Source organism: Helianthus annuus, chromosome 7, assembly GCF_002127325.2.
Source record: "Helianthus annuus cultivar XRQ/B chromosome 7, HanXRQr2.0-SUNRISE, whole genome shotgun sequence".
In the NCBI taxonomy this organism is placed as follows: Eukaryota; Viridiplantae; Streptophyta; class Magnoliopsida; order Asterales; family Asteraceae; genus Helianthus; species Helianthus annuus.
The window spans coordinates 92,068,274-92,140,362 of NC_035439.2; the positions used below are offsets into that span (position 1 = coordinate 92,068,274).

The 72,089-nt window shown below is 38.6% G+C and overlaps 4 protein-coding genes and 1 long non-coding RNA gene across 5 annotated transcripts; 1 reads left to right on the forward strand and 4 right to left on the reverse strand.

The window, feature by feature from the left end:
* Window positions 1-17,018: 17,018 nt before the first annotated feature.
* Window positions 17,019-18,847, reverse strand: LOC110866696 (GDSL esterase/lipase At2g23540). Its single transcript, XM_022115840.2, has 3 exons — window positions 18,635-18,847; window positions 17,834-17,921; window positions 17,019-17,242 (listed from the first exon to the last, which is right to left on the reverse strand). Exons 1-3 carry the CDS (start codon window positions 18,845-18,847, stop codon window positions 17,019-17,021), a joined length of 525 nt encoding a protein of 174 aa, XP_021971532.2.
* Window positions 18,848-21,007: 2,160 nt separating this feature from the next.
* LOC110868107 (cation/H(+) antiporter 1) lies at window positions 21,008-25,325 on the reverse strand. The gene is made up of 4 exons (XM_022117193.2): window positions 25,170-25,325; window positions 22,991-23,989; window positions 21,379-22,298; window positions 21,008-21,263 (listed from the first exon to the last, which is right to left on the reverse strand). The coding sequence occupies exons 1-4, from the start codon at window positions 25,323-25,325 to the stop codon at window positions 21,008-21,010; spliced, it is 2,331 nt and encodes a 776-aa protein (XP_021972885.1).
* Window positions 25,326-25,938: 613 nt separating this feature from the next.
* Window positions 25,939-30,251, reverse strand: LOC110868108 (IST1-like protein). The gene is made up of 6 exons (XM_022117194.2): window positions 30,086-30,251; window positions 29,870-30,002; window positions 28,878-28,981; window positions 28,602-28,773; window positions 27,965-28,105; window positions 25,939-26,835 (listed from the first exon to the last, which is right to left on the reverse strand). The coding sequence occupies exons 1-6, from the start codon at window positions 30,175-30,177 to the stop codon at window positions 26,119-26,121; spliced, it is 1,359 nt and encodes a 452-aa protein (XP_021972886.1). The 5' UTR covers window positions 30,178-30,251; the 3' UTR covers window positions 25,939-26,118.
* Window positions 30,252-34,664: 4,413 nt separating this feature from the next.
* LOC110866340 lies at window positions 34,665-35,169 on the forward strand. Its single transcript, XR_002551339.2, has 3 exons — window positions 34,665-34,767; window positions 34,876-34,938; window positions 35,084-35,169. It is a non-coding gene; the product is annotated as an uncharacterized LOC110866340 (long non-coding RNA).
* Window positions 35,170-67,248: 32,079 nt separating this feature from the next.
* On the reverse strand, window positions 67,249-68,075 carry LOC110866698. The gene has a single exon (XM_022115841.2). The coding sequence runs from the start codon at window positions 68,073-68,075 to the stop codon at window positions 67,251-67,253; it is 825 nt and encodes a 274-aa protein (XP_021971533.1). The 3' UTR covers window positions 67,249-67,250.
* Between the last annotated feature and the right edge of the window lie 4,014 nt (window positions 68,076-72,089).

Sequence of the window (72,089 nt, forward strand, 5' to 3'; positions counted from 1 at the left end):
ATAGAACATTGACATCGGGGCATCCTGCGGAAACGCAAACGGTTACCTAGTGTTCGGTATTGGAAAAACAGTTTAGTCGCTAACTTTTGGGGTAGCTCCCCATGGCATGTATAAACGGATAAATTAACTGGTGAAACGAGTTTTTGGTAATTAAAACTGGACAACTAGTGAACTCACTCAGCATTATTGTTGACTCCCTTACTGCATGCTTTGCAGGTGGCCAGTGACTGGAGCAGCTACTTGGGATGTGTAGTGGGCGTCTGCCCGTGTGTTGGGCATTTATCATGACTTACCTTATGAACATTGTTTAAAACTGTTTATTTATGATTCCGCTACTTATTACTGTTTAAACTTGAAACCTTAAACTCTGAACTTGATATTTGCTAATCTTATGGTTAGTAAGTATTACTTTTTATTATTATCAACTTAATTAGTCAGTATAATTGGTGGCTGGATCCTGGTCAGTCACGCCCTCGAAGCGGGTGTTATCCGCAAGTGGATTTTGGGGGTGTGACAGATTGGTATCAGAGCCATTGGTTATAGTGAAGTTGGTTTTAAAAAGGAGAAAATCTTTTTGAGAAAAACCAGACTATAACCCGTGACTCGTGACGACACTACACTCCAAGTGCAAGGCTCGACTTATCTGACCTCATAGCTCGGACCCATATTTACTTGCTTGTATGCCTTATGCTTTCTGCTTTATTATGCGTACTAGTTTGCCTGATTAGATGGATACACCTTCTCTCTTCTATCTCATTCTCGCTATGTTACGACACCACACTCATACTATGTTTTCTGGTTATGAAGACAATGAGTGGACGCGGACGAGGAAACGTCAACATGACCCCGGCTCAGTTCACTAACCTGCTCAACACGGTGGCTGCAGCATTCGCAGCTCACCCTATAGGTAAGCTCGTTGTTTTAGGATGTTTAGATCCTACCGCCACATCGTCTTTTCGCCTCTAAACCTATTTCGCTTCACTCCTCGCAACAGGTCAGCCTGCGCCTGTGCAACCACGTGTTTGTACCTTCAAGACCTTCATGGATTGCAAGCCTCTTCCTTTCAGTGGCACTGAGGGTGCCATAGGTCTTCTGCACTGGATCGAGAAGGTCGAAGCTGTCTTCGCCGTCTGCGAGTGTCCCCCTGCTAATTGGGTGAAGTTTGCTACTGGCACTCTTGAGGGAAGCGCACTTTCTTGGTGGAAGGCGCAAATTCAAATGCTTGGTTTGGAGACTGCAAACGCTACTGCGTGGGAGGATTTTAAGGATATGATCAAGGAGGAGTACTGTCACAGGGATGACATCCACAAACTCGAGGACGAGTACTATGAACTCAAGATGGTTGGGTCAGAGATTGAGACCTACACCAAGCTGTCCAACGACTATGCTGCTCTTTGTCCGAACATGTCCCGACCCATGTACCGAAGGATCGAATTGTACATCAAGGGTTTAGTCCCGGAAATCAGGAGCCATGTAACCTCAGCTAACCTCACTGCCATACAGCCCGTGGTTCGTCTTGCCCACAAACTCACTAACCAGGCTGTGGAAGAGGGTAGGTTGCCCAAAAGGATCAGTGCTGCGGAAGGAAGTTCTAGTGATGGTAAACGAAAGTGGGATGGAAATCAGGGCAAAGATGCTAACTCTACTCAGGCCCCAGCTCAGCAAAGGAAAACTGACAACAACAAAGGCACTCAGCAACAGGGTGGCTACCGGGGAAGCTACCCTAAGTGCAACAAGTGTAACAGGCACCACAATGGGGCATGTAACAAGGGTCAGTGTCAGCGATGCCACAAGATGGGGCACGACGCCAAGGACTGTAGAAGTCAGTTCCCAGCAAGGCAGAATCAGCAACAACCTCAACAGCAACAGCAGCAGGGAAACAACCGGGCATGTTTTAAATGTGGGGCAACAGGGCACATGCGAAAGGATTGCCCTGAGCTGAATCAGAATCGCAACAACAATCAGGGAGCTGGAAACAATGAGCAAAACAACAACGCTGGGAATGCAAGGGGAAGAGCTTTCGTGATTGGAGCTGGAGAAGCAAGGAACGATCCCAACGTCGTGGCGGGTAAGTTCCTACTTGATGATCGTTATGTTTCTGTGTTATTTGATTCCGGTGCCGATGCCAGTTATGTATCCCTTCGCATTAGTAAGAAACTTAAACACCTGCCTGCACTACTAAGTACTAAGCACATCGTCGAGATAGCTAATGGTAAGAACATCGAGGCCACGCACATGATCCACGACTGTACACTAGAATTGTCTGGCCACACGTTTAGTATCGATCTTTTCCCCGTCAAACTTGGAAGCTTCGACGTCGTCATTGGTATGGATTGGTTATCCAAACATCGCGCTGAGATCCTCTGTCAAGAGAAGGCAGTTCGTATACCTCGCCGTTCTGGTCAACCCCTCATCGTCAAAGGCAACAAAGGTGGAGAAGTCACAGGCATTATCTCGCTTTTAAAAGCCCAGAAGTGTTTACAGAAAGGGCACACCGCTATTCTAGCACTTGTCACCAACACCCACGAAAAGGAAAAGAGGATTGAAGATTTTCCTGTAGTACGTGATTATCCCGAGGTATTCCCTGAGGAATTACCTGGACTCCCTCCCCACCGTCAGGTCGAATTTCAAATCGAGCTAGCTCCTGGAGCAGCACCCATAGCTCGTGCACCGTACCGTTTAGCCCCTGCAGAACTGAAGGAACTCTCTACGCAACTACAGGAACTATTGGATAAAGGATTTATCCGTCCTAGTTCATCACCCTGGGGAGCCCCAGTACTCTTTGTCAAGAAGAAGGATGGCACATTCCGAATGTGCATCGACTATCGTGAGCTGAACAAGGTTACCATCAAGAATCGTTACCCTCTCCCGCGCATCGACGATCTGTTCGATCAGCTGCAAGGATCGAGCTACTATTCTAAGATTGACCTGCGATCAGGCTATCATCAGCTGAGAGTTCGTGATGAAGACATCTCTAAGACTGCATTCAGGACTCGTTATGGTCATTACGAGTTTCTCGTTATGCCTTTTGGAATGACTAACGCACCTGCGGTTTTCATGGATCTCATGAACCGCGTATGTAAGCCTTACCTCGACAAATTTGTGATTGTGTTTATCGACGACATCCTGATCTACTCGAAAAGTCAAGAAGAGCATGAACAACACCTACGCCTTATTCTGGAACTCCTTCGCAACGAGCAGCTGTACGCCAAATTCTCTAAATGTGACTTCTGGCTTCGAGAAGTCCATTTCCTCGGCCATGTAGTTAATAAGAACGGAATTCATGTTGACCCAGCCAAGATCGAATCGATAAAGAACTGGCCTACACCTAAGACTCCCACTGAAGTTCGCCAATTCTTGGGATTGGCAGGTTACTACCGCAGATTCATTCAGGGATTCTCAAAGATTGCCCAACCCCTCACGACTCTTACTCAGAAAGGCATCGCCTACAAGTGGAATGAAGCACAGGAATCTGCTTTTCAGAGGCTTAAGGATAACCTCTGTAGCGCCCCTATTCTCTCGTTGCCTGAAGGCACTGACGACTTCGTAGTTTACTGCGATGCGTCTATCCATGGGCTCGGTTGCGTGTTAATGCAACGCGAGAAAGTTATTGCCTACGCCTCACGACAACTCAAGACGCATGAAAGAAACTACACTACGCATGATTTGGAATTGGGAGCAGTGGTTTTTGCTCTTAAGATATGGAGACATTACCTGTACGGTACCAAGTGCACAATTTACACCGATCACAGGAGTCTCGAGCATATCTTTAGGCAAAAGGAATTGAACATGCGACAACGTCGATGGGTCGAACTCTTGAATGACTACGAATGCGCCATCAAATACCATCCGGGCAAGGCCAATGTCGTGGCAGACGCCCTCAGCCGAAAGGACACTATACCAAAGCGCGTGCGAGCATTGCAACTTACCATCCAGTCTAACCTCCCTACCCAGATCCGAAATGCTCAAGTCGAAGCATTGAAGCCGGAAAACATCAGGGTTGAGTCTCTGCGAGGGTCGAGGCAGCAACTAGAACAGAAAGAAGATGGTGCTTACTATGTAACAGGGCGCATTTGGGTTCCACTCTATGGAGATTTACGTGAACTCGTAATGGATGAAGCCCACAAGTCCCGCTACTCAGTACATCCTGGTTCGGACAAGATGTACCACGATTTGAAGACTACATACTGGTGGCCTGGTATGAAGGCCCACATAGCAACATACGTCAGCAAATGTTTGACTTGCGCAAGAGTCAAGACAGAATACCAGAAGCCAGCGGGTCTACTCCAACAACCAGAAATCCCGAAATGGAAATGGGAGCAAATTTCCATGGATTTTGTTACAGGGTTACCTAGGTCTCAACGCGGAAATGATACTATTTGGGTAATAGTGGATCGATTGACTAAGTCCGCGCACTTTCTGGCTATTAAGGAAACAGACAAGTTTTCTACCTTGGCGGAGGTTTACTTAAAGGAAGTAGTTTCGAGGCACGGAGTGCCAACCTCAATTATTTCCGACCGAGACGCTCGTTTTACTTCGGAATTGTGGCAAGCTATGCACAAATCCTTTGGCTCACGTCTGGACATGAGCACCGCATATCACCCGCAAACGGATGGACAGTCCGAACGCACCATCCAGACTCTAGAAGACATGCTTAGAGCGTGTGTGATCGATTTTGGCAAGAACTGGGAGAAGCATCTACCGCTAGTAGAGTTCTCCTACAACAACAGTTACCACACTAGTATTCAGGCAGCACCTTTTGAGGCATTGTACGGTCGTAAATGCCGGTCACCTCTCTGCTGGGCGGAAATCGGTGATAGTCAAATCACGGGCCCAGAGATGGTGGTAGATACAACGGAAAAGATTGCCCAGATCAGACAACGCATGGCGGCAGCTCGTGACCGTCAGAAGAGTTACGCTGATAAGCGTAGGAAACCATTGGAATTCCAGGTCGGTGACCGGGTTCTACTTAAAGTCTCACCCTGGAAGGGTGTGGTTCGCTTTGGTAAACGGGGCAAGCTTAATCCGCGTTATATCGGACCATTCGAAATTACCGAGAAGATCGGTAAGGTTGCTTATAGATTGAACCTGCCTGAAGAACTGAGTGCGGTACACAACGTATTTCACGTATCTAACCTGAAGAAGTGTTTGTCGGATGAAACGCTTGTGATTCCTTTCAAGGAACTAACTATTGATGAACAGCTACACTTTACTGAGGAACCAATCGAGATCACGGATCGAGTGATCAAAACCCTCAAACGTAGCCAGATACCTCTCGTACGAGTCCGTTGGAACTCGCGACGTGGCCCAGAGTATACCTGGGAGCGGGAAGACCAGATGAAGCACAAGTATCCCCAGTTGTTCCCAAACGAAAACCCCAGCACTGAAGCTACAGCCGAATTTCGGGACGAAATTCCAAACTAACGGGGGGATGATGTGAAACCCCGTTGAAACGCTTTCACTCACACTAGCTTGACAGTGGCTGCCTTAACTTTCGGGACGAAAGTTCCTAAAACTTGGGGATAATGTGACACTTCGGGTTTTCCCGGACAAACTTTCTTGATGTAACGTTTCGTGTACGTATTTTATTAAATGAAAACGATGAATTATCTGTTATATCATGTTATGTGTACGTATATATATATATATATATATATATATATATATATATATATATATATATATATATATATATATATATATATATATATATGTAGGCGTGTATGTATATAAGTGAGATGAGCCGGAACCTTGAATACACTCGAGACCCGACTCGAGACCGCTTAGTCTCGAGTGAGCATTTTCTGTTGGGCCGGTTGGGCCTTGTGACCGAGAAACCCACATCGCAACCACACCCTAACCCACTCGAAATCCTATATAAACCAACCCACCCCTCCCTTAACCATTTTTACAACACTCCACTCACAACACTCTCATACTCTCCTCTCATCTCTCTCACTAAAAACCCTAAGAATTCTAGCAACCAAGATCACTTCCTCACCATCTCATCTCTCTCGGGTCAAACCATAGCATCAAGGCTCGCGGATTCAAGCTCAAGATCATCTTTCGGAGCTTAGTTTATCGAATTCTTGGACCACTACTTCTAACCGGTTAGCATGAATATTTCTACAAGTTGTTTTGCTTTGCTTGTTACTAAATGATGCTTGTAGCCTCTTGTTATGTTATCCGATTGATGCATTTAGGACCTAAAGATCATAATCATGTATGTGTTGTTTGCTATGATTATCCGGTTAGATATTGGAGTTTGATTTAAATCGTTGCTAGTTGTAAGGATTTAATTAAAGGATTTATGCATGAATTAAGGTTGAATGTTCATGAATTGTGTGTTATCCGGCTTGTTATATTTCGTTGGTTAAATAGTTTTGTTATTCGGTTGTTGATAAGGGTTAGATGGTTTTGTGCATGGTTTTGGGTTATAAATGATGAATGTGGTTTGAATATTGTTTGATTATATGATGAACAGTTTGAAGATGGTTTGTATATTCAAAAATATGTGTGTTTGATCCATTTTAGACAAGGGTTAGACAAGAAAACATGTTTTAGTGGCATAGTACAATCTGATTTCATGAAATTGCAATTCTATTGGCCAGTACTGTTTGCAGGTTCTAGAAACTGATTCATGTGCACGTAATCACGGTTGCGAGTCGCAACCTTTGGTTGCTACTCGAGACCACATCAAGACTTGTCGAGATCTCCCGGTTGCGAGTCGCAATCAACGCGTATCGAATCCGGTTGCGAGTCGTAACCACTGCTGCTAAGTCGGAACCGCCGGTTGCGAGTCAGAACCTCTGGTTGCGAGTCGTAATCAAAACGTGACGGACCGAGACCTCAGTTGCGAGTCGCAACCTCGGTTGCGAGTCACTCTTGTCTCGACTGGACTGTTTTAGGGTCATTGGGCTTTTGACTGTTGGGCTTACTGTTGACTGGACTGCATGTTTGTCACTGCTGGTTATATGTTAGGGCTGACCCAATGACCCAACTGTTTGTTTGTTCGTATGTTATACGTGTTTGCTATATGTATTTGCCATACGTGTTCACTATGTGTTTACTAGTACCCGACTTGACCCATATTTGGTAACCATGTTAGGACGTGGTGACCAACATACTTGACCGGGTAAAAATATCTACCGAGCAACCCAAGGTGAGTTCACAACTTAAAAGCATGCGTCCCGGTGGTTTGGGACACGAGACTAAAGCAACCCTATCCCCTTGTAAAGGGGATACCATTTACATTCCTTCCCTAGTTATTGGGAACAAACTTACTTTTCCTTCCCTTGTCATTGGGAAACCTTTTAGTTAATTACTGTTTATACGGAATGCAACCAACGGCACTAAACGCAACTCTATCACTCAAGTCCCTACTACATAATACCGATTAGTCGCCGGGGCCAGGCGAACGGGTTATTAGTTGATAGCGCTATTTAGGTCTTACCAGCCTCACACCGTGCCATGGTATGGGATCGGTCGTGAACTAATGTACTCAGGCATCCGTCAATGATGATAGAACATTGACATCGGGGCATCCTGCGGAAACGCAAACGGTTACCTAGTGTTCGGTATTGGAAAAACAGTTTAGTCGCTAACTTTTGGGGTAGCTCCCCATGGCATGTATAAACGGATAAATTAACTGGTGAAACGAGTTTTTGGTAATTAAAACTGGACAACTAGTGAACTCACTCAGCATTATTGTTGACTCCCTTACTGCATGCTTTGCAGGTGGCCAGTGACTGGAGCAGCTACTTGGGATGTGTAGTGGGCGTCTGCCCGTGTGTTGGGCATTTATCATGACTTACCTTATGAACATTGTTTAAAACTGTTTATTTATGCTTCCGCTACTTATTACTGTTTAAACTTGAAACCTTAAACTCTGAACTTGATATTTGCTAATCTTATGGTTAGTAAGTATTACTTTTTATTATTATCAACTTAATTAGTCAGTATAATTGGTGGCTGGATCCTGGTCAGTCACGCCCTCGAAGCGGGTGTTATCCGCAGGTGGATTTTGGGGGTGTGACAGTAATGTCCTAGTCCATATATAGGGATGCTATGTGAGGGATATTTAATCAATATGTAATCAATATAATTAGCGTAATGATAGAAACTCGAAATTTAGCAGGCAATTTGATTGAATTGAAAGTGACACGACCCGATTCGAGATGGGCAAATCTCCGATACAAAGTACAACGTACTTGAGAATTAACAAAAACAAGAACAAAAACAAAGTCTAACATAAGCCTGCTAAATACTGGAAAAATAAAACTAATAATGACTCAATAACTGCTCCTGGAATTCAACTTGTAAACTGCTCCCCACTCCTTCATTTTCCAGCTCATTTGTGGCCCAGAACCGAGAGGGTCCAGTATCAGCCCAAATACCGAATTGATCTGCCCCGACATATCTGCTCCGACCCGCTTCTTTCCTCTTCGTGAATATGTTTTTAGCGGGATCGTATCATTACTACCCTCCCAGTAAAACGCCTTGTCCTCAAGGCGAAAAGAAGGAAATTGCTCAACTAGCAAATCATAAGACTCCCAGGTGGCTTCCTCGACAGGCCGACTCAGCCAAGAAACCAGTAATTCCAAGACTGGTGTACCAGCTTCGAAAATCCAGCGATGGGCAAGAATAGAACCTGGTTGTACGTCCAATACCCAATCCTTAGTGATAGGTAATGGGGTAGCGTGATCAGTAGAAAAAGAGCCTCGGGCAGGTTTGAGCATGGACACATGGAATACCGGGTGAACTCTAGCTTCAGGTGGGAGCTCCAATTCATAAGCGACTGGCCCGATCGCTCGTTTGACACGGTAGGGGCCAAAGAACCGGGGTGATAATTTTTCATATTTGTGCTTGGCCAGGTTCCTTTGACGATATGGCTGAATCTTTAGAAACACATAGTCTCCCGGCTGAAAAGTCAGTTCCCGTCTCTTCAAATTTGCTTGGTTCCGCATCCGATCTTGAGCCTTCTGAAGATTGCTGCGCAAAAGCCTTAACATTTCATCCAGATCAACCAGTTGCTCTTCTAAGTCTGCATTTTTAGTCTCCCCGACAATATAGGGAAGCAACGAGGGAGGATCACGACCATAAACAACCGAGAAGGGTGTTATACCCGTAGAAGTGTGGAAACCTGTATTGTAAGAGTATTCTGTCCATGATAAGAAGGAACTCCACTTTTTAGGTTGTTCATTTGCGAAACAACGGAGGTAGGCTTCAAGACATCGGTTAAGCACTTCGGTTTGTCCGTCTGAGGATGGTAACTTGTACTTAGCTGCAATTTAGTGTTACTCAACCAGAACAATTCCTGCCAAAAGTGACTAAGAAACACCACATCTCTATCCGACACAATAGAGCGGGGAAAACCATGTAAACGAACAACTTCTTTACAGAAAATAGCGGCCACTCCCTTAGCTGTAAAAGGGTGTGATACGCTTAGAAAATGGGCATACTTGCTCAAACGATCGACCACAACCAGAATAGTATCCGCAGAACCTGAACGGGGTAAGCCCACAATGGAATCCATAGATATATCTTCCCAAATTTGCTGAGGGATGGGTAACGGTTGTAAGAGACCTGCAGGGGACAACGTCTGATATTTATGTTGCTGACACACCACACAATTCTGCACAAAAGCCCGTATCTCCAATTTCATTTTTGGCCAATAATACTTGTCAGAGAGACGCTTAAAAGTTTTAAGAAATCCCCCATGACCACCTGTGGGAGTGTCGTGGGCTTCCTGTAACAGCTTTAATTTAAGAGAAGGCACATCTGGAACAACAATTCGCCTTTTAAAAAACAGAAATTGATCCGACAATGAGTAATCAGCAACAGATGAGGGGTCATTCTGTAATTTCTGAATAATTGCATTGGTCGCTGGATCAGTTTGAAGTCCGGCTTTTAGATCAGCAATTTCAACACAATAGGGAACGACAATTGTCAACAACTCACCAGTTTGAGGTCTGCGAGACAATGCGTCTGCACCTCTGTGATCTCTTTTCCAGCTTTAGCTTTATGTATGATAGAAAAATTGTATGGCATCAGCTTTAGTAAAAGCCGCTGCTGTTCTGGCGTGGTAACCCGTTGTTCCAACAAATACTTTAGTGTATAATGGTCTGTGCGGATCAAGAAGTGCTGCCCTAGAAGATAATGACTCCATTTTTGGACCACTAATACTAAAGCAAGCAGCTCCCTGTCATATGCGGATTTAAACCGGTTGGAAGGTGAAAATCCTTTGCTAAAATAGGCCACGGGATGATTTTCTTGAGAGAGAATAGCCCCTACTCCATCTGAAGATGCATCACACTCGATTACAAACGGTTTTGAGAAGTCGGGTAATCTCAATACCGGTGTGGAAAGTAGAGCCTGCTTCAAACGGTTGAAAGCTGAGAGGGCTTCATCGGACCAAATAAACCCGTCTTTCTTGGTTAGAGTAGTGAGGGGTCGTGCAATTATACCATAATTTCGAACAAACCTCCTGTAATACCCAGTAAGCCCGAGAAAACCCCGAACTTCCTTGACATTCGATGGGATCGGCCAAGATTGCACAGCTGAAATCTTCTCCTCTTCCACTTTGACCCCTTCCGAATTTACCACATGGCCCAAAAACACCACCTTCGTTTGACCAAAGCAACATTTAGTTAATTTGGCAAAGAACAGATTGTCATACAATAGCTTTAAAGCCTGTTCCAAGTGCAATTTGTGCTACTCTATACTTCGGCTGTAAACCAAAATGTCATCGAAAAAAACAAGTATAAAACGGCGTAAGTAAGGGCGAAATAGGTCATTCATGATGGCTTGAAAGGTGGATGGTGCATTGGTTAGCCCAAACGGCATAACCTTGAACCCATAATGGCCCGAATGAGTTCCAAAAGCTGTTTTGGGTATGTCTTGTGTAGCTACCCGAATCTGATAATACCCCGAACGAAGGTCTAACTTGGAAAACACCGTGGCGCCGTATAACTCATCTAACAATTCATCAACATTGGGTATAGGGTATTTGTCGGCTATGGTAAGCTTGTTTAGGGCCCGGTAATCTACACACATCCGCCACGAGCTGTCTTTCTTTTTTACCAATAAAACCGGGCTCGAAAACGGGCTGTTACTAGGCTGGATAAACCCAGCAGCTAATAGTTGGTCAACTTGTTTTTCTATCTCAGTTTTTTGTGAGTGGGGGTATCTGTAGGGGCGAATATTAGGTGGAACGGAATTTGGGAGTAAGGGTATGGAGTGGATTTGGGTTCTGTTGGGTGGCAAGTGTTTGGGTTCGTCAAAAACAGTTTGGTATTGGTTAATTAAAGGCTGTAATGGTGGGGGAATTGGGATTTCGGTATCGGGTTCGATGGCAAGATGTTGGAAAGATGATGATTTATGTGGGCCTGATGAAATTCCTTGGAGTTTATAATATTTCCCATCTATTGTGAAGTACTAACCAGTTCCTCCCAATATGTGATTTCTTGCTCAGCCGACACCCACGAGTAGAGATCTAAGGCGTCTCCTTCGAGATGCATGGCCGCTACATCAACTTTGTCGTCATCAGAAGTATCATAGAACTAGAAGTATTTTTCTGCCTTCACCACCCAGCCTCTTGGGTCTCCACCGCTAAAAGTAGGGAAGTCAATTTTATGGTAGGCTCGCCGGTTAGAATTCGAGTAACCAGGTTCCCCATCATCAAATCTCATTCCACCACCATGATTTGTTTCCCGCCTGGAGTTTTAGGGTTTCGATGTCCTCCTTCCAGGATTCCATCGACTCGAGTTTGGCAACAATTGCAGCCAGTTGTGTTGAAATTTGGTTGGGTGGGTTACCGGGACCATCATTAGTACTGCCTCGGGTCTGAACCATTTCGCTTTCCCGGCAATGGAACCAAAATGATAGAAACTCGAAATTCAGCAGGCAATTTGATTGAATTGAAAGAGAAACGGCCCGATTCGAGATGGGCAAATCTCCGATACAAAGTACAACGTACTTGAGAATTAACAAAAACAAGAACAAAAACAAAGTCTAACATAAGCCTGCTAAATACTGGAAAAATAAAACTAATAACTGCTCCTGGAATTCAACTTGTAAACTGCTCCCCACTCCATTTTCCAGCTCATTTGTGGCCCAGACCCGAGTGTTGACTGGTATAGAGAACAATCTTTGTAATGGAGTTGAATTGTATTGAGAATTGTATTGTGTTCATCATCAAATTAGGGTTACAAGAATGGAGATTATATAGGACACTACTTTACATACTAGCCCCTACACAATCTATTATTCTCATTTCTGACACTCCCCCTCAAGTTGAGTAGTGGGGTCACCAATACTCAACTTGCTCAAACAGCTACTAAACGCGTTTCCGTTAACTGCCTTTGTGAGAATATCTGCAAGCTGATCTTTTGATGCTACATACGGGAGCTCTATGATTCCTCCTTCCAACTTTTCTTTGATGAAATGTCGATCTACCTCCACATGTTTTGTTCGATCATGTTGAACTGGGTTTTCTGAGATTTGTATTGCAGCGGTATTGTCACACATAACTTTACTAGGACCCTTTTGTGAAAAACCAATGTCTTCTAGCAGCTTCCTGATCCAAAGAACTTCGCTTAACCCTCGAGCTATACCTCTGAACTCTGCTTCTGCACTTGACAGAGCAACCACCTTCTGTTTCTTACTTCTCCAGGTAACTAGGTTTCCGCCAACCAAGGAGAAGTACCCTGATGTAGACCTTCGGTTTCCCTTATCTCCTGCCCAGTCTGCGTCAGTGTAGAGTTCAACATTTAAATGCCCATTTGTTTTGAACAGCACACCATGGCCTGCAGTTCCCTTGAGATACCTTAGAATTCTCTGAGCAGCTTCCATGTGGGCAACTTGTGGTTGGTGCATAAATTGACTTACCACTCCAACAGCGTAAGCTATATCAGGACGAGTATGGGAAAGATAAATTAGCTTGCCCACTAGCCTTTGGTATCTTTCTCTGTCTGCGAGCTTTCCATCGAGTTCCATGTGAAGATTGTGGTTCACCACCATTGGCGTATCAGCTGGTTTACAATCAATCAACCCAGTTTCTGCCAGGAGATCAAGAACATACTTCTTTTGGCAGATGAAAATCCCCCGTTTAGATCTGAGAACTTCAATTCCAAGGAAATACTTGAGATTCCCAAGGTCTTTCATTTCAAACTTTGAAAACAAATTCCTTTTCAGTTGTGCTATTTCTTCTACATCATCTCCGGTGATAATCATGTCGTCCACATATATGATCAAGCAGGTTACGAGGCCGTTCCTCCTTTTGAGGAATAAGGTATGATCAGCGTTACTTTGGCGGTACCCGTATTCTTTCATGGCCAAGGTGAACTTTCCAAACCATGCCCGAGGAGACTGTTTTAGCCCGTATAGAGATTTCTTCAACCTACAAACTTCCCCATCTTTAAAACCCCCTGAAAAACCTGGAGGTGCTTCCATGTAAACTTCTTCAGTTAGGTCTCCATGAAGAAATGCATTTGTAACATCAAATTGATGAAGGGGCCAATCCTTATTAGCTGCAACGGAAAAGAGGACTCTGATGGTATCCATTTTTGCAACCGGAGAAAATGTCTCAGAGTAATCGATCCCATACGTCTGAGTGTACCCTTTGGCTACAAGCCGGGCTTTATATCTTCCAATGGAACCATCTGGTTTATATTTAATCGAATACACCCACCGGCATCCAACTGTTTTCTTTCCTTTAGGAAGAATGCATTTTTCCCATGTATTGTTTTTCATAAGAGCACGCATCTCCACTTCCATTGCTTCTTCCCAGTTCTTCTTGCCTTGAGCTTCCTTTACGGAATTGGGTATCTGTTCAGTGTATAGGGAAGCAACAAATGCTTTTGCACTGTTAGATAAGTTCCCGTCGACCATATTAGCTACAGGATATCTTGAATTTCTGGTTTCCCTCTCTGGGGAGTACCGCTTTGGAGGAACTCCTCTATTGGATCTGGGTGGAAGTGAGTATCTTCCGGTAGTCTCCGTTGCACCTGATTCAACATGTTCAACAACTGGTTCAACCTGTTCAACAACTGGATCAACATGTTCTGTAGTTGTCGGTTCTATATGTTCCCCTGTTGTCTCATAGTTATAAGACGTAGAACATTCAGGATTCTCAGTATTTCTTACCTCAGGCATCACGTTGGATGGACTTTCTTCAGTGGTACTGTGCTCCGTGGATTGTGTGTCTGTGTTTGAGGGACTCGCCGTACTGTGATAGTTTTCTGTTGTGACTTCTTCAGATGAGGGAATTTGGGTTAACCAGCTCAGAGTGTCTATACTGTCATTCTCCCCCTGACCACTGAGTTGGGTGTTATAAAAGTATTTTGTTTCAAGAAAATCAACGTTCATTGTGGTGAACATTTGACGAGTTGTTGGATTATAACATCGATAACCGATTTGATCGATCCCATAGCCGACAAATACACATTTCTCAGCACATGGGCCAAGTTTGTTCCGGTTGGTTTTGGGTATATGGACAAAAGCGGTACACCCAAAGATTCGAGGTTCAAGAGTAAGAGGATGGGGAATATTGGCAGATTTCGACAGACAATCTAAGGGAGTCTTGAATTTAAGAGCTTTTGTGGGAAGCCGGTTCAGCAGATATACTGAGGTTGCAACTGCCTCCGGCTAGAAAAATTTAGGGACTTGAGATTCTATCAACAGGGCTCGAGTCATTTCAAGAATAATACGGTTTTTCCGTTCGGAAACACCATTTTGTTCTGGGGTATGGGCACAAGAGGTTTGATGAATTAATCCTTTGGTTGTAAAGAATTGTTTCATAGACGTATTGACAAATTCCCCCCCATTGTCGGATCGAAGGATTTGGATTTGAGTTTGAAATTGAGTTTGGATCATAGCATAAAACATGACAATTTTTTCGTAAACTTCGGCTTTATTTTTTAAAAAATATACCCATGTCATGCGAGTGCAATCATCCACGAATAATATAAAGTACCGAAGACCCTGCCCCCCTATCACAGGAGCAGGACCCCACACATCAGAATGGATTAACGAGAAAGGGGAAGCAACTTTCGTATTGCTAGGTTTGAACGGGTGTCGATGGCTTTTGGCGCGAAAACAGGTTTCACAATCTATTTTCCCATTTGTAGGGAAGAGTTTTGGAAACAAAAGGTGTGAATAACCGTGGGATGGATGTCCCAAGCGTCGATGCCATAGCCAGGCGTCCCGGTTATCAGTTCCATGAGCCAACATCACAGTACCCTGGTGAGCCACTTCATCCACATAGTACAATCCTTGGCGCTCAGTACCACGTCCAATAATCACACCCGTCCTGATATCCTGTAGGAGACAGAAAGTAGGGTGCATTAGTACCGTGCAATTTAATTCTTTGGTAATATGACTGATTGACAGTAATTTGTGTGATAAGGACGGAACATAGAGGCAATTTGACAATTTCATAGTTGGTGAAATTTCAATTTCTCCTCCTCCTTTCACTTGCATCGTTCCGTTGTTTGCTGTATGTATTTGAGATTTCTGAGGTCGGGTCATTGACCGTATGTCCAATGGTTCAAACGTCATGGTGTCAGTGGCACCAGAATCGAAAATCCAAGAGTTGTTTTTTCCATGATTGATTGCCATTTTTTTTTTAACTATTAGAAATATTATTTTCTAATATCAAATCCCTCGATTACACAACAGATCTTTTGAATCTTTTAAATCTTTGCAATTTTGTCCCAAATACTCTTTCCACAATAAACTCCACCAAATAGGATGAGTATCCTATGATGTCGAGGAAGCTATTCTTTGGTTTCCAAATCCCATGAAGATCAAACAAGCAAAATATATAATTATTTTTGCTGAACCACCAAGAACACGAATACTTGTTCTTCGGTAAAATACCAACGACACCGGAAAAATCGCCCGAAATACTTCTAAAAAAAATCACAAACAAACCACAACCTTGAATTCTTTGATATCTATAAATCGAGCCTTTGTAAAACTGGCGTACAACGTTACCGACTAGATTTAAATACGCTGCTCAGCGTACTTAACAAATACTCGCGTGTTAAACACGGAACTGACCAAGCGTACTTAACAAATACGCTGGCACTCGAACTCGCGTTCGAGATTTAAGGTCGCTCAAATCCGCCCAGATCAGATGGGGTTGCCGTATTTATCAAAAGTTATTGCGTATTTATCAAAAACGGCGGCCGTGATGAGCGAAATAGATGATCGGGTTAGGATTCTGCAACGGAGGGCGGCTGAGAAACGGAACTGATAGGAATTGATTGTGATTGAATCTGCAGCTAATTTTGGTGTTCGGTTGAAACAACGACAGCGGTTGGACACGTATGGGAGTGGATCTGCGGAAAATGGGTGTTTCAGATTGGCTGTGTTGATTGGCTATGGCTGCAAGAATGTTTCAGAATTATTCTTGAACTGATCGGCTTTTGGAGTTTGTTTTTTGTTTTTTTTATTTTCAGGTGTGAGATTGAATTAACTGGAGAAGATTGTTTCAAGAATCAGAAACCTGCTCTGATACCATGTTGACTGGTATAGAGAACAATCTTTGTAATGGAGTTGAATTGTATTGAGAATTGTATTGTGTTCATCATCAAATTAGGGTTACAAGAATGGAGATTATATAGGACACTACTTTACATACTAGCCCCTACACAATCTATTATTCTCATTTCTGACACCGAGAGGGTCCAGTATCAGCCCAAATACCGAATTGATCTGCCCCGACATATCTGCTCCGACCCGCTTCTTTCCTCTTCGTGAATATGTTTTTAGCGGGATCGTATCACATAAACTGTCACATCCATCTTCTGCCCGAAAACATTCTTCTTTCTAAACTGTGCAATCGTTAAAAGGTTGAACCTGCACAAGCTTGTGCTGGATGCAATGCTATCATTAAAGCTGGCTGTTTTTATTGATAGATGATTTGAAAATAGAGACATACAAGATCTGGTGTAGTTTATTTGGGAATGATACATTTAGTTCATAATGTGCACATGATGCACTTAACAATCTTTTCAAGCCTTTCTCAAACTGCCAAAATTTATGGGAGACACAAAAGCTGGATCTTGGCTAGAAACCACTACAGTAGCTGCCAATTTGGAGGCTTTTTCAGTTGGATGAAATGCGTCCCAGAACAAATAATCATCCCGATACTTGCAAAGGTGCACTCCTTTCAAGCATTCACTTAATCCAAATGGTGTCTTATCGGCACAACATGCTGACACGACGTCTTTGAACCCTGAAAATGTGCCACTCTAATGTAAAAAGATCCATTCTGATAGACTAGAGGTCGCAAAACGGGCGGGTGGGGTAACGGGTCAAAGTGGGTTCCGGTCTTAACAGGCCTGGTCACAGAGACGTGCCAACACTTTGTTTTTTTTATTCTTTCTAAATAACTAATGTATTAAATATGATAAATAGCTCTATTGCTAGCATAATAAATATAAGTTGATTAATTTCTTTTAAGTAAAACGATTTAGGACGATATGTTTCACCCATTATGACCTTGTTTCTCCTATATATTTACAGGCTTGATCTCTTATCAAACAATATACAATACAACCCGTATTGACATGTTTTCATATAAAAGTGTTGATATTGCTACCTCTGGACACTAGGCTGATCGCCGAGGTTGAATATGTAGGCATTTGAAGGGAAAAAGAAAACTTATGATTACCAATTTTTTGGGTAATTACGGTCATTGTCATATTGTATGTGTTCACAAGTGAGTACTTGAATCCTTCAAGCGTAGAGCTCATGTTTTTCATAAGGGATTCAAATGAGGTGTGGCACGCGCTAGCCAAATCGTTTGTCTCATTGGAACAAGTACCATTAGACACAAAACGTGCAAATGGACAACACCCGATTGGTGGAATACTTAATATTCCAAACTTTCTTGCCCCCATACTGTATAGGTTCTGCCAGTGCAAAAAAACACAAAATTAATATAACATAATTACACAGTTTATAGAGTTAAGCTTAGAGTATAGTTGGCACTACTGGCGAGTCAGATGCAGGGTAAGTGATCAAAACATGTAATTATTTGGTATCGGTCAAGACGGATCTGATCGGTTTTGGGTTGATCCGAAAAGCATCAGTCTTTTAATATATATTTGAAATTTGTAACTTACCGATATGGTAAATATGATGGGCAAATCATATTCAACTTGGGTAAACCAAAGCTTAAAAAAGTATATTTTTTTGTCATTCTTCATTGGCAGCACCCAAGTTATGTGTTCACACCAGCATTTATGATTTCCCATATGTTATTACAAAATCTTTATCGCATTAGGCTATAGGGTGTGGTCATGACCCTCATGACCACCATGACCCTTCTTCACATATGCACCACATCATCTATCTTTAATCCATTATTCAAAACCACTACCCTAAGGGTGTGGTCATGACCCAAACCACTATCCCCTTTATTTTTGTTAATTTGTTTTTGTCTTAAAATTATCAAATATGAGGGTCGTGGTAATCGTGGTTTAATCCATGAGAACCACCATCAATCAAGGAGGGGGATGGTATACCATTTAATTAATGATCCTATGTGGAAATAATGTTCCAATCCATGACCCCCACACCCCATAGCCTTAGTGATTCTAAGGAATTTAGAAGTAAAGGGAACCTTTAGGTGGATGGCATAGGCGTCGGTAAGGTTGATTACAAACTGCTCGGGAGTCATAGTCTTCAAAGGAGAGAATAAGTATTCCATGATGTCGTTGCTTCCAATGCTGAAGATGTACATGGACTTTTGAAGTAGACCATCACCTTTAGACTCCCCGAGTAATGCTGTTATGTTTCCCCTAACCGTTGCAAATTGTTGGACTTGCTCTTCCATAGATACAACTCGCCCCTATATATAATTTATGTTGGGTTTGAAACATGATTTGTTAATAATATCAGATATGCATAAAGTTTGGGAAGGGCCCACATGGGAGTCGATCTGCGACCGACATTGTCAAGCCAAGCTTGGTTAAATGACAGGTTGACTTACTTTTTTGACTCGTTAAGGTAACCCAAATCAAACCAAAAATGAGTCAAACTGCTACCTATGTTAACCTTTAAATTAAATGCCCGAGCTGCTGGATAACATATTCTTTCTAGAAAAAGAGACCTACAAATTTTTGCCCGGTTACTTTACTAAGACCAGCACCTCCCGAAGCAAAGTTAACTCCATGAAGTATCTCTCTTGTGAAGTTAGACCCATCTTCAACGAGTGCAAGATATGGCAGCGGACTAAGATCATAGCCACCTAAAAGTTGAACTACACAAGCAACTAACTGTTTTCAACATGATTACAAAAGTTGTATGTTACGGACTAAAACCATTGTAAGGTATAGGGGCGGACCCAGGTTGATGGCTGGGTGGGCGGGCGCACCTCTTGAAAATAAAATTAGTGTATTTTTTAGGCAAAAGACCCGATCGCCCCCTTAAAAATATGGTTGAACCCCTCACCCGCACCCCCTGAAAATAATTCTTGGATCTGTCACTGGCAAGGTATGAATCTTTTCCCACATCTGTTGTATGGGCAACCCATGTGGGGTTTAGATACCAAATGAGCTCTCTGGCCCATCAGACTAGTATTTTGGGTCGAGTTCTTTTATTTGGTATGTAACATTGTTTTAATTTGATAACAATACCATACTTTGTATAGGAGATATTCCAACCCATTTGACTGTTTTTCAGATGATATATTGGTTTTATTAGGTTGACCCGTTAGAGATAAAAATATTTTGAAACAAATCGGGAGCTGAAATCGTCAGGCACAACCTACCAATAGTGTCAGCAGTGTTGAGACCATTGCTGAACCTCCCGGTTGCTTGGGACCCTGGATAATCTATCCCGTTGTATGGGTGATCGGCCCTTGAGCTGCCGTTAGCAATGTGGTTGTTTGTGCCAACATCCAATGTTGAGTCACCAAATATAAATATCGGCACTATGGTTGACCCTTTGTGGATCCTGTAAGCACCCTAAAAACGGCCACACAGATCACGAGCAGCGTGCATTTTCGAGCTCTGAGTTCCCTGGCCATATCTGTCTGTGTGGTAAGTTTGAGGAACGAAAGGGAAATAACTTATAGAAGGTAGAGCCTTTTGGATCAATGTAATCCAAGGGGAAAAGGTTGAGATTGCTTTCCATAGTTTACTATGATCATCTTAGTTTATGACCAACACTTATGATTTCTTGTTTTTCCAGTTATATAAATATATTTTTATTTTTCTGTTACAATAGGCATCATACTTCACCACTACCACCACCGTCACACCCCACCAACCATCGTGCAAACCCGACCTCAATCTCTACCAACTTTATGCACTCATTCAGTAGAGATCATTGTCAGATCTTTGTCAAATGTCTCCCTATTGATCACCGTCGTGAAGGTGGTAGTAGTTGACCGTAAGAATGAGTGCATAAAGTTGGTAGAGATCATTGTTAAATGTCTCATTATTGTTCATTTATTAAATAACTATCCAACTGATTTAACTACTTAACTATCATGACTCCTTTTCAACTAATCGGTAGGAACCAATGCATCGATCATCAGTAGTAGCATCAATAGGAACCAACTCACTAGTAGAACACACATCTTGCAAAAAAGCATTGCAAATGGAAACTAAAAGTGAAATATTAATCAATTTGATGTGCAGACTATATGTTTGTTTGTAATATGACGCATTCACAAATCAGGACTAACTTGTCATTTCTATTTGAAACATTTAAATTTGTAAGCCTGCATCTACATTACATACACATATACAACCAACTACATCATTCAAAATGACCACTCTACTCTTTTCCGAACGACTACATACAACACAAAACCTATACATATAAACTGTCACATCCATCTTCTGCCCGAAAAATTTTCCTTTCTAAATCGTGCAATCTTTCAAAGGTTTAACCTGCGTGATCTTGTGCTTGATGCAATGCTATCACTAAAGCTGGTTGTTTTAGAAAAGACTGTTTATACGTATCGCGTATCTATTTTTGTAATAAGTCATCTATGTTGTTGAACAACTAATACCGAACCACTAGTATCAAATTCACTAGAAGCCAAGAAATCGCCTACTACACCAAGCTCGGGGCATTCTTCCCAGTCACTTATTCCAGTTGTTAAAAGAGAGTCACCTCTGCCGCCTTTGCCCACTACAAACATCGAGTAGGTTTCCGCCATGTCCCTCAATATCATTCCTGTTTGGACCCCATTATCCACATATTTTTCAACAAATCTCACTTTCCCGGATGTCACATACCTGAAAAATACAGCCAATCACTAGTTTTCAGCGTCACATATTCTTCAACATATCAGCCCGTTCATAAGTAAACGAGTCGAAATTTTCACCAACGCACTAAATTATTTTGTCATACCTGTGATAAAAATTGGCTAAGGCAGAATTATCAGCCTCTGCAACTTCAGTATCCTGATCTTGTATAGTCACAAAAACATCATCCTCCTTATGTGAAACATCAATTCCTCCATTAGGATCTTTTGCCGATGTTGGTAAAAACCTAATGACAGTAAGACTCGTATGATGATGTGTACTAAGCCGTTTACTAAACCCCAACGCTTCACGGTCATCGGGCCCACCAAAAAACAAAGTAGCAATTTGCTGCAAAGATTCTGAACCCGCAGCTTGTGTCCCCGTTGTAGTATGACCGCGGTCAACAAGAATAGCCACTGAACACTTAGCATGTCTCAACACTTTTTGATTAGTAATCCTTATACCTTCTTTACCATTCTCAAATTTCCCATCGATTCTTTGATGTTTATGAAATGGAAGAACGATAAACGATGTCCTCTTATCACCAGCAAAGTGACAAACATCTTGATACATTGTTGTAAAAGGTGCTACTGTTTTAGCTTGATGAATCATCATTTTTGTTTCTTCGATGAACATATCAACGGTTTCATTTATTTCAACCGCATCGTTTTTGCCATCATCTTCATCTTCACTAAGTTCGTCTTCTTCTTGCTCATATAGAGATGAACTTCTTTTTGTCTGCTCGGGAAGCTCGACTAAATGCATTAAGTATGGAGAAATTGGAACGTTGTCTGACCCTCTTAACGATACAATGAGTCTTACCATTGAATTGACAGGGTGACTACTATGCACACACGCGAGTAGTTTTAGTTCTTTATCGGGACTATGATATTCCATCGGTATGTGTTTGATTCCTATCATATCTTTTTCTCTTCTCACCAAGACACCGATCAGAGCAGCCGAGAGTATGGAACTAATGACTACAGCCGAAACCATTAAATTGTAAAACACTGCACTGTTAATCACCTGCATTAACACAAAGATCAACTTCTTTAAATATTTTGTGATACGGAGCTAATCCAAGAGTTAGCAGACTCCTACTTGGCCAGCTAGACGCATAACTTAGGCTACAAGTGGAGTTACAAGGCCCATAAGCAGTGAACGAAAAGGTCTCGAGAAGCCGGATCATGTGGAAAACGGTCATAGTCAGTTTGGTCCAACTGTCAGGCCCGAATTCCATTATTTACCGCTTCGATTTCAGCACTAAAGATTTTCCCTAAATTTTAGCAATTTCTAAATCATTTCGTTTTAGTGTAAAACGCGTGAATCACTGATCGTCTTAAATTACGCATTTATGTCTTTAATTTAATATTTAATTATTTGTTGTCAATCTCGAAGATTTGACAAAACTTGTCAAATTTAGAAATTCCTTATAAAAATGCAAAAAATATAATCAGAAGAAAGCACTAAGGGGGTGTTTGGTGTTGCGTTTTCAAAATAGATTATGCGTTTTCAAAATACATTTTGCGTTTTCAAAACTGCGTTTTGAAAAAGCATGTAGGTACATGCTTCTCCAAAACTGCGTTTTGGAGGCACATAATCACTTTTTCATCCAAACACTTTTTTAGATTATTTATGTTTTACAAACACAATAATCAAATAATTACTTCAAAACGTAATCCCAAACACCCTCTAAATTAACATAAGGAAGCACTTACTCTATTCTGCATAGCTGTGGTCAAAGTCAAAATATCTACATGCCCCTTCATGTTCATCAAAAAAGCAAGGAGTACACCTTCATTTAATGGTGTCTTCAAATAATAACAAGCAGCAAGGGTCCCAAAGATCTTGCCACCAATGCTCAACACAATAACCATTAAAACTATAGCTAGTCGTTTCAACTCATTTATATAACGTGTATCCGCTTTAAACCCGGTGTAACCAAAGTAAATCGGGAAGATGAAGTTGTGAACCGTATACGTGAGAATGGCTAGTAACGTTCGGGCCGATTTCCCGCCCCTTGGGAATGTGGACCCCATTAAAAAACAAGCTATTATGCTGCTAAATCCCATAGTTTCTAAAGTCATTGCAGCAACAAGAATGACTGAACAAAGTAACATTACTTCTACCGCTTGAAGATTCTTTTCATTTCTGTTTCGTCGGTTAAGCCAGTTAACTAAATACGAGGTGAAAATAATAATTCCCACTAGAAGTAGAAGCGAAAAGAAAGCCATGAGTGCCCAACCGTTAACAGTTCGTTTGTTTTTCTCACCGGATATTATAACCAAAATAAACACAGCATACATGTCCCCAATCAAAGAAGAAGATATAGCTAATCTTCCAATATCAGAGGTTGCAAATTTCAAATCAGCAGCCAAACGGAACACGATTGGAGATGCGGTGTTGGCTAAGATCACTGTGATGACTAATGCTAATGTGAACCGCGATCCACGCGATCCTGTTTCTTCATATACAAAGAAAGAAATGGTGGATGCAAATATTGTGCACATTAAACAACCACCGCACGCGATAATGCTTGCGGGACGCAAGTTTCTCATTAAAAATGGGATGTCCATTTCAAGGCCAATGAGGAACATGATACTGATTCTACAGTATAGTGCCATGCTTTCGTAGAAATCAACAGCAAAATCCTGAAAGAAGAAGATATGTATTGATTGTGATCTTGATAAGCCTGATGGACCTAGCACAAACCCTGCCTGTGGTAAAAAAAAAACAAGACTACAACAGTTAACCATTATGCACATTTGATGCATAATATATATCATGAGCTTGGCATGAGATTGGATTCATAAATTCACACCTGCACCCCATTCATGCCATTTATTATAGGCTTGTAAACGAACCGAACGTTTGATGAATCGTTCGGCGGGAAGTTCGTTTATATGATAAACGATCAAACATGAACAATTTTTTTCGTTCATTTATTAAAAAGAACGAACATGAACACATGTCACGTTCGTTCATTTACGCTCCTTTATGCTTATTTGTTTACGTCATTTATGTTTGCTAGTTTACGTGTGTTTAAGTTCGTTTGTTTACGTTCATTTATATATTCGTTTAAATTTTTAGGCCCATTACCATTTAGTATGGTTTTACTAAACAAAATTAAAATATCACCTATTAAAATTTAGTCTAGCTTTATTAACTTTTAGGCCCAACAAATTGATTTTCACATTTACTTCTGATTGGTTATGTCAGGCTTGCGGTGTGCACATATAATGTATAAATGTGTGGGCCTTCGGGGGGCAAAAGTGAAATTGCACTAATTCTAACGGTATTTTACTAATTTCGTGAAAATAACGGGAGACGGTTAATCATGCATCATGTAGTGGCATTGATAGCTGAAAGACAAGGGGGTACATACACTAATCGGCCTTTTTGTCGAGAGTTATGCGCCTTATGTCCAAGGCTTGTGTAAAACTACTATGGAGCCAGGGGTCTCACTGGAAGCAGTCTCTCTATTCCTACGGGGTAGAGGTAAAACTACAGCTTTGCTATTGGTGGAATTTACTGTGTATGATGCTGATTTACTACTAATTGGTGTTCACTTGGTTATGTTCGTCATCTATGTTCAGTTATGATCATTTACATTCGTGAAACGTTCGTTTTATACTATTAACAAACGAACATGAATACGCTTAATTTCTTTACAGGCGAACACAAACATGAAGCTCGTACGTTTAATTGTCCGTGTTCAATCGTTTGTTCAGATAAAGTCAAACAAATGAACACGAACATGCCCCGCTTGTGTTAGTTCGGTTCGTTTACAAGCAATTCAATGTGGCATGACCCAATATATGACCAGAATTTAATAAAAAGAAGCAGAATAACAAAATGCAGTTGAATGAATGTAGATGGAAGATGAGACATACTTACGAGGATCTGAGCAAGCGGCGCAGGCTGGCCCAACGGTTTGAGGAAAATCTGAAACACATGGGAGAGAACCAAAATGGCGGAGACCTGCGTCGCCAATGTCAACGCTGGGTTCATCATGTCGTTATCAGGGCACGATAACTCCGCGGTTTCATCCATGGCTGCTAGATCAAAGATTTCTTCTGTTGTGTTTGATTTTGCAGAAAGAATGAAGAAATGAGGAAGAAATGGTTTAAAAGTTTGTTGAAGATGATTTTGGAGGGAGGGTGAGAGAACACCCTACAAATTTACCGGTTTTTTCCGTTGGTGGTGTTACACACAAAATAATGGGTCATGTTTTGTCTTGTGAGTGATTTATATTTTATACTTGGAGAAATTATTAGAATAAAAGTAGGAATATAACTTTGGAAATTTGAAATTATAACTTTTTTTTTATATCACATCATTTTTACAAAATTTGGCATTAATTGGATTATTGTGTATTCATTTCACATCCCACTCATTTTCATTTATTAGTTTTAAGATATAGGTGAATTAAATAAAGTTATTATTTAAACAAGTTATACCATAAAACTAACATCTTAATTATCCATAACTCTTTTTATGTACCAAAATCCGTTTGGTGTTCTTAATGTGACTTGATGTTTTTTTTTTTTTTTTTTGAACGGCCAACAAATCAATCCCGAGCACTCTCGGGGCACCCACTCGACAAACGGAGTACTCTGAGAGTAACCCGAGTCACCCACAAATATAAAGAAAGGCAACTGTGACATGCATCAACTCTTAAGACTTCGAATTATAACAAATCTTTTTTATACATATATTTAACAAAAAAATATACCGACATTCATACCTATCTGCCAACCAAAGGGCAGCACATAATGTAATACACATAGATGAATACTGCGAATAAACGAATGATCAAAGTAGACAAAAGCAACCATAATCTGACCTAAGGTTTGTAATGCTTGAGAGCTTCGAAACGAGCCGCAAGTGTATCATAATCTGGCAGCTTAGGATGAACTCGCTGACCATGTTTCATATTACCAGAAGTTGGTGCTGGTGGTGCAGGCCGGTTTGGTGGACCATTGTCCATCCCACTAGAACGGTCACGGTCATGGTCATGCTCCATCTCAATTTCTTCATCGTAGTCAGACTCATACTCATCAAACTTGACAGACGAAACCGGAGGAGGTGCGTTGTAGGTGTGTCGTCTATTCATCTTGTTATAATCTATTTCAGCTTGTTCGTCACAGTCGGATTCATCAAACTTCACACCGGATGCATTGTAACTGTGTCTCCGTTGACCCTGCGAAACATGAGACCTCTCGGAACTCTGTCTTGACGTTTTGCCAAAATCGATGGGAGGGCTGCTAGAAAAAGAGTCGAAATTGTTGGCACTTTTAGGACCGTTTACGAATCCATGTGGTTGAGTTGACTGGTTTGATTCTTTGCTGGCTAAGTATGCAGCGGCTTCTGCGGCAGCTATTGCCATTTTAGCTGACTCAGCAGCAGCTTCAGCAGCTGATTTTGTGTTGTCGAAATGCATCATGTTTTTTTGACCGTTCTCCGAGTACCGGCGTGATGGTGGGTTGTTTGGCTGAACGGTTTCTTCACGTGGAGGATTAATAGGCATGCTAGAAGCACTCACAAATGTCTGAGGCCCGTCCTGCAGAAAATAGACAACAACGTTGATTAAAAGATACTAAATTGGGTAGCAAGCAGACACACAGTGTGTGTGTGCGACTGTGCGTGCGTTCATATCACATATATATAAGGGTGTTAATATCTGACACGACCCCAAAACACGACACGAACCTAACGTGTTTGGGTCAGTTTCAGGTTGATCCCGCGAACCTTTTTAGTTTGGGTCAACCCGGTCCGGTCAACCCGACCCATTTATGTTATATTATATTTTTTACATGCTTTATGTTAAAAATTTAATTGTGTACTTTATGCCCATAATTATATCTTAAAAAGGGACATCGACATACGATTTAATAATTTAAATGTAATTGTAATTATACATTTGTGTTTTTTTAGTAAATTCAATTTTAATCAAAGCAGTTAATGCGGTAAAAATCGAATATCGGTCAAGGATTGATATTTGAGATATCGGTAATTGCAGTGGGATATCAGCAATTTTAATATCATTATGAATTTATATATATACCATTTTAACACTAGCAATTCAGTATACTCTCCTACCATTAACAAATTAACCTTTTGCAACTTGCAAAACACTAACAATTGTAGCAAGTAAAACTTATTAAACTTGCAAAACATTACAATTAACAATTAAGACTTAAAACACTAATACTAATAGCAGCAATAAAAAGAAAAAGCAATGGTAGAACTAAGAAGAAAGGTACTGATATCAGGAATATATCGGTCAAATATATGTCCAATACCAGGTAAATATCGGTCAATATCGCCGATAATATCGGTACCGATATGCTAACCGATATTTTGCACCAATACCTCACCAGGGAACCGATAACTGATATATTGGCGATATTAACTGCATAGATTAATATATTAATTTTCAAAAAAAAAAACTAAATTCATTGGGTTGAACAGGATCGTGTTTGGATCACGAATATCCGGGGTCGTGTTTGGGTTCATATGTATGACACGATTTTCGGGTTCGTTTAAAATTTTTGGGTTCGGAACCCGCCAACCCGTGAACATGACCCGTTTAGCACCCCTACACATAAGCTTTTCAAGTATTCTTTCGCTACACCCGTTTAGCACCCTTTACGGGTTCATAAAGAATGTATAGAGATATCGAAACGCACGATAAGCTTTTCAGGTGGTTTGAGAAGTTCGGTTTCCGACTCTGTTGTGTCCCAATCAATCTGGTATTCTTTCGCTATTTCTTTCAGAACTTTCAACTTCAGTTCACCAGCAGGAGTTCTAACAGAGAGTTTGTCAATAAGCTGTGAACAATATGAAAACGTCAATCATTTGACATTTTTGAACGAGTAAAATGCCAATTTCGTCCCTGAGGTTTGGCCAGTTTTGCAACTTTTGTCCAAAGGTTTATTTTTGCGCATCTGGATCCAAAAGGTTTGAGATCTTGCCATATTCATCTGGCTCGTAACTCCATCATCTTTCCCCGTTAACTCGGGGTATTTCCGTCTTTTTTGTTAACTTAAAGGGCGATTTGTCTTTTTACAAGAATTCAAAATACCCTTAGCGGAGAAAAATGGATGAAGTTAACGAGCCAGATGAAAATGGCAAGATTTCAAACCTTTTGGATCTGGATCCAGATGCAGAAAAACAAACCTTTAGACGAAAGTCACAAAACTGGCCAAACCTCGGGGACAAAAATGGCATTTTACTCTTTTTTAACTAATAAGAAAAGCAAACAAGGAAGCAGGTTATAATATATAAACTTATTGAGCATAATTGTAGGATAATCAGCAGACTCACCATTCGATTTACACCACAGCTGGGTCGTAGATCAGTAGCTGCTCCAACAAAATCTTTACCATATTTCTTCTCAAAAACGTCTCTAAGTGCAACCAACTCAGGAATTTCCGAACATCTAGGAGCTGCAAATATTAAACTTGATATCCCTTCTTTTAGATCGGCTGGGCACTCCCTGGAACAATTCGACCCAAAACAGTGAGCAGTGCTATTAAATGTGGTATAGAAGTAGTCAAGTAGATATAAAGTTCTTAATTTTTAATTTTAGCCTTAATATACCTTTGTTTTGCAATAATGGTTAGTCGTTGTACAATAAGTTCACAGAAGAGCTCGATAAACTCGTTAGCAGCCAGAATATTCTGTTCTCTCATCACATGTTCAACCTTAACACAGAAAATTGCAGGTCAGTTAATGAAAGAGAAACTATACAACACACTTGCAGAGCACCATCAATCTACAATTCGAAAATATGCATAACCACCAAGCACATTTGTTCATCAACCTCTTGGAACAGTAATTCGATGTATATAATAATAATAACACATGAAAAAGAAGAATAAATCATTATTGATTAATGTCCCACTTCTAACTGTGAACATTCAATCTAGTCAAAATTTCCAAATCCAGAACTAAAACAGATACTACAAATTCATTTTGGTGACTAAACAAAGACAACCATAATAGCAAATCAGGGATTTCAACACCAAAACCTATCCAAACCGTAGTTGTTAATGCCGAATAGCGACAAATAGCGATAAGGTAACTTGCTACATAGCGTATACCGATAAATAGTGGGCTCTATTTTATAAATAGCGATACACTAGAAAAAAAAAATTATACGTATATTATATCAAAATAAATACCCTTGTATATACCCTATTTTACATGTATATTTAACAAAAACCTAAAATCTAACTATTTTATAGCTATATTTGATCTCTATTTATATTTAAAAAATAAAAATAAATAAATAACAAATCCCGGCTACATATACGCTACGCTATTCGCTATAGCGACCATAGCAACCATGGCAACCGCTATTGACAACTATGATCCAAAACCTAGCTTCAAATTTCACATCACATCATCAATTGTAAGTAGCAGAGAAATCAAAGAATTCAACACCAAACCTATCCAAACCCTAGCTTCAAATTTGACATCACATCATCAAAAAACCACCACACTATAACCGATTAACCGTCATCACTAAACTACTTAACAAACAAGTGTCACATAAAGTAAAATGCAGTAATAACAATTAACAAGCATACCCTAATACGAGCAGTGGCATCTTGACCAGACTGAAGCAGCAGCGCAATGTCACGCCTCATCTGCCTGACCACCACCTCCCTCTTATTCCGCAGCAGCTTTATCCTGGCCACCGCCAGCTTCGCCGCCGTCTTACTGCATTTCACAACCACAAACCTCAATTAGGGCTCAACACGTATGAAATTAGGATCAAAAGATGGAGAAAAGAGAGATCTAACCATTTGGAAGTGTTGAAGGAGTTGAAGAAGAGCGATTTGGTGATCCTGGCTACCTTTTTCCAGTTGCGTTTGGCTCCGGCGGTGGTGGTCATGTTGAGTTGAGGCGGTGTGGTGTGGGGTGTGTTATGGGGATTGGGGAGTGATGGGTTTTTTCTTTATGGAATGTGTGTAACGGTCGGAAAGAAATTGATTTTAATTTAAAAAAGAAAAAAAGAAACGGAAAGAAAAGGAACGTGGCGTGGTGTGAGTGGGTCCTACGCTATTGATGTCGACCAGGAGATAGAAAGCAGAAACGGATCTTTTTTTATTGAACGGGAAAGGTCAAAGGTGATAATTTGGATCGGAGTAAATTTCACTTTACGTCCCTAAGGTTTCTCTCAGTTAACACGTTCAATTCAATATTAACATCTTGAGTTTTTTTTTGTTATTTGTTCTTTTAACACAAACCCTATTAGTTTTTTCCATGAAATTACTAATATACCCCCATCTTTACTCCAACAAGAATTTACTACCACCGCCGTCATCACCACCTTCATTTGCGGATCTTGATGACTATTTTTATAAATTTTCGGTAGAAGGGGCACTCAATATATATATAATCAGTAAAATTTAAATTAGTAAGCAAAAAAATATTGGGGGGGGGGGGGTCAGTCCCACCCCTGGCCCTAGCCCCGGTCCCAACTAAGATTCACCGATGACCACCGGCACTAGCCCCCATCTTATTTTCCAACAAGCCCCTAACACAGCCATCACATCCACTATCGCTTGAGCTAACTAACACCATTGGCTAACGTAAGCAACACCACCAGTCATCTCCTTTTCATTTCGACCAACGATTTAATAAAGGGTATATCAGTAACTTCACACAAACGCTAACATTAAAGTTAATGACCATCAGATTCAGGGACTCATAATGGTAAAACATCAAACATCGGGGAATAAAAATGTGAAGAGTGGACGAAACCTATTAGTTTAGGCAAACCTTATAGACAAACTTGCAAATTACTCTTTTTTTTGTTTAATATTGTTTGGATTGATCTAGTTTAAGTTTGGTAAATTAAATAAGAAATGAGAAAATAGAAAAAAAAATATTTTGATATGTTTTCTTTAAAAGATTCATAGAGTTTTGTATGGGTTTCAACATTTATGTACATTGAATTAAGGAATTTTAGTTTGTGTTTCAACATTTATGTACATTGAATTAAGGCATTTTAAGCTTTCAAGCTTTGGGAAAATAACAATTATTCTATATGGACCGGAGGCAAACTCTTGCATTTTGTTTTGATTAGTTTTTTTTAAGGGTGATTTTCAATATGTATATGGACTATTGGTCACTGGGTCTCCGTCAAGGACGGTTACCCGTCAGCCCAGCATTCTCAGACGCGATGTTCTATCGGGCCCCGGTTGCCGCTCTGACTGACCTTCGTCCGGAAACCATATTGCCCCCACACGAGAGACTCGCTAGGGTAATAGCTGGGTAAAACCGGGTTGCCCTAAGGATCGAACCATACCTCGGTAGAAAACGATCCATCATTGGGACGACCCCCTAATACGCCGCAGCCGGGAGTCAAACCGGTGACCTCCAAGGAGGAACCGGCCTGTTTTGCATATAAATCCCAATTACCCACTTATTACATGACTTTTTTGAGCTCCCAATTATAATTTCTACATGTCAATTTCTTTATTTGACCCCCTTGTTTTTGAACTCCGAATGATAATTTGTACATGTCAACTACTTATTGCCTTGTCCGTGTTGCGGTGCACCAACCGAATATTTCTATCTCATAACATGTATGTCTGTGTTTCGGTTACTTGTACCTACTACTCATAACACGTTTTCAAAAAAAATTACATTGAGTCAATCAATTAAAACAAAACACTGTCATACTTTTGCAAAAGGAAAAAAAAAGAAACTAAAATGATGGAAACACTATATTTTTAAACTAGGTCAAAATTGTAATTGATCAGGACAAATGAGCGTGTGCCAGGTAACCGCCTAGCACGAATAAAAATTACACTGAGTCTACCAATTAAAACAAATTACTACCATAGTTTTGACAAAAAAACTAAAATGATGGCATGACCGGAAGTTTACACTGGGGGCAAATTCGTAATTTGACGGGGGGAAAAAATAAACGATGGCAAAACTGTAAATTTGAACTAAGGGCAAATTCGTAATTTGTCTGTGAGGAAAAAAAACAAACCAATGGCAAAACTATAAATTAAACCGGGCAAAATCGTAATTTAGCTGGACTAATGGGGAAGTGCTATGCTGCCTGACACTATTCTTAAAAAGAAAAACCGATGACATGACTGTAATTTTACAATGGGGCAAATTCGTAATTTGACAGGAAAAAAACATAACCGAAGACAAAATTGTAAATTTGAACTGAGGGCAAAATCGTAATTTGGCCGGGAGGAAAAAACAAAACGAATGGCAAAATTGTAAATTTAAATGGAACCAAATTGTAATTTGGCTGAACCAAAGGAAGTGTTAGGTAGCTGCCTGACACTATTAGAAAAAACTAAAACAAAGGCATGACTATCGCTAGGGGCAAATTCGTAATTTGACCGAAAAAACAAAAACGATCGCAAAACTATAAATTTGAACTGAGGGCAAAATCGTAATTTGGCTGGGAGAAGAAGAAAACCAATGGTAAAACCGTAAATTTAAACGGGGCGAAATCGTAATTTGTGTGGACTGGGGAAGTGCCAGGCAGCTGTCTGACACTATTCCCCTCCATGGTAAATGTATATACTTCCTGGCACTATTTAAAAAAAAAAAAAAAAACGATGGCATGATTGTAATTTTTCACTGAGGGCAAATTCGTAATTTGACAGAAAAAACAAAACCGATGGCAAAACTGTAAATTTGAGCTGATTGCAAAATCGTAATTTGGCTGGGAGGGAAAAAACAAAACGAATGGCAAAACGATAAATTTAAACGGGGCTAAAACGTAATTTGTCAGGCAGTTGCCTGACACATTTAAAAAAAAATTAAGACGGTGGCATGATTGTAATTTTACATCGGGGCAAATTCGTAATTTAACCGGAAAAAAACAAAACCGATGGCAAAACTATAAATTTGAACTGATGGCAAAATCGTAATTTAGCTGGGATAAGAAAAAAACCAATGATAAAACCATAAATTTAAATAGGGCAAAATCAGAATTTGGATGAATCAATTAGAAAGTGTGAAACAGCTCTCTAACACTATTTTCTCCATGGTAAATGTATGTATGTAAAATAAAATTAAATTTCTTTATCTGACCCCTTTTTTGAACACCCAATTAAAATTTATATAATATATGTGAATTTCTTTACTTGACCCCCTTATTTAGACATGTAAATTTCTTTATTTGACCCTCTTATTTAATATGTCAATTTCGGTAATGGACCAGGGATATGTGGGACCATCATATTTAATCAAGATTCTATCTACTATCTACTACTTCTAATAAAGCAAAACCAACTTATGCCACATGGCATTTGCTTAAACCATTACTTGCCACGTGTCACCTTAAAATCATCCCCTAATTCTCTTTAAGCGCCAAACACCTTCAGCAGTTTCTTTTCTCCAATTCTTCTTTCTCACTACGCTACCTTCACATGCGCTCTCTCTCTCTCTCTCTCTCTCTCTCTCTCTCTCTCTCTCTCTCTCTCTCTCTCTCTCTCTCTCTCTCTCTCTCTCTCTCCAATCAATTCAGTGTTGCCAAAATTATGAATCCGTTTCTATTTCAAATGAAAAAACTCTAAATATTAAGAATCATCTACATTCATGAAAGTAACTCACCGGATTTCTCTCTGCCGATCTAGGGTTTATTAGTGATTCCAGTTATGTGTCAAAAATGTCTATCTCAGATTTGAATTTCGAAATATCAACTTATGATGCATCTTTTTAAGGAATTTAGGGTTGTGAGTTGTTTAATTTTAATGATACGTTCTCTTACGACATGAATTTGGGTTGTTTTAGTATCTATTGTTGAGAAATGTGAATTTTAGGGTTTTCAATTTTTCATACAAGGATTGAAGTGTTTGATACAAATAATCCGTTCCTGAGCCAACCAATGCCAAAATCTACAAAAAAAGGAGTTAGTTTAATCTCTGGTGAGTGAAGAGAAAGTATCATGTATGTGAGATGAGTTTGATTATTTGAATGATGATCTGGTGTATTGCTTTCTATTGTTTTTGAGTTAATGTGGTGTCTTTATAAGTACAGATTCATAAGAGTAAAAGGGAAAAGGAGGTCTATGATGAAATGATATACAAGAGTAGATATTTCAAGGTTCTTATTAGTGATCATGTAACTATTCGTTATCATTGTTAGAAAATTTTTTGATTGTTATAATTAAGATATTTGCATTATTGAATAACATAGATTTTTGTCTTTTAAGTGTTGATATACTAGAAGGCATGAAAGCTAGGCACAAGGAAGAAAATGATCACTAGCTGATCAAAAAATTGGATGAAAAGTTCATAGAAAAGAAGTAGAACCTGATCAGATAAAAATTATAACTCTAAATTAGATGTTGATTTTTTGCATTATATTTATTATCTAAAATTTAATCAATTAATTGTAGGAAAAAGTTGATGCTTGTGATATGTGTGCTCACCCATCAAATAGGCCAGAAACACATGAAGAACTTGCATAAGACGACAAAGAGCGATTAGAACATTTGGAGGTATTTAATTTGACATCTAGAACTAAAATATGCCCAACATCACTGTTCAGATAAAAGCAAATGTTGGTAGACCACTTGCTAATTTATCAAGATTTGTGTCATTTTCAGGCAAAGACGTTAATGGCATTTCTGCAACTAACTTGGGTAGATTCATCTTGGTTAGAAAGAATGGTACGTTGTTTTCTTTCTTGCCTTACAACCGGGAATGTGACGGTGTATCTTAAATCTATTTTACCCATATTTATTTTTTATTTTTGATAGGTATGGGAATTGAAAAATTAAAAAAGATAGTGATTAACAAGTTTATTGGCTTCAGGTATGTGATATCATCCACTGGGCAGCCATGGGAACTATCTTCATTAGTTTCTCTTGACACAACAGAAAGAATGTCACCATCTTATAGGTATGTTATCAACAATTTATAAAAAAATGTTAAAAATAAAAATAGACATGACTAACACACGTGTTTGATTGCTGCAGGACATATGAAAGTGAAACTCATTGATGCGGTTCATATTGGTGACATGAAAATCCTCAAGATCTTGCTTAATCTCAGGAATGACCCGCTGCGACTTGTGTAAGGTTAGAAATAAATAATTATTCCTCTAGATAGTTGTTCTCTTAAATGATTATGCATACCATATCTAAAGCATTTGCAGTTCCACAACTTTTTAGTATGTTCAGTTATGATACAAATATTTGTTTGTTTACATGTTATGAACATGTGAAGTGTTTTGCTTAACGAGGTATTCACTGTATTACTTTGAAATACCAGACAAGAGACGGGTCAAATGGTTGGTAATTGATTTTTTACTTTCATAATGGAAGATCAAGGAAACAAAAACTAAAAGTTCATGCCTCAAGAAATAAATAAAAAACTCTTATCTTCGACTTCGGCAGAATGTTCACATTTACAATCAGAGGCTGGTTGTCAAACGTTTAGTCAGGCACATTAGAGGGCCTCTATTTTTGCTGAACATGCCTCATGGAATTCGCCTCTTCTATCACCTCATTATGTTAACTACAAAGATCGCGATAAGGTTTGTTGGTATTGTGATGCCCGAATTTTATTATAGTTATTTTTCTTCTTTTCTTAAACCGAATTACACTACAACCCTTAAAACTTTAATAATGAGTTTTTTTTGTTGCGACGTTATGAATTTCTTTTATGACCGCCCAAGACACATTCTGTGATTTTAGGTATCTTGATTAATAATTTTTCAATCCATGAAGTTTACCGGGTTATATTCTATTTATTATATATAATAGATTCAAGTTGCCTTTTAGCTTATCATTAACTTACCTAATACGTCACATTATTTAAGTTTCTTTTAATTATACACTTATGAGTATTTTTAAGAAGGTCTCCAAGTAGTTTGTTTTGTGGTTTTCGTACGAACTCTTTTTGAACAATATATTTTGGTCATCTATGTATTTAGTTGGAACGTTATGTTATTGTTTGTGTTTCAAGACAGTACTATATTATTATGTTGTAAACTTACTTACCAGATTTTGGTTGATATGGTGGACATGCAATGTCCAATATTTGGTATGCATTTCAGTCATGTCGGTATTTTGTTTGTCTTAATATTCATTAGTTTTATATTTTTATGTTTTGAATTTTAATGAATTGATATGTGTAATTAACTTTTACATTATTTATAGATATTGCAGTATTAAATTTTATTGTTTTGAGTTTAAAACTTCAAAACTGACATGAAATTTATGTATAAGAGTGAGTGTGTTTAACTTTTAGGTTATTTATAAATCCTTCAATAGTTTCCATGCTTTGCCTCTTCATCTAATTTAGTTTTGTTCTCGATTCAAATTTCAATTATGTGCAAAATCTGATTCGGGCAGTTCCGGGGTTGGGTATTAATGTAAGCTTCTGGACAGATTCTTGGGCTTCATATGGGCCTTTATATTTACAGTATCTGCTTTGATATGGGCTGGATAAAAAGAAAAATGTGACGTTTGGCGAAAGGTGGGGCGGGTCGAGTGTGGGCGGGAGTCCGGTTTTCTGTTGGGCTCGTACTCCGACATCGGGATCGGAGTTGCTGGAATTACACGATTTGTTAGTGGAAATGCAGGGCTTCAACACGAACGAGGTAGAGGATAAGTGGTCATGGGTGCTGGATACGTCGGAAGGCTTCTCGGTAAAGAGTCTCTGAAGAAAAAGTTGCAGGAGAAAACTTTTCAAAACCTGGGCGTTGACTGCGAGTGGAATTTATGGTGCCCCATTAAAGTAAACTTTCTAATCTGGAGGCTAGCTATGGATCGATTACCGACTTTAGTTAATCTTGCAAAAAGAAACAATCAATTGGATTCCCTGATGTGCAAGTTCTGTGGCGAATCGGAAGAAACTTCGGAGCATCTTTTCGTGTCTTGCGGTTTATCACAATATGTTTGGGACTTCATTGGATCTTGGTGCAGGCTGTATGGTTTCTTTTTGTTCGAGGTGGGAGACGTTCTGAGATACCACAAGATGGCTCGAGGGAATAAAAAATGGAAGATTGCAGTCTACACTATTATGCAGACAGCCGTTTGGGTCATTTGGAAGGCACGTAATGAGGCGATTTTAAGGGAAAGTAGCCGAGGGTATCAAGTTTAATTGAGGAGATAAAAGTCTTGGGCTATCTTTGGTTCAAAAGTCGGGCAAAGGCTGCGGAGCTTACCTGGGAAGAATGAAGCTGTTTTAATTTATTAAGCATAGGCATTTGAGGTTTCTATTTGTAGCCTGGTGTAAATGTCGGGTTAACAAAATGTTATCCCGTTTCGATGAATAAAAATGCGTTTTTGTTGGCCGTTCAAAAAAAAAATCAAAAGTACAGTTTGTCTCTCATTTTGTGTGATTTATTACTAATTAATACTTTCCATAGTTTCTCTTAAAAATTGTTTATAATTATGATTTATATTTTATCGTATTACCTCATTATCATTCTTCACTCATGTCGTTTTTTTATTTACAATATTTAGAATGAATTACACATTGTTTTTTAAAATTTCAAAACAAACATGAATTATATTATTTCCGCAAAGATTATTTTATTTTATTAATTTATGGTTAAAAGAAAAGTAAATCATCGATATTTATAGTAGATGGATAGGTGTTTGGTATGTAATTAATCCACGATAGTTTTCATATTTTCCATTTTATTCTAATTTGAATTTCAAATTCAAAATTATAGTTTCCTTTTTTGTTGTGGTTAATGATCGATAAATCATTTCCATATTTTTTTACTAGGTTATCAAATGAAAGTTCAATTATAATTAAATTACGATTATCAATAATCGTTACATTCAAATTAAATAAGAAGATGACCAACATTGTTCTTTTGATGACAATTAAAGTTAAAATTAAAAATATTAATATGTTGACAACTTACTATTTTTATTATGTCAATAAAAAAGAATCTTATGATGACAACTTACACCAATCAAATCAATAACTAATACCAATATATTCAACTTGAAATTTTGACGGTATGTGTTTTAATACTCATCTTATATAAATAAGAATATTTTATCAATTTCCATCTATCATTTTGTTTTGTATATGCTTTTTTAATACAGAAAATCAATTAGACAATATACATTAGGCTAGAGGGTATGGTGCTCATCCTCTCTTGGAGGATGATCTGCCACGTAGGCGTCACATCATAGTCCTCCCAAGGATGGTTCATCCCACAAAACTAGAGGGTATGGGAGGATGGTCATATATGATCCCACCCTACTAATTATGACAATTAAATTATTATTTTTTTTTTATTTTTGAAAAGGAAAAACACAGTGAAAAGGGAATGGTTTTGTCTTCTTCTGGATCGTCACAAACATCTGAGAGCCGACGGACTCGACGTCGATGGAGGGGGCGACGCGGTGTGTGGTTCGTCGCTGGTCCTCGACGGGTGGGGGACGGACCCCATACCCAGCAGCCTTAAAAATTTTTACGTTTTGACATTACCATATGTATGCTTAATTAACAAAATTAAGCCTTACTAACTAAATAATTATACCTTCCTTTGTTATATCATACCATTTCTAAATTAAAATTCTTCAATCATCCAGTATATAAAGTGATGTCAATACTTTGCCTAAATACCATAACAAACTAAACTTACGATCACAATCCAAATACAACACTTTGCCTCCCTCAATATATAACAAATTTTATTCATTTCTACAACAATTCCAATATAACCATTAAATCAATTGTTGGAGGTTAATGAGAATTGAAGATTTCTTAAGACGAATGGGATTTCCAAATTAAAAGTTTTTAACTTATTGTTACTCTTTGTCACAACTTTATGTATTAACAAAAAGTGATAATAATATTAGTAACTTCCGTTAGGGTTATCGTTAGTTGCTTTGATATTGATCTGTAACCGGTTCTTGATTTCGTTGAAGTCATGAAGTTTTCATACTTCATGTTTTATCTGTAATGAAATCTCAAATTTTGTCGTTGTATGTACTATTTAGGCTTTCGCTCATATGAATTGAAGTGTTTATTGATAGATTGATGATGGGTCTGCAGGTTATTTCTTGAATTTGCTTAAATAGAAGTACTAATTCCAAAGAAGGTTTGGATTCGATTCATTCTTTTTCCAATTTCTATAAAACATTCAAAGTTAGTCACTGGACCCTTAGATGTGAAGCCTAAGTTTGGAAAGGTCTAGAACAAAAATGATGATCTACATGAGCTTTAATGCCGGTAGATATTATATGCTTTGAAACATCCGACGAAAAATGGAAAAAATAGCCCCTAAATAAGGCTGAAATCAACTTAAATAAGCATTGAACTAACTCGGATACAAACCAAGCCAACTCGGTTAGGCTCAGGTCACCTTAGCTCGATTGACCAGGATCATTTATACATTATAAGGAAGGGTATTTGGTGCAAGGTGTGATCGTTTAGGTAGTTAATGCGGTAAAATATCAAATATCGGTCAATGACCGATATTTGAGATATCAGTTGTCGCGGTTGGATATCGGTAATTTTAATATCATGCTAAATTTATGGATATAATGCTTTTATGTAAATTTATGCTTTCATTATTTTAATTGTAGGAGCACCCGTATAAATATATACAAGATACACGTTACATCAATGTCGAACAAGTGATTGGGTGAAGCTACTTCTTGCTGGTAAGAGTTGAAGTTAGAAATCATTGTACTATTTGTGTTGTTTACTGATACATTAAAAATTGAGCTAATTTTTTTTTTTATTAAAAAGACATGTTTGGGTTTACACATATGTAAGTAAAGTTTTATATGAACTAATATGAATCTAAATAAGAATTTAGATATTGAAGTTTATATGAACTTGATGTCAATCAAAATATGAAAACCATGACCTTTCGTTGATCTATTAAAGGTTCGCTGGTATGTAACAGGTTTTTGGAGAGGGAAGTGATCACTCTGTTCGGTTTTGGGTTTGTACCGGTTAGGGTCGTGTATTATCTGTTTAGGACCTGTTTCAACCCTTATACGTGAATCCTAAATTTGGAAATGCCTAAAACAAAAGTGATGATCTACATAGGCTTCAATGCCAGTATATATTATATGTTTGTGTTAAGCCACCCGCGAAACTCGCGGGATCTTAGGCTAGTTTATTTTCTAAGTCTAGATACGTTGGAATTTTTGCGTTTTCACACCCAAAACTTGAGTAGGTGGTCCACCTTATTTTAAGGATTTTTTTTTGAAAGGTGTGAATTATTTGTGAATGTCGTGTAAGACCCGACTTAATATAACTAGTTTAGCGATACAAAAACCTGCATTTAGTACAAGAATTTACAAGTTTACAAAAAATCTTCATGGTTTTAAGACCTTACAAGGTCATAATATTCAAGTCATCATACTACTAGTTAACTTTTAAAACATAGTTTCAAGCGTTTATGTATTACTAAAACAAAATATACAAAATGCGGAAGCTTCATTTGGTGCATTCGGTTCTTGATGTATGCTTGATTACCATCCGGGTTAGGACCATCTTCACCTACGGTCAAAACCATTAAAATTATTAGTTTGACACTTTAAAAGTCAAGTATAAGCAAGTTCCATATTCAAACAAGTCAAAAACAAACAAATTCGAGATCTGATGCGGTCGTGCCGCGCGACGGGGTTCGGAGACGGCCGTCGCTCGCACGACGGTGTCTTCGTTTGTCCGTGGCATAGCGCCAGCAAGTGATTTCAACAGAATGTTGTTATTTGGAGCTGCAAATTCAGCCCAACACCATTTATCTAAATTCCAAACTTTAAATTGGCATAACTTTTGACTCGGGCGTCCGTTTTAGCCGATTCTTTTCCCTACGCGACCGTAATTTAATTACGGACGCGTCTGTCAACACGTTTTGCATAAAAATATCATTTAAAAAACAGTTGTCCTATAATTTGTCTCTTGTTTATTTGACCCATTTGTTTGCAAGTTCATGACATGTATTGTTGTCATCACACACTTTAGACTAATGCACCCGTTTCTACGTTTACCAAATATGAGCTTTTGCTCCCCTCCCGAGGGTTGCTTATGCAATGACCATCATGCTTATTTCCAAGAATTTAATCCATGCCTTTCGGAATCATTTGACAAGCAAGTGTTCCGAACCATAATCCCTCTACAAGGGCTCATGCTTTTGCAACGGAATTGCGTGTCCATTACACGACCTACGTTTGATATATAAACAATCACAAGTGATGGCTATTAATTTCTATGTTTGTAACACAACTTGTTTTGACCCGTTTGGATGCCGAATGGGTGCCTCCATTGCTAGACACATCCAAACTCTATTTCTAACTCATGTTTTGACCCGTTTTTCTTGTCTAAGGCACTTTGTCACTCACGTGACTTAACGGTTTTCCTTGTTTACCAAATTTCAATATAACAAAGTAAGACCAACAATTAAACATAATGTAGCGAAACTATAAGTCGCGTACCTTCAAAGTGCACCCTTCAAGCGTGTTTCACCTTCGGCTTGTCCACTTGACGATCCGGATGCTTTACCTAAAGAGTTACATTCCCCATCAATTTAGAATTCTTTTATAATCAATAACGGACAATTTATTATGATATTCAAATCTTCGTTTTTGTCCAATTTAACATTTTATTCCTCATTTAGGCATTTCAACAAACACCCAGCGGGTCAAATTCTTACATAATCATTACTAGTTTCATAACATGTTATTTCCTTCTATATCCACTTCAATTGGGCAATTTGCAACAAGTTTCAACATCAATATTTTTCTGAATTTAACACATAAATTCAGTTTCACTAAAATAACAAATCATAATATCAGTGTTTGTCTAACTTCTACAATTTCATTAATCACTTACCATGGTAATCACAAACCCTACAAGTATGATGCAAGGTTTTTACAAGAATCATCTAGGGTTTAACCCTAGACATCATATTACTTCAAGATTCATCCATGCATCACATATTTAAGCTCAATTTCAGTTTCTCACAATTAACCTAGAATTTAAGATGAATCAAAACATCACGATTTTACATACCTTATGATCCTTTCAACTAGGTGATCATGAATTTGTGCTTGAAAATCGATTTAGACTTGATTTAGGCTTCCAATTTTAAGCTTTTGTGAGGATTTGGATTTGAAAAGGGAATCCCTGATCGCCCACTTGTTCTGATCGACCCAGACACGCACGTATGTGTGTGTTTGGTGCGTTAATTTCTATTTTAACATTCTACTTTCAATCTTTGCAAGTTTGGTCCCTTAGCTTTTGTTTAATTTATAATCTAGGTGTTTTAACCTTATTATATGCCACTACAAGGCTCGTAGCTGACTGGGTTATAATTTCCTAGTTAGTTGTTTCCTGTTTAATTAGCACTTTATAATTCTGATTTAGAGTTTTATAAATTCCGGGTTGTTACAAGTCCACCCCCCTTAAAAAGGGTTTCGTCCCTGAAACCTGATTATGTGCCGAATAGCGTAGGGTAGAGTCGTTGCATCTCCTCCTCGGATTCCCATGTGGTATCCGAACCCTTCCGGTGTTCCCCTTTGACCTTTACTTGATTGATTTCTTTGTTCCTTAAGGTTTTCATTTTACGATCCAAAATCGCAATGGGTTTCACCACATAGTTAAGCCTGTCATCCACCTCGATGTCGTCGTAGTGGATATAGGTTGTTTCGTCCGCTAGACATTTCCGAAGATGTGACACATGAAATGTACTATGAATTCCGCTTAATTCTTCCGGTAGTTCAAGGCGGTATGCTACCTTCCCTATTCGTTCGACCATTGTAAACTGCCCAATAAATCTTGGGCCTAATTTTCCTCTCTTTCTAAATCTGATAACCCCCTTCCATGGGGATACCTTGAGCATGAACTTGTCGCTAACCTGAAACTCGATCGGTCTTTGCCTTTTGTCCGCATACGACTTTTGTCTATCTTGTGCTGCTTTCAAGCGTGCCTGAACCACCTCAATCTTTTCATTAGTAGTTCGGACTATATCTTTGTGAGCGAGTTCACGTGGACCCACCTCACCCCAACACACCGGGGTCCGGCACTTTCTACCGTACAACATTTCATAAGGTGCCATTCCGATACTAGCATGGTAGCTGTTGTTATATGAAAATTCGACCAATGGTATATAAACATCCTAACTACCTCCGAAGTCAATAATACATGCCTGTAGCTGTTCTTTCACTCTGTCCATCCGTCTGAGGATGGTATGCAGTGCTTATGAACAATTTGGTTCCCATTTGCTCTTGGAAATCTCGCCAGAAATTTGAAGTGAACCGGGTATCCCAATCGGACATGATGGATACCGGTACTCCATGGCGTGCCACTATCTCATTAGTGTAAACTTCAGACATCTTTTCGGACGTATATGTTTCACGTATCGGGATAAAATGAGCACTCTTGGTCAATCTATCGACAATTACCCATATAGCATCAAACCCGCAATTTGTCTTTGGTAGTTTGGTCAATAGGTCCATTGTAACATCTTCCCATTTCCAAACCGGAATTTCCAACGGTTGGAGTTTACCGTACGGTTTTTGGTGTTCCGCCTTGACTTGTAGGCATGTCAGGCACTTCTCCACGTATTTCACTACATCCCCTTTTCATTCCGGGCCACCAATAGTTTTGTTTCAAGTCGTTATACATCTTGGTCACCCGTGGATGAATGGAATAACGGGATTTGTGAGCTTCATCGAGTAAGAGCTTTTTAACTCCACATGTGTTAGGAACCCAAATTCTATTGAAACGTGTTTTCAATCCGTGCTTTCCTACTTCAAGATCCTTAAATTGGCCAACAATTCTTTCCTTTTTCTAGTTCTCCACCTTTAGTGCTTCAACTTGTGCTTCTCGGATTCGTTCCAGTAAGCCTGAGGTCACAATAAGCTGCATTGATTGTACCCTTATCGGGGCATAATCTGTCTTTTGGCTCAATGCATCGGCTACTACATTAGCTTTCCCGGGGTGGTAGTGTATTTCACAATCGTAATCCTTAATCGTTTCCAACCACCGCCTTTGCCTCATGTTTAATTCCTTCTGATCGAAGAAATATTTCAAACTTTTATGGTCAGTAAAGATTGTACATTTTACCCCATACAAATAGTGTCTCCATATTTTTAAGGCGAATACTACTGCTGCCAACTCCAAATCATGAGTCGGGTATTTCTTTTCATGGATCTTCAGTTGCCTCGAGGCGTAGGCTATGACCTTGCCTCGTTGCATTAAGACACATCCGAGTCCCGAATGCGACGCATCCGAATAAACCACCATGTCGTCAACTCCTTCCGGTAACGTTAACACCGGGGCGTGGGTTAACTTTTCTTTGAGCGTTTGGAAGGCTTCCTCTTGTTCGATGCCCCATACAAACTTTTCCTCCTTGCGAGTCAATTTGGTCAATGGTGAGGCAATTTTGGAGAAATCTTGTATGAATCTCCGATAATATCCCGCGAGCCCTAAAAAGCTTCGGATTTCTGAGGGATTCCTTGGAGTGTTCCATTTTAACACGACTTCTACTTTTGACAGATCCACTAGTACCCCGTCGGCACTAATGATATGCCCGAGAAACTGCACCTCTCGTAACCAGAAGGCGCACTTTGAAAATTTTGCATACAGCTTTTCTCGTCTGAGTGTCTCTAACACTTCTTGCAAATGATACACATGCTCAGCTTCATTCTTCGAATACACTAAAATGTCATCGATAAATACAATTACCGACTTATGCAGCATAGGTTTGCAAACCCGGTTCATGAGATCCATGAAAGTCGCGGGTGCGTTAGTCAACCCAAAGGGCATCACGAGGACCTCATAATGCCCGTACCGAGTACGAAAGGCCGTCTTTAGTACGTCTTCCTCCTTGACTTTCAATTGGTGATAACCCGATCTGAGATCAATCTTTGAGAACCAACTCGCTCCTTGTAGTTGGTCAAACAAGTCATCAATTCTTGGAAGTGGGTATCGATTCTTCACCGTGAGTTTGTTTAACTCCCGGTAGTCGATACACATACGCATACTGCCATCCTTCTTTTTCACAAATAGTACTAGTGCGCCCCACGGGGATACACTCGGTCGGATAAACCTCTTGTCGAGCAGTTCTTGGATTTGAGACATCAATTCTTGTAGCTCCGACGGCGCGAGCCGATACAGCGCTTTAGCCACAGGTTTTACGCCCGGAATCAATTTGATTCCGAACTCTACTTCCCGTTCTGGTGGTATTCCCGGTAAATCTTCCTGGAATACATCTTTATAATCGCATACCACCGGCACGTCTCCGATTTTGAGGGATTCTTTCTCCGACTCACTTGTGTATACCATATATGCCTTGCATCCATGTTTCATAAGTTTGTGAGCTTCTAGCATTGTGCATACCACCGGGTTACTGCCTTTTTCACCGTATATTCTGAACGAGTCGCACATACACCCTAGTACATGTTCCTCGACGCTGAGGGCATCCCTGAAGCGCGGGGTCTCTATTAAATTTTCTATAAAGATTATAATTCTTCAAATGAGACTTCTTAAAACTTCGTTCGGAACTTGGCGTGGTATCGGGACAACCAATCCATACCCACGATCACTTGAAATTCTCCCATCGACATTGGGATCAAGTCTATTGTGTATTCTTCATCGTCAATGCTCAATTTACAATTTTTACATACATCACAAACGATAAAACTCTTGTTATTACCTATCTCTACTTCTAAAGGCATAGGTAATTTTGTTAGAACAAATGAGGGATGTCGAATATACCCATATGAAATAAAGGATTTATTCGCACCCGTATCAAATAATATACGCGCAGGAATCGAGTTTACAACAAATATACCTGAAACCACTTCGGGTTCAACTTTTGCTTCTGCGGCAGTCAAGTTGAAAGATCTAGCCTTTGCCTTCGGGGCTTCACCTTTTGTGTCTTGCCCATCTTTCTTTCCCACTAGTTCCGAGCATTCCGATTTCTTGTGACCCGGTCGATAACAATTTTAGCAAACCGTCACTTTTTCCAGGCATGATGAAGCCATATGCCCCGTTTTCCAACATATGGGGCAAGGTTTATCCTTGAAGCGACATTCGCCCCTATGACCCTTTCCACAGATTTTGCAATTTGGCGACCCGCTTTTTACTTCTGATTTCTTTCCCGTTTCGTTCATTCGCGCTTTCTTGTTAGGGCTTTGATTGACATTATGAACCCTCTGTTCACCCCGTTAAACCTGCTTTCTCAATTCGATCTCCCGTTCCCGAGCAACATTTATGAACTCGGTAAGGGTCTCATATTTTGAAGGAGTCATAAACTCCCTATACTCGGCGCTCAACATATTGTAATAATAATATATCTTCTGTTCTTCGTTTGTTATCAGTTCATCACAAAACTTCATTTTATCCATAAACGTTCCCGTGATCTTGTCTATAGACTCACCCTTTGTCACACCCCAACCGATGGCGGAAACATCGGAGTGAGACGAAGAAAGATTGCTCATCACACATAACGCTATTTGAGACAATATTTAATAAACCGATTTCATTTCATAATTCATTTGTCAACATTACAAGAAATCGAATAACGTCAAGTTCAAAGGAATTACAATACAACATAATCAAAATTGATAGAACGATTAAACCTAAACGTCTATATGTGTATCTAGGCATCAACGCTACTTCATTTCATAGCATCATCATCCTCAACCTGTAACATGTTTAAAATAAAGTTCAGTGCAAAAGCAAAGGCGAGTATACAAGTTTAAGCATAAGTATAAGTATAAGTATAAAAGTTTAAAACGAATCCACATGGCAACTTAGTTTATACGAGATCAACCTAACGTGGCATGCAATATTTCTAGCCAACCTCTGTTTACGCAAGAAAGTTTAATTAATTCAACATGACCCAAGTTTAAGGGGGGCGGTGCGTTACTCCTATAGCGCTATACATGTCGAAGGGAGGCTCGTGAGAGCTAATGACTAAAACATATCACATAAGTATGGTCCACATAAGCATCAAGTATCATAACATAGTATTCATGTATAAGGATTGTTTTGTGCATTGCATAAAGAATAAGTTTAAGTGTAGTTTAATAGTAAAACATGTTACACCCCAAAAAGTGGTAAACATAAAAAGGGGGTTGCGAGTATACTCACAAATTTGCATATGCTTTCCGATTATCCAATGTGACGAAGTTGATAAGGTTAGGAGGTTGAATATGTTCTTGTAGGGATTTAGGAAGTTAAAACACAAGAATATAGGTATTCGAAAGTAATCATCCTTTAACACTAAGTACTTGTTCTTGACACTATGAAACCTCAAGGGTTAATGTTTTCAGGAGTAATATACTCATTAGAATTGTAACAAGTCTTATGTCTTAGATAATGTTATTCTAATATCTTGACGAACGAACACGAGTCCACCATCAAGGGTTCGAATAGTATATATATATATATATATATATATATATATATATATATAAGTATTATATGTATTATTTAGTCCATTAGTCAAGCATGAGGTAGAAGATAAATCTTCATTTAGGTACCTCTATTGTGTCATAGAATTCATGTAGGAGGTAGGAAAATAAGCTTCCATTTAGGTACCTCTTATGGTTCACCACTACACTTGATGTAAAAACATACAAGGAGGGTCATGAACTAATATCAATACAAGAATAAGAAACAACTATACTAGGAGAAATCATCAAGTAATGTGGAGATTCTATGTTGGACAACCCAAGTTAGTCCTTAATCACACCTACATCAAGTCTTCGACTTAAACATTACTTGTGGGTTAAAAACCCTAAACAAAACAGAATGTTGTATATGAGGTTTAACCTCTGATTTTGAATGTCTCAACCTTGTTTTTAAGCCTAACTAACCATAGAAGTGGTTATAAGCATAAGGACATAGGTTTGAGATGAGTTAGACTCAAGTTGAACAAGTTTAGTAAAAGTTTAGATGAAATCAGAAATGAACAGTGAACTTTGGAGTCGTAGTAGTCGTAGTCGTAGTAGTCGTAGTCGTAGTAGTCGTAGTCGTAGTAGTCGTAGTCGTAGTAGTCGTAGTCGTAGTAGTCGTAGTCGTAGTAGTCGTAGTCGTAGTAGTCGTAGTAGTAGTAGTCGTAGTAGTCGTAGTCGTAGTAGTCGTAGTCGTAGTCGTCGTAGTCGTAGTCGTCGTAGTCGTAGTCGTCGTAGTCGTAGTCGTCGTAGTCGTAGTCGTCGTAGTCGTAGTCGTAGTAGTCGTAGTCGTAGTAGTCGTAGTCGTAGTAGTCGTAGTAGTAGTAGTCGTAGTAGTCGTAGTCGTAGTAGTCGTAGTCGTAGTCGTCGTAGTCGTAGTCGTCGTAGTCGTAGTCGTCGTAGTCGTAGTCGTCGTAGTCGTAGTCGTCGTAGTCGTAGTCGTCGTAGTCGTAGTCGTAGTCGTAGTAGTCGTAGTCGTAGTAGTCGTAGTCGTAGTAGTCGTAGTCGTAGTAGTCGTAGTATACGCGCAACCGATACTCAACATACTGGAACTCATAACTTATACATGCTTAGTAACTAGTGGTAGTGGTAGTGGTAGTGGTAGTGGTAGTGGTAGTGGTAGTGGTAGTGGTAGTGGTAGTGGTAGTGGTAGTGGTAGTGGTAGTGGTAGTGGTAGTGGTAGTGGTAGTGGTAGTAGTAGTAGTAGTAGTCAACGTTTTAAAAACCGGTTTTTAAATCAAACCGGATTAGGCTAAAAAATGGTTCAATCGGTTGAACCGAGCGGTTCAACCGGGTTTACTAGCTAATTCTATAATTTCATAAATTGCAACAACTCAAAAGTTAATCCAAAAATGCATGATTACATATTAAAGATATTAAAAGATGATCCAAAAGTAAATCCATAATAAAAAATAATCCAAAAGATAATCGAAAATCATTCAATTTTCCAACAAGCTCTTTTAAATGAAAGTGTACGATATGTTTAATTCATTTGAGTGTTGAATACATCAACTATTTTCGTTTCATACAATATTAAATAAGAACTTTTAGTTACGAATAATCATAATATATAAAAATTACGTGAGATAAATAACATATATAATAAAAATAAGTAACAACCCAAACTAAAATAACCCTGGGCCGGCACCGGTATTACGTTTCAAACCGGTATACCGGATTTTACCGCCGGTACAAACCTAATGCCGTTTTACTTATGTACCGGGGTGTTTCGTACCGGATTTACATCTGGAAACGGTAATACCGGTATAACCGGCCGGTATTTACCGGTTTTTATAACATTGGTAGTAGTAGTGGTAGTGGTAGTGGTAGTGGTAGTGGTAGTGGTAGTGGTAGTGGTAGTGGTAGTGGTAGTGGTAGTGGTAGTGGTAGTGGTAGTGGTAGTGGTAGTGGTAGTGGTAGTAGTAGCAGTAGTAGTAGTAGTAGTAGAATTTAATCACATAATTAATAGTTACTAAGCATGTATAAGTTATGAGTTCCAGTATGTTGAGTATCGGTTGCGCGTATGCATTCAAGATTGGTAACGTATAACCCGAGTATTGCAACAAGTATAAGCATGTATAAAAATAGAATTGCATTACATTCGAAGTCTCAGATTTACAATGGTTTGAAACGAAATACGAAATACAAAGGAACAAACTTCCAAAAAAAAAAAAAACAGAAATACCAGACACGTTTTCTAGTGAAAGAAAGTTACGAAAAAGCGGGGCGTTACAGTCTCCCCTCCTTTAGGAAATTTCGTCCCGAAATTTATTCAAGATGAAGGCTTGAAAAAGTTCTGGCATAAGGTGATTATTAAGAATTGAGACTTGGAAAATTTGAAACGTTTTGAAAAGTATGAAGTTTTGGAGAACGACAAGTTCTAGTACTTTGAATAAAGTGATAACGATCTACTAAGTATGTCTATATAAGAAATAAGAGTAGGAAGACGGTTTAACAGACTTGATTGTCAACGAGGTTCGTATAAAAGACAAAAATAATGGAGAATACTAGAAGTATAGAAGTGGACGATTGATTCTTAATAAACGAATGCAGATATAAGAATGATATGAGTATTAGATAGACGAAAGTAGCGTGTTAAAGATGAAGTCTCGTCGTGGATAATCGGATATAATGCGTTTGTGAGTTGTTTAAAGTTTGTATTAGGTCCAAAGGCCTGCAAAACACTGAATTTCTCATGGCACGTTTTATGAAATTTTGGTAACATGGTGAAAACATTTATATATAGGAAGTACCGACGGCGTATCCACCATGTTTTGACCACATTACATCCGTTTCATATTCGGTGTCATGTTGCATTCCGTGTCTTACCATACACAGTAGTACACTCTAGGGTTCTCATGCGCTTATCACTATAATCCCGTGTGCACCCGCGATTATATTGATCATCGCATGATCCGCATAGCATGTACTAGGTATGTATGAATTAGGGTATACATAATTTAAAAATTAAGAATGTGTACATGTAAGAATGTAGTATGTAAGCAAGTCCATGCTTAAGTATGTATGGGACCCACGTAAGCGAATCCCTCGGATTACGCTTGCATACGGGTACGAATGTATGAATCATGAGTATGAATGAAAGTATGAGCATAAGTTTAAGTATGGATATGCGTGTATGTATGAGCATAACCATAAAACGTATAAGTAGTATGTGTATAAGCATAAGCATAAGCATGAAACGTATGAATATAAGTGTAGGTTCGAATAATAAAAACTACGTATATAGTGTATGTTGGGTCATCACGGATTTAAGTGTATAAAAGCGTTCAAAAGGTCGAGTATGTAAATATGAATGATATAAATGATGTTATCGCGAGGTAACGACCAAAATGTGTATGATGATATGCATGTATAGTCGTTTAAATGAAACATTGAGTTTATCGAATCAAAAATTAGGTTGAGCTTGATTTGAAGGGTAGAATATAGTTTCTATATGTAAGAATATATAAAATACTCATTGGTTAAGCATAATGTATTTTGTCATGATTGAAATGCTACTTTTGTTTAAAAAAATGAGTTTACGCATGTTGAAGATTTTCGGTCCCCATGAAGTCTTCTAGCCCACGTGTTTAGTAAATTTGCATTAAGTAGTGTAGGAAAAAGTCCTTCGAAAATAATAAGTTTGCTTCATTTGCATCAAAATAAGAAATTTTGAATTTAGGGGGTTCTTGTAAAAACGTTGATCTTTAGAAAAAGAGATTTAGCAAAAGGACTTAGTGTTTATTGTAAAGGGTTTTGTCAAATGATTTGTTGATGTTGAAAAGAGTCCTTGGTAAAACGATCTTATAATATCTATAAGATCTTATAAGCAATTAAGAAAGGTTGGTTTGATTTCGATTAAGATTAGATGTCTCTAGTATGATGATATAATGTGAGCGTGTTTTGGTGATTAAGTCGAATATGAAGTTCATGGGCAAGAGTTTCATTGGACCGATTAGGTTGATAGGTAGCATTACGTAAGGTTTTAAAATCCGGGTAATAAAACGTTTTAAGATATGATTAAGAATCTCGTGTATATGAGTTGAGTGAAAATGGATTGTAGAATAAGAAGTACATTTGATAAAACAATGTATTTTGAAATCGGTATAAGTAGGTATTTTGAATAATGATAAATAATTTAGGTATAAAACATGATCGGGTTTGCATAATAAAACATTTTGAAAGAAAGTTTTGGTAACGATCACCTAGGTATAGGAATCACCCCTAACTCGTTGGTGAGGTCGTTTTAAGGAAAGATGGAGTGGAGTTAATCGTCAAGGTAAGGAAATTACTCCTATCTCGATGATATGCCTCCATTTGTTGTTACAAGGAATATGAATAAAATTATATGAAATCATGCATATGCATAAATATATGAAAAAGATTCAATATGTTGTGTGTGTGAGAAGAAAATATCGAATGTAAATTTGAAAGATTGCATCGTATAAGATAAATAATAGAAACACATGTTTGATTAAAATTTGGATGGTTCCAAAACGGAACTTTGACTAACCAAAGTGGTCGAAAAGTCTTTCGAATTTGAGGAGCATGCTTTGGCCTAATAGGTGAAATACTCTCGCCGACAAGTCGGTTAACGGTATCTACCCTTCTGGTTACTACATGTCCCAAATCAATCGAAATTTCGAGACTTGGCGGGATTTTATGAAAAAAAATCAAGGAATGGAAACTAGTCGACAAGGTGCGGGTTTCACCCCTAACTTGACGATTTCGTATCCTAATTGTGGTTGGTACTCGTCGGGTCAAAATTTAATTTCAACACTTTGACAAGGGTCCACTAGAATTTGAAATTTGAATTTCTCCATCAAGGTGAGGATTTCACTCCTATCTTGATGGTGAATTTCATGTAAAAAGCAAAAGTAGATGGATTGAGAGTTGTTCACCAAATTGTGGGTTTCACGCCTATTTTGGTGAAGTTGTCTCGTTTGTCTATTACGAGTGGTTTTGATTTTAGTATAAGCGAGTAAAAAGATGTATGTTCAAAATAATAATAACAAGTATAAGCACAATAAGCATCTCAAGAAATAATACGTAAAAGACATTTCAAGGATAGCACATAAAGGATGGAATAATACAACAAGTATTAACAAATAATAAAGCAAGTATTAACACAAAAATGACATATATGTTTAAAAGGCCAAAAGCAAATAAATAACGAGTAAATAATGTATCATGCAAGTGGTTCAAGTAAAACATAAGAATAAGGTTCTAGAACTATAGACTAGGTAAAAGGCATGGCAATTCTACCTAATTCCCTATAGTTATTGCTCTGATACCAATCTGTCACACCCCAACCGATGGCGGAAACATCAGAGTGAGACGAAGAAAGATTACTCATCACACATAACGCTATTTGCGACAATATTTAATAAACCGATTTCATTTCATAATTCATTTGTCAACATTACAAGAAATCGAATAACGTCAAGTTCAAAGGAATTACAATACAACATAATCAAAATTGATACAACGATTAAACCTAAACGTCTATATGTGTATCTAGGCATCAACGCTACTTCATTTCATAGCATCATCATCCTCAACCTGTAACATGTTTAAAATAAAGTTCAATGCAAAAGCAAAGGCGAGTATACAAGTTTAAGCATAAGTATAAGTATAAGTATAAAAGTTTAAAACGAATCCACATGGCAACTTAGTTTATACGAGATCAACCTAACGTGGCATGCAATATTTCTAGCCAACCTCTGTTTACGCAAGAAAGTTTAATTAATTCAACATGACCCAAGTTTAAGGGGGGCGGTGCGTTACTCCTATAGCGCTATACATGTCGAAGGGAGGCTCGTGAGAGCTAATGACTAAAACATATCACATAAGTATGGTCCACATAAGCATCAAGTATCATAACATAGTATTCATGTATAAGGATTGTTTTTTGCATTGCATAAAGAATAAGTTTAAGTGTAGTTTAATAGTAAAACATGTTACACCCCAAAAAGTGGTAAACATAAAAAGGGGGTTGCGAGTATACTCACAAATTTGCATATGCTTTCCGATTATCCAATGTGACGAAGTTGATGGGGGTTAGGAGGTTGAATATGTTCGTGTAGGAATTAGGAAGTTAAAACACAAGAATATAGGTACTCAAAAGTAATCATCCTTTAACACTAAGTACTTGTTCTTGACACTATGAAACCTCAAGGGTTAATGTTTTCATGAGTAATATACTCATTAGAATCGTGACAAGTCTTATGTCTTAGATAATGTTATTCTAATATCTTGACGAACGAACACGAGTCCACCATCAAGGGTTCGAATAGTATATATATATATATATATATAAGTATTATATGTATTATTTAGTCCATTAGTCAAGCATGAGGTAGAAGATAAATCTTCATTTAGGTACCTCTATTGTGTCATAGAATTCATGTAGGAGGTAGGAAAATAAGCTTCCATTTAGGTACCTCTTATGGTTCACCACTACACTTGATGTAAAAACATACAAGGAGGGTCATGAACTAATATCAATACAAGAATAAGAAACAACTATACTAGGAGAAATCATCAAGTAATGTGGAGATTCTATGTTGGACAACCCAAGTTAGTCCTTAATCACACCTACATCAAGTCTTCGACTTAAACATTACTTGTGGGTTAAAAACCCTAAACAAAACAGAATGTTGTATATGAGGTTTAACCTCTGATTTTGAATGTCTCAACCTTGTTTTTAAGCCTAACTAACCATAGAAGTGGTTATAAGCATAAGGACATAGGTTTGAGATGAGTTAGACTCAAGTTGAACAAGTTTAGTAAAAGTTTAGATGAAATCAGAAATGAACAGTGAACTTTGGAGCCTTTTTGCCGGAGTTCCAGGGACTTATTTACTGTGAAAAACCCATGGAATCGAAGCCAAGGTCAATCCAAGCACATAGGAAAAAGAATGGACTAAATCGGACAAGAAATGAATAAGTTATGCTCATTTTCGTGAAGGCTGGACAATCTGTCCGAACTTGAGTTGTTGCTGCGAAATTAGAGACTTTGAGAGTGTGTTTATGGGTTGTAAAAGTGGAAAAGTGGTTGGGATTAGAGTAATATTTATAGGGAAGGATTAGGGTTAAAGTTGGTTGTAACAAATAGGATTAGTTGAGGGTTCAATGAATAAAAAAATAATATTTAAAACCAGCCTTAATGGCTGCGTGCGCAAGGCTGTATTCCGCCTTAACTTTCTTTTCTTTTGTTATCAAATTAATACATAAGTTGGTGGTTGCATATTATGTTAAGCCTAGGTTATTGCATAATTAGCTATCTATTTAATTCACCATGTGATAGGTGTTTAACAATAATAATAAAAAAAGGTAATTTCTACAAATGTTTGCCAGCTTACGAAGCTGACTTTCATCTTTTTATCTTTTTTTTAATATTAATTCAACATCAACTTTACGTTGATTGTTGATGTTAAACATATATTATTATTATTATTAATAGAATTTAATCACATAATTAATAGTTACTAAACATGTATAAGTTATGAGTACCAGTATGTTGAGTATCGGTTGCGCGTATGCATTCAAGATTGGTAACGTATAACCCGAGTATTGCAACAAGTATAAGCATGTATAAAAATATAATTGCATTACGTTCGAAGTCTCAGATTTACAATGGTTTGAAACGAAATACAAAAGGAACAAACTTCCAAAAAAAAAAAACAGAAATACAAGACACGTTTTCTAGTGAAAGAAAGTTACGAAAAAGCGGGGCGTTACACCCTTGTGCCTAAGTTGCATGAACTCTTCCTTGATTCGATTTATGACCGCCTTGGGACTGTGGTGTTTAAGAAACGGCGTCTTAAGTTCATCCCATGTCATGGCTTAGCCGCTTCGTTTCCAATTTCTTTCTTTTTGTTATCCCACCAGTCTTTTGCTTGACCCCTTAATTGACCCGTACCATAGGCTACGTAGTCATCTTCGTCACAATGGGTCCTCTCGAATACGCCATCGATATCACTTAGCCATCGCTGGCATACTATTGGGTCTACCTCCCCATTATAGACTGGCGGTTTGCACGTCATGAACTCCTTGTATGTACAAGGCTTTCGTCCTCTGGACTTTTCCCTTGCTAGATTGGCATTATCTTCCAATTTCTTGATTCTTTCATCAACCAATCATAGTACCGTATTCTGGATTTTATCGATGAAACCAGACAAACTATTTTCGATTGCCTTTCCAACCTCCTCGGCAATCACTTCTCTCATTTTCTCGGTGACTCTCAGCACCGCATCATCGTTACTTTCATCCGCCATCTTTAATACTAAAATGTTTACATTAACCGTTAAACATTTCATTTATAACATATGATTTACTTGTTTTGGTTTAATCAAGTTCATAACTTGATTCAACCGTTCTTGTTTCATGCATTTCCTGTGTTTGAGTGAACTTACCCACCCTTTTCGTGCATATTTGTTTATGTTTCATCTCTATATTCTCTAAATCTACTTAAAACAATTAACTCTTACCGGATGCTTGATCAAGCTTGAACCGAACACACTTTATTGACAACCCTTAGCTCTGTTTACCAACTTGTAAGACCCGACTTAATATAACTAGTTTAGTGATACAAAAACTTGCATTTAGTACAAGAATTTAAGAGTTTACAAAAAATCTTCATGGTTTTAAGACCTTACAAGGTCATAATATTCAAGTCATCATACTACTAGTTAACTTTTAAAATATAGTTTCAAGCGTTTACATATTACTAAAACAAAATAGACAAAATGCGGAAGCTTCATTTGGTGCGTTCGGTTCTTGATGTATGCTTGATCACCATCCGGGTTAGGACCATCTTCACCTACGGTCAAAACCATTAAAATTATTAGTTTGACACTTTAAAAGTCAAGTATAAGCAAATTCCACATTCAAACAAGTCAAAAACAAACAAAATTCGAGATCCGATGCGGTCGCGCCACACGACGGGGTTCAGAGACGGCCGTCGCGTGCCGCCACCACCGTCGCGTCGCGACTGTGTCTTTGTTTGTCCGTGGCGTAGCACCAGCAAGTGATTTCGACAGAAGGTTGTTATTTGGAGCTGCAAATTCAGCCCAACACCATTTATCTAAATTCCAAACTTTAAATTGGCATAACTTTTGACTCGGGCGTCCGTTTTAGCCGATTCGTTTTCCTACGCGACCGTAATTTAATTACGGACGCGTTTGTCAACACGTTTTGCATAAAAATATCATTTCAAAAACAGTTGTCCTATAATTTGTATCTTGTTTATTTGACCCATTTGTTTACAAGTTCATGACATGTATTGTTGTCATCACACACTTTAGACTAATGCACTCGTTTCTACGTTTACCAAATATGAGCTTTTGCTCCCCTCCTGAGGGTTGCTTATGCAATGACCATAATGCTTATTTCCAAGAATTTAATCCATGCCTTTCAGAATCATTTGACAAGAAAATGTTTCGAACCATAATCCCTCTACAAGGGATCATGCTTTTGCAACGGAGTTGCGTGTCCATTACACGACCTATGCTTGATATATAAACAATCACAAGTGATGGCTATTAATTTCTATGTTTGTAACACAACTTGTTTTGACCTGTTTGGATGCCGAATGGGTGTCTCCATTGCTAGACACGTCCAAACTCTATTTCTAACTCATGTTTTGACACGTTTTACTTGTCTAAGGCACTTTGTCACTCCCGTGACTTAACGGTTTTCCTTGTTTACCAAATTTCAATATAACAAAGTAAGACCAACAATTAAAGATAATGTAGCGAAACTATAAGTCTCGTACCTTCAAAGTGCACCCTTCAAGCGTGTTTCACCTCCGGCTTATCCACTTGACGATCCGAATGCTTTACCTAAAGAGTTCCATTTACCATCAATTTAGAACTCTTTTATAATCAATAACGGACAACTTATTATGATATTCAAATCTGCGTTTTTGTCCGATTTAACATTTTATTCCTCATTTAGGCGTTTCAACAAATATCTAGCGGGTCAAATTCTTACATAATGATTACTAGTTTCTTGACATGTTATTTCCTTCTATATCCACTTCAATTGGGCAATTTGTAACAAGTTTTAACATCAATATTTTTCTGAATTTAACACATAAATTCAGTTTCACTAAATTAACAAATCATAATCTCAGTGTTTGTCTAACTTGTACAATTTCATTAATCACTTACCATGGTAATCACAAACCCTACAAGTATGATGCAAGGTTTTCACAAGAATCATCTAGGGTTTAACCTTAGACATCATATTACTTCAAGATTCATCCATGCATCACGTATTTAAGCTCAATTTCAGTTTCCCATAATTAACCTAGAATTTAAGATGAATCAAAACATCACGATTTTACATACCTTATGATCCTTTCAACTAGGTGATCATGAATTTGTGCTTGAAAATCGATTTAGACTTGATTTAGGCTTTCAATTTTGAGCTTTTGTGAGGATTTGGGTTTGAAAAGGGAATCCCTGATCTCCCCCTTGTTCTGATCGACCCAGACACGCACGTATGTGTGTGTTTGGTGTGTTAATTTCTATTTTAACATTCTACTTTCAATCTTTGCAAGTTTGGTCCCTTAGTTTTTGTTTAATTTATAATCTAGGTGTTTTAACCTTATTATATGCCACTACAAGGCTCGTAGCTGACTGGGTTATAATTTCCTAGTTAGCTGTTTCCTGTTTAATTAGCACTTTATAATTCTGATTTAGAGTTTTATAAATTTCGGGTTGTTACATGTCGGGAGGGCTAACATACGTTGTTTTAACTGTGTCCACGCTAGAGAACCCCCTCGCACAATAGATCCCCAATTTAAACCCCTCAATGAGAAAACCCCTATCACCCAGACTCGAAATTGAGACCTGGAGAGGAAAGCTCACCCGGGCCCGCCATAAGTGGAACTTAAATACCCGTGGCCACCACTAGAGCACTAGTGATGGTTAAGTTATCTGTTTGATATTAGGTAATGAAATAAACGAGAGAATAAAATGTACAAATGAATGAAATAGACAATGGAATAAATGAATCATTACATTATATTGTTATGTTTGTTACTCACATGTGAAAAGAATAATTTCTTACTCTATAAAGTTTCATAAGCAAAAAAAGACGAAGTAACAAAATCTAATTGGAAAATTGGTTTTTAATAAACCAACCTTTGTCCCGTTGGTAAATAATAATCTTACCTACGTAATACAATAATCCTACCTATCAACATGTTGGTACTCAATGAACTTCCGTTATTTTTTTTAACTGAAGTTAGTTTTTAAGTTTTATTTATTACACAAATAGTCCCTATAGTCGTAATTTACTAGTTTTAACTATTTTAAAACTAGTAAATTACAGTCTCTTAAGGTTTTTTTGTTTTATAAAATAGTTCAAACTAGTAAATTACAACTACAAGGACTTTTTTGTGTAATAAATAAAACTTAAAAATTAACTTCAGTTAAAAAAAATTAACAGAAGTTCATTGAGTACCAGCATGTTGATAGGTAGGATTATTGTATACCAATTACGTAGGTAAGATTATTATTTACCAACGGGATAAATGTTGGTTTATTAAAAACCAATTTTCCAATCTAATTTATTAAAAACGACAAAAATATAATTACCTCAACAGTTTTAATAACAATAACTAGAATAATAAAATAATATATTTATGGTAAAAAAGTTAATAAAAATAATAATAATAATAATAATAAATAATATAATTATAATAATATATTCATTTTCATTCCTTGAAGTAATGAAAAAAAAACACCCTTTTACCAAGGAATGAAATTCTTATATTTGGAAGGAGTTATGTTCCTTTAGGAATCGTTCATTCCCTTACTACATGATAACCAAACATGTTTATTTTCATTTATCAGAATGATTCATTTCATTTCGCCTTTAATTCCTTCATATCAAACGCTTAAATTTATTTTTATTTTCATCAAACTGCTATTACAAATTTACCATTAGCAAGCAAATATATCAAGTTAATTATCACCTTATTTTTCTTTTCATCAAACTGTTATTACAAATTTACCGTTAGCAAGCAAATATATCAAGTTAATTATCACATGTTAGGATCTAGTACACACACGAACACGAACATGACACCGAAAGCAATAAACGAACACAAGGATTTACGTGGTTCGGTCTAAAATCACCTACGTCCATGGGTGGAAACTAGGATATTTTATTAAGGTGTTAAACATTACAAGTACAAGAAATCAATATATAGAGTACACAATTAGGGTTGAAGCCCAAAGGGCCGCGACTTGGGCCGACTGCCCTAACTATCGCGCCACACCCATAGGTGTCGAGAAGTTTACAACCCAACAGTCTCCCACTTGGAGGCTTCAAAGACACGATCAACTACGCTCCACTGTACTTCTGCAATCTGTCAACGGAAACTCTAAGCTCCACCTCTAGTTGCCACCAGCCTTCTCATCAATTAACCTGAAGGCTCGTTGAAGCTCCCACTGAGCTTCAATTCATCAGTCATTACTCGTGACTCGTTCCCTGTCCCTTCCGACTCCCACTTAAACGAACTGCCGGACCCTGAGAAAACCTGAGAACTAACACTCTCCATCATAAGCAGGTAATTCACTGGAGAGACTTTCACCGCTAGAATACAAGTTCTCTTAACCCATTGTCATCTGGGAGCTCTGACTGAAGCACTACATGTGCTCCCACTGCCACGAAAACCCTTGACTGGCTTCTCTGAACCTTTCCTAGCACGTTCAACCTGAATCTGAACTATGACTCTGGGTTTATCTCCTGCAAAACAAACCTTCTTCTGCCCCCGAGATTCTGTGAACTGAATGTTGGTCTTTTTCTGAACTGGGATGGCCTCTCCCTCAGGCGGTACACTGACCATATACAATGAGCCCCTCTTCTTGCCACGTGCAACTACTAAATTTCCCTTAATTACCTTCCACTGTCCACTACCGAACTTAACCTCGTGACCCTGATCATCCAGCTGCCCGACTGAAATAAGCATTTTCTTCAAGCCTGGAATAACTCTCACGTCTCTCAAAGTCCAAGTGGATCCAACTGAAGTAACTAAGTCAATATCACCCATGCCTGTGACATCTAAGACTTCATCATTTGCAAGTCGTACCTTACCAAAATCCCCAATTTTAAGATTCCGTAGTGCTTCACTGCTGTAGGTAGCATGAAATGAAGCACCCGAATCCATAACCCAGGAATCCACACTGCTCTCCACACTACAAATCAAAGCTTCATCATCTGAATCGTCTACTGCAGCGTTAACTTATTTCTTTTCATTTGGACATTGATTCCTGAAATGTCCAACCTCTTTACAGTTCCAACAGGTTACATCATTTCGAGCCCTAGACTGACTCCTTTTTCTGTTCTTGCTGCCACTACCTCTGTTGTTCTTTCTTCCTCTACCAACATGCATTAAGTCACCCGATGACTCACCTGAATTTCTTCTTCTGACGTCTTCGCCCAGAATAAGATCTCGCATCTTCATAAACGTGAACTTACTCGTATCTGAAGAGCTCGAAACAGCGGTTACGGTTTCGGACCAACTATCGGGTAATGAGGACAATAACAGTAGGGCTTGGACCTCATCATCAAACTTGATATTCACAGACACCAACCGAGACAAGATCGAGTTTAAGTTATTGATGTGCGCTGTAACTGAATCACATTCCCTCATCCTAGTATTCACAAGCTCTCGGATAAGATAAACCTTGTTTGCTGCAGAAGGCTTCTCATACATGTTCGTTAATGCTGCCATCATTCCTCTAGCTGAGGTCTCCTTCTGGATATTGAATGCAACATTCTCCGATAGAGAAAGCGTTATCACTGCTCTGGCTTTCTTATCCAACCTATCGCAATCTGCTTGTGATGTTTTTTCTGGTTTTTCGTCCTCGAGCACTACATCTAAGTCTTTCTAACAAAGTAGTGCTTCAACCTGCATCTTCCACCAACCAAACTTCTTCCTGTCAAACTTTTCGATTTGAATTTTCCCGTCTTCTGCCATGATAACACAAACACGACGAAACGAAAAACTAAAATCGAAACAAATAGAAAACCAACACTGAAACAAATAGAAACAGATAACACCTGATTCACGTTTCTTTAATCTTCACACAAACGGTTAACACCTGTTGGCCAATCTGGTGAAAAGACTGATCTTCAAAAAACCTAACTGGCTAGCCGCTAATTTGCTTGTTATAACTTTGCGCCTAAAAAGAGAACTTATATCCTTGACCCAAAATAACTTTTGGCTACTGCCCTTTTCGGTCAAACTGAAAAAATCCTTGGTCAACTCTTATCCTTTTACTTTCTTTGAATCGCACAAAAATAAAAGTGAGTAAACTGTCATTTTGGTCCCTGAGGTTTGCTCACTTTTGCCACTTTAGTCCAAAACTCAAACCTTTTAAATCTGGGTCCCTGTGGTTTCACTTTTATTGCCATTTTGATCCAAAAATGAAATCAGCTCATATTTGGCTAATAAAATCCTGTTACCTTTTCCTTTTCCCCATGGGCAAAACGGTCAATATATAACACATTATTAATTAAATTAATGAAATCAGCTGATATTTGGCTATTTTGCCTCTGAGGAAAAGGACAAAATAACATAATTTTATCAGCCAAATGTGAGCTGATTTCATTTTTGGACCAAAATGGTAATAAAAATGAAACTACAGGGACTCAGATTTAAAAGGTTTAAGATTTGGACTAAAGGGGCAAAAGTGAGCAAACCTAAGGGACCAAAATGGCAGTTTACTCAATAAAAGTTGTTTGTCGTGATTCTTTGGTAATTCTAGTAATTCACCAATTAATGAGAACCACAAACAAAAAACAAAGTAAATAAATCACAATTGCACTTTGTCCTTTTCTGCTATGATATAAACGTAGGTAGGGCTGTAAACGAACCAAACAAACACGAACAAGGCCTTGTTCGTGTTCGTTCGTTAAGGAAATAAATGTGTTCACGAACGGTTTATGAACACTTACCGAACGAGATTTTATGTTCGTGTTCGTTCATTAAAGAAATGAGCGTGTTCGCGAACGGTTCATGGACACAAACGAACACAAATAAATTTGGCGAACGCGACGAAGGATAAAGATAGATGGCCCAGAGAGTAGCACTCGAACTTGAATCCCTTATTGTGAAACAGAGGTCGATTGTATTCGTGGATGTAAATAATGAGAAATGAAAGGGAAATGATGCATAAACAAGGTGAAAGTGGGTTTCCTAGTTTAGCTGTTAGGGAAATAAAATAAATAAAAGTTTAATAATATAAAAAGTACAAATAAAATATAAGAAAGTACAAAGATCTTCAATTAAAACACAAACATACGAACATAAACGAACGCAAATCAACGAATGTTCACGAACACGTTCACGAACACCTTACCGAATGTTCACGAACACAATCGAACGAACGAGACCTCTGTTCATGTTCGTTCATTTAACTAATCGAACGGAATTTCTTGTTCATGTTCGTTCGTTTAATAAACGAACTAACATAAACGAACTTCCCGCCGAACGGTTCACGAACTGTTCGCTGAACGTTGGGTTCGTTTACAGCCCTAAACGTAGGGGGTTTACCTCTTTGTTTTTATTTATTCGATGGGAGCCATACAAAGAAAATAAAAACAAAACCTTTTCTTAAACCTCTGCTCGACGAACCACAAAACAAAAAAACTGAGGTGACGGCGATTAACTGGGTTTAACAGCTACGACTACCGGCGACTAACCCTAATCGATGAACTTTTCTGCGATTGTGTTTCTCTTGTGTGTAACGAGCCGTAGCTCTGATACCAGTTGTTAGGATCTAGTACACACACGAACACGACACCAAAAGCAATAAACGAAAACAAGGATTTACGTGGTTCGGTCTAAACTGACCTACGTCCACGGGTGGCAACTAGGATATTTTATTGAGGTGTTAAACATTACAAGTACAAGAAATCAATATATAGACTACACAATTAGGGTTGAAGCCCAAAGGGCCGCGACTTGGGCTGACTGCCCTAACTATCGCGCCACACCCATAGGTGTCGAGAAGTCTACAACCCAACATCACCTAAGTTAGAGGTTTATTTAACGTTTGAATTTAGTTTATCCAATTGTTTATTTAATTGGTGTATATGGTTTCATATTATCTATTCTTATGTTCTCGTTAATTGTAACCACCTATTAAATGCATTTCAGCCCTTGGATTAAGATGAGAAGAAATCGTGACCGTAATAATTCATCATAACCTTCTAGAAGGAGAAGTTGTAAGGCGGTTTTTCATTCCACTAATTTCTCCCACGTCGTCTACGATCACAACTACCCTAATACCCCACATCAGTGATTAATGGATGGAAACCCACTTCTACACTCCCAATTCCTTCTTCCTCTCCGAAATCGTTCGTAGTTCGTTGAGTTTCATACTCCTTAGGAAGAAGAAATCGAGGATAAAAAGGTAAGAACGATGGAGGCTTGTCTACCGCCAATAAGAAAGGAATGTCAACAAGGCAAGAATCCTATATATTCCAGTCGTCATCAATTTAGGATTTTTGTTTTCTATTCTAGTGTTATTTTTAGTTTATGTAATATTATGATGTGTGATTATAGGTTTGTACGAGAATGGGTTATCAAGAAGCTGAACACATTAATTGCCCCATGAAGCCGTGTTTCCTCTGCAAAAATCTCAGTTTTTTTGCTTTCCTGATGATTTTGTTTGAGTTGATTTATGGTGAAACTGAATCCAAATCGAGATCCATCTCTAAATTTTTTTTGCTTATTTGAATGTTGAAGGTCAAACGACACTTAGTTGTCCTCATCTGGTGGCTTTGGAGTTTGGGTTATGTAGAAAAAACTCTTTGGGTTATGTATTCGAACGCCAAGTTCACTATGGAGTTCCTTCTGTAAGTTTCGGGTCATGTACCAAATCATCCACATTTAGTGTGGTAATCGTGCTACTGAAAGTTCATGTGTTAAAAATGAACACATGGTGTTTCAAGATCCCTTTATGTAAATGCATGTTTATTGCTTATGGTGTTGACTATCAAGGTTCATGACAGAGTTATGCTAACCTTTACATAATAGCAACAAGGATGGATTTTTCCTTGCCATTGTATTTAGGGCAGTTGTGGGAATATACGGATTGACACAACTTCAGACATGTCTCTTGACCTCATGACATACTATTTAATGTGAAGGCCTGAAGAATAAGGTTGCTGGTGGGAAGCGGATGGAATACGCTGAAAATATAACAAGTGCAACATATCATACACTAATCGGCTTATGGTACGCGGAGCAAGAATAGAAAAAATGTTGTTTTCCCTTTATGAAGTTTAATTCATGGCGTTTTGTTTATAGGTTAATCTTTTGTTTAATACGGTTTCTAATAACTATATAGGATCACTGATGGAGTTGTGGAGAGTATTATCATTGATTGATGTGTAATGCTTGAAATTTTCAGATACGGCTTAAGAAGTGGAAACATTGATGATGATTGTGGATCAAACCATAGAAGAATCCAATGCAGGTTTGAAGTGGCACCGTTTTCTTTTGAGTTTCGTATGGCGGGGGTTCACTATAGCCGTGCATATGATATTTTTTTTGGCATTGCTTTCGTTCGAGTCAAAATAAAAAAAAAGTATTTGGTACATGTCAAATCAGGTTGAGGACAAACTCTGTCCAAAATTCCAACTATTTTTTGAGTAGTGCATCTTCTGCAGAGACTTGCTACGGTTGAAGAAGTCTCAAATTGACTGCTTTTTATGGTACTAGTAAAGAGGATTTTCGGGCCACTACTCCCATTCCTACTTACTCAGAAATGGTATAAAAGTATTATTAGAAATTCTACTCCTATACTTATAATTTTTTTTGTTTTGTTTTAATGATATGTCAATTACTAAATATACATGTTTGCTTTCTTTTTTAAAAGAAAACTACTATTTGCTGCTTACAATAGGTAAAATGTTGATAATGGTTTCAACTATACTAATTCATTTGTTTCTCTCATTGCAGCAAGATACTCAAGATACTCAATAGATGCATTAAATATTTCAACAATCGTCAGTTGGTGGTTAGCGTGGTATGATAACGGGAAGGTAATGAGCTTTAGTTATATATTCTTTCGATTTCATATATGTATTCAAGTAATTCTCGGAATATCTTAATGATATACGTCACAGTCTCAGGTGCAGGACACGAAGTGCCATTGCGTCGCCCTCGGCAAATATTTATCCTTTTCAGGTCATTTTTGGAGAACAAAGCAATGCAAAGAAGCCAGACTCCATCTAGGTTCAGTTTACTATTTGCGTAGTAAGCTAAAACCGTATAAAAGTCACTATTTATGGTGTTGCAGAAAAAGAAATAAGGAAATACCCCTTCATTCTTGCTTCCAAGTGATTAAGGAATTCATTCTTGCTTCCAGAGATGGTCTAATCAAGACTTATATTTTTCTTTCTTTGTAAGGCCTCATATCTTTTTTGTTTGTGAAAGTGATTATTTGCAAGTAGAACGAAATAAGAAGGAATCTACTTATTCTTATTTGCTCTTATAGACTTATTTGACACATTTTGTGAATTTGTTTATAATTGAGAGAAAAATCTTTTTTCATAGTATTACTATAAAGTACCCACCCATGGGAAAGGTGTAAGACTAATGTCTAAGGTTATTGTATCTTGATTCTCATTCCCTTATGTTATAATACCACTAGTATACCCGTCTACCGGACGGGTATAGAACTAGTTAGATTTGAATTGTTCTAATGTTCACTATAAATAGAGGTTTTTTTAAGTCTTTTTTTTTTTTTTTTTGAGTTTTGCTAATAGAAAAAGAGTCGAAGTTTGTTTGTTTCAATCTCTTGCATTTTCCAGTTTGATACAATTGTATTCCAATCCGGGTCGTGGTCCCTCAAAATTTGAAGGCCATGTGCAACTAAAAGAATGTGTCCTTGAAGTACAAACTTATATATATAAAAAATCAATAATATGATGATAATTGTGATAACAATAAACAAAACAAAAATACTGTAGCAAAATATTCTAATTTGAATAGTTAAACGAATCGGGAAACTGAGTTCACGGTTCACCCTTCTTAATCGTTGTTCTGCAAAGATGTTTGTAGCTTGATGTTCAGCCCTTTTTCATCACAACATCCTATGATAACAAAGAATTCACTCTCCAGCACCAACACCAACACCAACACCAGTCTTTTCATTCTGCTATCAATAAATAGTGCATTCAGGCATTGGTGGAGCTTGAACGAAAAATCAGTAGGGTCGGACTCTCAAAATCCAAATTAGTGAGTGCCGGACTCTCAAAAATCCAATATCTTACACTAATTTTTATTTTATTTTTTGGAAATTTTTTAATACTATGAGCAAAATTTCCGGGGCACCCCGGGGCCACCAAGATACTCCGCCACTGCATTCAGGGTCTTGACCATTGATGAAGGAAAACAAACAAATAACCTTTCGCGGCTATTTATCAATCATGACTTTATTAAATAAATTTACAGGAGCGCGTATGAATGGGATGTCGCATCCAAGCATACTATTGAAATGAAAACTTGAATCACATAAAGCATATTTAGCTTCAAACTTTTGATGCCAAAATTCAGGAGTTCCAATGCAGTGAGATGATGTTTAAGAGAGAAGCCCTGGTTCGAATCAAGCACCGAAATATGCACTCCAATCTGGTTTCCATGCTATCAAGCAGAGTTTCCTCTTTTTCCAATCCAGATTTTGCAAATTGCATCTTCTCCTCTTGTGTTTGATCTTCACATGCCACCTTTCCCTTGTGGATCAACTTTGATACCACACTTGACCATATGCTTGGCTTTGAAGTCGGCGTAGATAAGTACAAAAGCAATGATTCGAAAATGATAACAGTCTTTTCAATAACTCCTTTTACTTCTGCTGCAACTTGATTGTTATCTGAATCAATCACCATGTTATTAACTTGTTTCAAACGCGCCACCAACATTTCAACATCTTTCTTCATCGTCTTTCTGAAGCATTTATATTTCATGCTTCCATTTTCGCACTTTCTCCTTCGCAGGGCACAGTGAAGATCTCTAACCTGCTCTTTGAATAGTGTAACCATATCCCATGTGTTGCCACAAACATCTAATAAATTCAAAGATACGTCGATTAACTCCTCTACCCATTTCTTGTCTTGATCGCTAGAGATCAAATCTCGCGTGGTAGATGAACTTAATTGATCACACATGCACTTATACCGCTCTGCTAGCTCAGATAAACCACTGCAAATGCTTTCGGCAAATGGCTTGGATGCGGTAGATGACTTGGATGCTGCAACGGCGGTTTTGGTGGCGTTTATCTCTAGTTCGATTCGAAGACTAATTGAAAATGATATGCAAGGCAATCTAATAATGGATATAACTTTGCCTCTGGTTCTAGGCTTTGGAAAAATAACCATAATTCTATATGGACTGGAGGCAAACTCTTGCAAATGTTTTGATTAGCTTAACCTCTATATTTTGCATATTAACTCTTAATTATACTTTATACATGTCAGTTTCATTATATGACCCACTTATTATATGACTTTTTTGAACTCCCAATTATAATTTGTACATGTCAATTTCTTTATTTGATTTGATCCCCTTTATCTGACCCCCTTATTTTTGAACTCCCAAAAAAAATTATATATGTCAATTTCTTTATTTGATCCCCTTAATTAATTCATCTTATCTTACTTAAGGGGCATTATAGTCATTTTACAACAACTTAACTGATAAAACTAACCTCTATCCACGCCAGGGACTATCCGGAAACGAAAATTGAAAAGTTAGGGATTATAAAGGTAATTTTAGAAAGTTGGGGACTAAAAATGAAAAAATGCCAAAACACAAAAACTATCCGGGCATTTAACTCAAATTTACATATGTCAATTTCTTTGTTTGATCCCCTCATATTTTATGTCAGTTTCGGTATTGGACCAGGGTACGGGTGGGACCCATCAAGTGATCAAGAAAATCAAGATGTTCCCATTCTAATATTCTATTCATTTCCTAGTTCCAGACGTTGGAATTTTCGCATACACCCAAAAGTCGAATAGGTAGGTCCACCTAATTTTTTTTTAATGGCCAACAAAAATTATTTTATTCCAAAAAATGCCGCCGGATTAACATTGTGTTAACCCAAAACGACATAAACGCCAAAAGTACACTAGACACCCATAACACCCAGATCCAAATTACACCAGTTCTCCCATGTTAAACCCATACATTTCGACCGACTTTTACACCATAAAAAGCTCAATATTCTAACTTCATTCCTAATGCTTCCAACAGTTGGCTGGCTAGACTCCTTTGAAAACAACATTGTTCCTGCTTCTCCAGATACACCGCAAGGTAGTTTGAAAGATCAAATGAATCACTTTTTTCCATCTTGCAGAACCTCTAACATACTTGTGGAAATTAGATATGTCTTCAATCCCAAACAGGAGGAGCTCGTTAATCTTGCATCATGCCCCAATAAAATCCCACACTTCCTGGGATACCATACACGCCGTAAGCAGGTGTTCCGCGGTTTCCGGAACGGACCTGCACAGTTTACAGACGTCCGACCCGACTTGAACACCTCTTTTTTCCAGATTATCCATAGTCGGGAGTCGATTAAAAGCCAACCTCCAGGCTAAAAAATTGACTTTAATTGGCGCCCAACTATTCCACGCGAAACTAGTGTTGATGTCCGTAAAAGAGGCACGCTGCAGCTGATGTTTTAAACTACTCACCGAAAAGAATCCCGACGAGTCCAACGTCTAGACCCACGTATCGCAGCCCGACACACCCTTCAGCCAAGCAACTACATCCGAAAGCTGGCCCAGCTCAGCCAGTTCAACCGTTGACTCTGGCTGCCTGGCCCACCTGAAGTTTGTCCAAAACACCCCGTCCATGAATCCACATCGGTCTTTCAGCAGAATCTAGAATCTGCTTGTTGCGCTCCAATAAAAATAAATTCGGGAATTTGTCACACAGCGGCGCATCCATAATCCACTAATCGGTCCAAAAACGAATCCGATCCCCCGAACCCGGCCGACCCTTTATCATATTTCGAAGATCGATTCCCCTGTTTTTTAGTTCCCCGCCACTTTTAACCACTTGCTTCCAAGGCCCGGCGATTGAAACCTTAACCGGGATATAGTTCCAATTTCTAGAACTAGCGTGGATACTCCAAATCACCTTTCTCCAAAGACCATTTTGATCCACCTTGAACCTCCACCACCATTAACTAAAATAAATTTAAACTTAATTTTTATTTTCATGAAACTATTATTACTTATTTACCCTTGCATGATGTGGCGAGGATGATGAATCGGCGGAGCATACTTTTACATCTTGCTTCGTTGCGGCGGTCCTGTGGCAGCAGGTATGTTCGTGGTGCTCGATCCCATTTTTTTTGGCGTTTTAGGTGAAAGATCTTTTGGAAGCCCATGTGTCACAGCCCCCGACCCCACCCTAGGAGCGAGAGTTGTGAACCAGCTAGATGGTATCGGTGTTTATTAATTACGCAGCGAAAAAATTTTCATCAGGATCGTAGTTAGGAAATAATTTCAGAGTTTGTAAAACACCGAACTTTTAATATTAAATAAATGGGCTCAAACCCATTGTCACACCCCCAAAATCCACCATGCGGAGTACCACCGCTTGAAGGCGTGACGTGACCAGGACCGAGCCACCAATCATATTCAACAACGTAATTAAGTAAATAAAATCAACCACAATACAATTGGTGACCAAAGCTAGTTAACTAAATTTAGTTTAAACAGCGGAAGCATAAACGTAAATCCAAAAACATAAGTCCATAGTTTATAAGTTAAAGTTCAAAATGCAAGTTTAATAAGTTCATAAGGATTTGAATATTAAGCACGGAACATAACAGTCCGTACACCACAACGACTCCTTCCTCGTGCAAGCTCCAAGCATTTAGCGACCTGTAAGGCATGTAACAACGAGTCAACAACAAAGTTGAGTGAGTTCACGGTTTGGTTGTTTAGTTTTAAGTTGTTTCCTAAAACGTGGTTTGTCTTTCGTTGGCGTAATTGCCGTGGGGGTTACCCCGTAGTTGAAAGTAAGATTAATTAGTTCATTCTTTATTACCCAGACCATGTTTATTAGTTCATTCTTTACTACAAGTCGATATAAAATGAGGGACTTATGCCCTAAGCATGTCTTCAAGGGTTTGGATGGTGCGTTCAGATTGCCCATCCGTCTGTGGGTGGTAAGCGGTGCTCATATCTAAACGTGAGCCAAAAGACTTATGCATAGCTTGCCATAGTTCAGAGGTAAAACGCGCGTCACGATCAGAAATGATGGAGGTTGGAACTCCGTGCCTTGATACCACTTCTTTTAGGTAGATGCCTGCTAGAGTAGAAAACTTATCCGTTTCCTTGATGGCCAGAAAATGTGCAGACTTGGTCAGTCGATCCACGATCACCCAAATGGTATCGTTTCCGCGTTGAGATCTGGGCAGGCCAGTAACGAAATCAATGGAAATTTGCTCCCATTTCCATTTAGGTATCTCTGGCTGTTGGAGTGGACCTGATGGTTTCTGGTATTCGACCTTGACCCTAGCACAAGTCAAGCATTTACTGACGTAGGTTGCTATGTTGGCTTTCATACCAAGCCACCAGTATGTAGTCTTTAGGTCGTGGTACATCTTATCCGAATCAGGATGTACTGAATAACGAGACTTATGTGCTTTATCCATCACAAGCTCGCGTAAGTCTCCATACAGTGGAACCCAGATGCGTCCGTTAACATAGTAGGCGCCGTTTTCCTTTCGTTCTAGCCGTTGTCTCGATCCTCGTAGTGACTCAGCCCTGATGTTCTCTGCCTTCAATGCTTCAACCTAAGCATCACGAATCTGAGCGGGAAGGTTAGATTGGATGGTAAGCTATAACGCACGTACACGCTTAGGTATAGTATCCTTTCGGCTGAGGGCGTCGGCCACAACATTGGCCTTGCCCGGATGGTACTTGATAACGCATTCATAGTCATTCAAGAGTTCTACCCATCGGCGTTATCGCATATTCAATTCCTTTTGCTTGAAGATATGCTTGAGACTCATGTGATCGGTGTAAATGGTGTACTTGGTACCGTACAGGTAATGTCTCCATATCTTAAGCGCGAAAACAACTGCTCCCAGTTCCAGATCGTGAGTAGTGTAGTTCCTTTCGTGAACTTTAAGTTGACGCGATGCGTAGGCAATGACCTTGTCACATTGCATTAACACGCAACCAAGTCCTTGGATGGAAGCGTCGCAGTAAACCACAAAATCATCTGTGCCTTCAGGCAATGAGAGGATAGGCGTGCTACAAAGTCTATCCTTCAAGTGCTGAAATGCGGACTCCTGTGCATCTCTCCAACGATAGGTCACACCCTTCTGAGTCAGTGAAGTGAGAGGTTGCGCAATCTTGGAGAAATCT

Excerpts from the sequence above, each read along its gene's own strand:
- LOC110866696 (XM_022115840.2), bottom strand. The coding sequence starts at position 18,847 with ATGGAAGAGCAAGTCCAACAATTTGCAACGGTTAGGGGAAACATAACA. Across the intron at positions 17,922-18,634 it reads CCTATGCCATCCACCTAAAG|AACCTATACAGTATGGGGGC; the intron begins GTTCCCTTTACT and ends TTGCACTGGCAG. Across the intron at positions 17,243-17,833 it reads TGCACGTTTTGTGTCTAATG|GGTTCAAAGACGTCGTGTCA; the intron begins GTACTTGTTCCA and ends GCACATTTTCAG.
- LOC110868107 (XM_022117193.2), bottom strand. The coding sequence starts at position 25,325 with ATGGATGAAACCGCGGAGTTATCGTGCCCTGATAACGACATGATGAAC. Across the intron at positions 23,990-25,169 it reads CGCCGCTTGCTCAGATCCTC|GCAGGGTTTGTGCTAGGTCC; the intron begins GTAAGTATGTCT and ends TTTTTACCACAG. Across the intron at positions 22,299-22,990 it reads CCACAGCTATGCAGAATAGA|GTGATTAACAGTGCAGTGTT; the intron begins GTAAGTGCTTCC and ends GTGTTAATGCAG.
- LOC110868108 (XM_022117194.2), bottom strand. The coding sequence starts at position 30,177 with ATGACCACCACCGCCGGAGCCAAACGCAACTGGAAAAAGGTAGCCAGG. Across the intron at positions 28,106-28,601 it reads GCTGTGGTGTAAATCGAATG|CTTATTGACAAACTCTCTGT; the intron begins GTGAGTCTGCTG and ends TATTGTTCACAG. Across the intron at positions 26,836-27,964 it reads AACCACCTGAAAAGCTTATC|GACGGGCCTCAGACATTTGT; the intron begins GTGCGTTTCGAT and ends TATTTTCTGCAG.
- LOC110866698 (XM_022115841.2), bottom strand. The coding sequence starts at position 68,075 with ATGGTTATTTTTCCAAAGCCTAGAACCAGAGGCAAAGTTATATCCATT.